The sequence below is a fragment of the Ictalurus furcatus genome, chromosome 14 (assembly GCF_023375685.1).
Source record: "Ictalurus furcatus strain D&B chromosome 14, Billie_1.0, whole genome shotgun sequence".
Taxonomy (NCBI): domain Eukaryota; kingdom Metazoa; phylum Chordata; class Actinopteri; order Siluriformes; family Ictaluridae; genus Ictalurus; species Ictalurus furcatus.
This window is the reverse complement of record NC_071268.1, coordinates 25027537-25094723: the sequence shown is the minus strand read 5'-3', so window position 1 is coordinate 25094723 and position 67187 is coordinate 25027537. Positions and strand designations below refer to the sequence as shown.

The following is a 67187-nucleotide window of genomic DNA, read 5'->3' as shown; positions in this document are numbered from 1 at the left end:
AGCAGGAGTAATATGATCGCATTTCCTGGTCCCAGATCCTGGCAGCAGACTATTGTACGTATTGCAGTTTATTGATTTAGACACTGATTTAGTGGATTTAGACACTCCCTCTATATCACGGCGTTATAGTAATCTAGCCGAGTGACAACAAATGAGTTAATCAGCTTTTCAGCCACAGAGAAGTTTAGCATAGGCCGCAGTCTAGCTATATTTCTGAGGTGAAAAAAGGATGCTTTAACTGCTTTTTTGCTCTGAACAAAAGAATCAAATGTAACGCTGGTATCAAAAATTACTCCAAGGTTCCTCATTTTACTTTGAGTCTGTAGAACAGAGCCATCAACAGAGACAGTGGACCAGCTTTGAGAGTTTGATGACGGGAACCTACAAGCATAACTTCGGTTTTCCCGCTATTCAGGCACAGAAAATTATTATTTATCCACGTTTTTATCTCAGAAATACAGTCAGAAAGAAAACAAACATCAATGTTTTCACCAGATTTTGAGTGAATGTAGATTTGGGTATCATCAGCATAAAAGTGATAACGGAGGCCGAGCGATCGCAGCAGATGCCCAAGTGGAGATAGAGAAATATTGAAAAGTAAAGGGCCTAAAACAGATCCCTGAGGAACACCAGTGAGTACAGAGCTAGTGTCATACCTGTAACCACCCACATAAATAAACTGGGAATGGTCAGTAAAATAGGATTTAAACCATTTTAAAACTGTCCCAGACACACCAAAAACACTTTCAAGGTAGGTAAGTAAAAGACCATGATCCACAGTATCGATGGCGACTCTAAGATCAAGAACAATAAGAACAGAAGTACCTCCAGAATCAGAGGCCATCAACAAGTCATTGGTAACTTTGACCAACGCCGTTTCAGAGCTGTGAAATTTACGAAAACCTGACTGAAGGGGTTCTAAGAGGTTATTAATTGTAAGATTGTAACTCCTTCTTGGCACTGGAAGTGTAATATTAGATGAGATTACTACTTTAATAGGTTTTACTTAACAGGATCCTGAGTCCTTAGCAGTTGATGGTGAATTGGCTTAAATTCTCTTTACCAGTAGATGGTAATATCACAGGCATAAGTAACTACAAAGGAATAATCAAGAAATAACAGCGCTGTGCCTCCACTGAGGAACTACTTCACTCACACACTATGAGCTGTATGGGTATTCCCCAGAAACAAATGTCATGAATGTCAAATATCTACAAACCTTATTAAAGTGAAAAGTTCAAAGCAACCAAGTAATATGTATAACAAAAATACATTTATTTTCCTATATTCTGTTTTTTTTTTCCTGTGCTGTATTCAATCTTTTCTCTTTTTATGTTTTCTTAAGATATCACCTTATGCCTTAGTCTCAAAAATGCAAATACTCATTTCATCCTCTCACAAGAACATACCAGAGTTAACCAATGCCTCAGCTGGTTTTGGCTAAACAAACATTAAACAGGTTACAGTTGAATGTAATTTCTAATTTTGACACAATTAACAGTATAGTTTTGGATTTGAACTGTTCAAACTTTTGTAAATGTTCAAAACTTTACCAAGCGCTTGGGGTTTTGTTTTTTTGTTTTTTTTTGCGGCCCATGAGATGGTGCACATACAAAAAAAAACTCCTTGGCTCCTATAATGAACTGCTACTCAAAACTCTCCATTACTCATGCATCTCGAAGAGGAAAATTTGCGGAGTTAGAGGTAACGAGCTAGGTGAATGCAGCAGTTGTAAGCAAGGTTCAACAGATAATAGTCTGTTCAGCAACGCAGGTCTGGCGGTGGAGTCACTCCTTACATGGCCGTAGTTACAGTTGCTAACTAACACAGTCCTCCACAGTCCTCGTCTCTCCAGTAACACGGTGAAAACTGCGGCTGGCGTTTACAGCTGCCCCGTCTCTCACAAAGGTACTAGCTTAAATGTCCACGGGTTACAGTTTATACTTAGCACTTGCTCAAAGCTAGAGAGAACAACAAACACTGATAACCTAGCTGCACTTCACTTAAAACTACGGGTCACAAAGTTACCAAACTGCGAGTGGCACAAGACTCTTAGCTGCAAAATGATATTTGTGCCACTACTGTAACAGTACTTTAGTCTACAAATACAAATCTACAAATCGTCACCTCGGCGTTAAACTCAGTTTCTTTTCCTGCTCTGCTCCTGCGTGTCATTCCCTCCATGTGCTCTTCACATCTCTTCCCCACTCCTTCCTCTCTTTTCTCCACTCCCCAACAAAGGTGATCTGTGATTGGCTAAGAGTGTAACTACACAGAAAACATATTGGCTTAGACTACTCTACGGAAAATGAATTACAATTCACCCCCAAAAAAAGGATTATGTGAAATGTAGTTTTCATTGAATTTACCCAGATATGTAATAAGCACTTTATTTATTTAGCTGTATTTTGGAAGGTACCTACAAGATGATTACACAATTGAGAGGCAACAACACGCTCATGTATTTTTGCAAAAAAAAAAAAAAAAAAAAAAAAGGAAGATTTGAGATGGTACGAAAATTGTTAAAATCATCCACGGCAGCATTTTCCTTCTTTGGTACTGGTGTAACAGCAGCAGGCTTTAGTACTTTAGTACGAAAAACTTTTCTGCAGCTGACTGACTTTAAGTCAGTGACTTATGATGGCGTAGAAACGAACACATCCTTCAGGGGCTGCTGAGCGAAAGGCTAAACAGGCACGCAAAGAAAGTGCAGCTCGTGATGCAGGTGTGTGAGTTATCATCATCTATTTTGGAGTGATTGTACTGTACTCTAAAAATGAACTGGACCTTGTTCTGTCGATCAGAGTCATTTCAGGATAGATCATTTGCTGGTTTATTCTGAGTTCAAAAGAGCGTGAGCGCCGTGGACACGTCGAGACTGTCAGACACTGAATTCATACGTACAATGACATTGCGTCGGGATCGGAGCAAAATACTAAAGTAAAAGTAAAGAAGTTTTAATAAAAATCAAAGAGTAAACACACTAGAGTATTAAAAAAAAGTTCCTCAACTGTCTGTGTATCTTCTAAATTGTGCTGATGTTTACATTACTGCTCTAACATAATACTTCATTTGGTTGTCAAATCATTAATATTATTGTTATATTTAATAAAAAAATAAGCATACAATTTTACGTAGAAATGAACTATTCTTTCTGTGTAGTAGTTTGTCTCTTTCACTTCCACTAGCAGTTGATTCGTGTATATAGTGCATATTTAAGGTATTGCACTACAACACATAATATGACTATATCTATAGTCTATATTTGTTACTACACGGCGAAATCGGCACGGCAGCTCACAACGTGTAATGCCGCCCAGGGACATGGCGGAGGAGGACTACACTTCCCAGTCATACCCGCGCTCGAGTCCGCCGGAGTTCTAATTACGAACACCTGCAAACACGTAAGGTTATATAAGGGCCTCCCTAGCATTAGCCGCTAGCGAAGTAACCGCTCAGTAGCCTCGTCTCTGTTTGTTTACCAAGCCGATTTTCATAGAAGAGTTTTCCCTGGTGCTCGACTTAACGCTCGTCTCTCACTACGCTTTTGTCTACGCCCCTGATACATAGCTTACCTGCTCAGTCCCGATTCGATTCTCGTTTTGTGTTCATTCTCACGTCATCTCTCCGCTCGCCCGCGCTTGTCTCCATCCACGCTTCGTAACAATATAGGGTCAATAGGAGGGGGAAATCCTTTCCATACCCAGCTGGACAAAAACCATAAAGGCACTGATGTTCATTTGCCGAAGTGGTGTGCAGGAAGTGTTCATATGTTATTATTTGTTGGCAATGTAATGATGTCTTGTATTTTTTTTCTCATGTTACTGTATAGAGTTGGCAAAGCTGTTTGTTATTTCAAATAGTGGATTTGTGTGTTACTGTAAATAAATTACTGAACAAATTATGGCAAAAAAAATTTGAATCAAGTTAAGTTAACATTTTAAAGTAATGGGGAAAAAACATGTTGTCGTAGGAGGGGTGCGGGGGGCCTCCAATATGAATTTTGCCTAGGGCCTGCAAATGTCTAGAACCAGCTGTGTGTGTGTGTGTGTGTGTGTGACTGGTGGGATCACGTCTATCTACAGGATAATGGAGGAAGAGTGAGTTTATATAAAGGGAGTGAATATAGATGGACTAATCACATAGAACTATTTTTCACAGTTTGCACCATGACAGTTTAAAACATCAGGAAACTATTTATCTGACAGTAGTGGACGTGATGGACTGTGTGCAGTGTGGTGTGATGATTATTGAGAGATTTCTAATGTGAGTTCTTAGTGTGGTATGGTTCCTCTCCTCCACAGAGTGTCATTGTGTCGTATCACATCCTCCAACTCAGCACCTGCAGTCGCTCCCAGCTGCAGCAGTGCAGTCTTTCTACAATCTGACTGAGGGAGGTTTTTGTACGACTCTATAACACTGTGTGAACACACCACCACTGTGGTAACTCTGACAGTAATAATCTCCTGCATCTTCAGTTTGGACTCCACTGATGGTCAGAGTGAAATCAGATCCAGATCCACTGCCACTGAAACGAGCTGGAAAACCCGACTGTAGCTGATTCGCAAACTTAATCAGGAGTTTAGGAGCTTCTCCAGGTTTCTGCTGATACCAGTGTAAATAATGGCCGTATGAACTGTAATAATACACTGCCGGATTGGTTCTACAGTTGATGGTGACGGTTTCTCCTGGAAGAGCAGATTTCACTGAAGGAGTCTGAGTTACTGTGACTTGACCTCTGCATTCTGAAAAAAAAAATTGTAATAATACACCTTATACTATAAGCAGCTGAAATATTATGACAATGGGTGTATTTGTATGAACAGACCATTGTAGAGATAAAATATGAAGCAGTGTCTGACCTTGAGTCCAGAGGATCAGTGTCCAGATGAAGACGGGGATCAAAGTCATGGTAGCTCTGGGTGAAGTTGCTGTAGCAGCAGCTCTCAGTCATGAAGTGTTAAAGTCACAGTGCTATAAACACTCCCAGAGCACTGAAGCATGTGCTGCCAATGCAAAGTGTCCTCTAAGTATGGAGACGCCTTTACCACATTCCCCCAATCTTACTGTAAATCTCACACTACTACAGAGTTACTGTGTGAATTTAGCTTCTGGGGTCAGATGGAGATTTTCTGGAAAACACTTTTAGGTCTAAGATGCATAAATAAGTGAATTAGAGAGAGAAGCTTAAACTTTCACTGGATGGTGTTTGTACTGAATGTTAATGAGTTTCTCACTGTAGTGGATTTATGGTGAAAGAAGCAGCATCAATGTTGGCAGTGAGTAAATACACACTAATATTTTGACTGTAAATTAATGATTAGATTATTGTAGGACTTAAACATCATATCATAACTTTCTATCAGTCTACAGAAGGAGTGGAGAATTATTCTCACTTTAGCTCCACACATTCAGTCGTATATTGCAAATTTAATATTAGTACATCAGCATTTTTACTCAGTGATGCATTATGGGTAAAACCTGTGCAATTGCAGATCTACATTTTGTGAATTTTCAGCTTTTAGTTTGTGTAATTTATTTGTGTGAATTACTCACTAGCTGCATCCTCAGTTTAGACTGAAAATCTTGATGTTTAAAAAGAGAAAAAACACTAAAACGTAATAAAAACAGTCAGAGAGTTAGTGTATTAATCAGCTGATGTGAACAGAAGTTGGTGTTTTGTAGCTGTTTTGTAATAAGAGGTTTAAATGGATGGAGAGAGCAGTGAGTTTAGAGCAGCAGGGTTTTTGTACGGCCACTAAACCTGTTTGTATCACTGTGGTGGACTTTCGGTGGAGGAACCAAACTGTCTGTGGGCCGTAAGTAACCTGTTTATTAATGACTGAAATGCAGTGTATTCAGATGAATGACTGAAATGGAGTGTGTTCAGATTAATGACTGAAATGAAGTGTGTTCAGATTAATGACTGAAATGCAGTGTGTTCAGATTAATGACTGAAATGGAGTGTGTTCAGATTAATGACTGAAATGGAGTGTGTTCAGATTAATGACTGAAATGGAGTGTGTTCAGATTAATGACTGAAATGCAGTGTGTTCAGTTTAATGACTGAAATGGAGTGTGTTCAGATTAAGGACTGAAATAGAGTGTGTTCAGATTAATGACTGAAATGGAGTGTGTTCAGATTAATGACTGAAATGCAGTGTGTTCAGATTAATGACTGAAATGGAGTGTGTTCAGATTAAGGACTGAAATGCAGTGTGTTCAGATTATTGACTAAATTAAATTGTGTTCATTTTGTTTCTCATTTTTCTTATTTTAGAAGTTTGAGAAAATGTATCTGACTTTAGTGCGAGTAGCTCATTTTAATTTAAATATACAAACAAAATAAAATTTGTTGTTTGTGTATATTACTGACTTTTTCTGTTGAACTGCACTAACTATATTTAACTATATTTAATATCTCAGAGACTGTGAGTTCATAAACACAGTTAAATGTGGAAGCATAAATTGAATTTACTTAAATAATAAATATGTTGTATTTTAAATGCTGTTTAGTCATATTATAAAATAATTGTAATATTTCAGATTATTGAATATTCTGTACAGTTAGATTTGAACTTCCAGTGATCACAGTAATATAAATCATTATAGATTTAAGATGTAAAAGTATTTGAATTGAATGTGAAACGTTTGTGATGCTCCACTGAACTCAGTTCTGCTTTGTAAGATATAAAGGGAAGTGAAACACACACAGCGAGCTGAAACGAAGCCTGAGTGACTGACAGCTGTCTATTCCTTTCTCAACTCTGTGTGCGTGTGTGTGTGTGTGTAGGCCTCACCCAGCCCAGTGTGACGGTGTTGCCCCCCTCCAGTGTGGAGCTGCAGCAGGAGAAGGTCACACTCATGTGTGTGGCCTACAAGGGCTTCCCCTCGGACTGGAGGCTGAGCTGGAAGGTTGATGGGAGCAGCTGGAGCTCGGGGGAGAGCCACAGCACTGCAGTTCTGCAGGCGGACGGCCTCTACAGCTGGAGCAGCACGCTGAGCCTCCACCCGGAGCAGTGGAGGAACAAGGTGGTGACCTGTGAGGCCTCCAAGGACAACCAACCACCTGTGGTGAGCACAGTGAACACAGAGCAGTGCTGAGAGCTGTGAGCTCACACACACGTTACTCAGCTCACCTTCTACTGCTTCACTGTGTGTTCCATGTGGCCTTTACTGCTCAAATGTCCCACTTTCATCATTTCATTCGAGTTATTGACATGTGAGCTCACACACTCCTCACTTTAACTCAGCTCTTCTTCTTATCACCTAAATATGTGTTAAGTGTGTGTATCACTGCAATGTCCTGCTTTGAATTATTAATAAAAGCCTTTTGAATCAGTAAACACTTTTGCTGCACATTATTGATTATGCACATCGTACACAAATCACCAATGCATCTCTCAGTATATGAAAAATACATAATAATAATAATAATAATAATAATAATAATAATAACACTTGGTTTTACACCATATAGTATATAATATATAACTATATAACCTTTGGCTGTAGAATTTTCTAAGTGTCCTGTATATTGAATTGTCTTCAGCCTGAACTAATGGAGAGAAAGCATCTACACTGAGGATGTGGTTGAGTGAGATTAAAGTGGTAAAGCATTTTAATTTAAAAGAGGTTGTGGGAAATTTCATGTTACTTTCACCCATCTGCTAGTTGGGGACTGGTGTGATGGTGTTGGAAATGCTGTTACACCTACTGTATTAATCACGACTGTTCCCCTGTATGTTACTCACACTGAAGTGTAATAAATATTCAGTTACAAAAAAATCACAAGTATTCCTTATATAGTGAATTCCCCCACACCAAGAGACACGTTACACTTTAAACATCAGTATGTACCTAGAATGTATTAGTTAGCCCACAGCTTCCAATCCCTGGTCCTGGAGTGTTCCCTGTCCTGCACATTTTAGTGTTTTGTCTGCAGTAACACACTGAAGCGCTGAAATGTGCAGGACTGGGGTTACTGGGGTGGACAATGGGTAGACCAGGGTTAGGAACCTGTGAGTTAGGCAATATCAGTACACCATGAACACTGATCAAGCACGTGGCACCTCAAACAGCAAGAAATTACACAGAAGTGAGGAGAGACAGTAATATCTTTGTTGTTGAAATAGGTTCATGTGATCCAGGGGAAACAAAACCAGGGAGCAGGTAATATTCCCTGAGTCTCACAGATGATCCTTACTCAGAGTTCATCCTCCAGTCTGAAATCTCCCTCTACTGAGCAAAGTGCTAGTGTAGCTAATCCATCCGTCCATCCATTATCTATACCACTTATCACACAGGGTCGGAGGGAACCTGGAGACTATCCCAGGGAGCACAAGGCGGGGTACACCCAGGACAGCTTACCAATCCATTGCAGAGCACATTCACACACCCACTCATACACTACAGACACTTTGGACATGCCAATCAGCCTACCATGCATGTCTTTGGACTAGGGGAGGAAACCGGAGTACTCGGAAGAAACTCCACACACACACACAGGGCAGCGGCGGGACTCGAACCCCCAACCCTGGCGGCGTGATCCGAACATGCTAACCACTAAACCACCATGCACCCCATGCTATATGTTCAAACGATTAAAACAAAAAACAAGGTGATAAACCCTGCCTGAGAGAGTCACAGCTGATCTTATTGAGTTCAGTTGATGTTTCTGACTACACAAGCAAGATGGTGAATATAATTAGTGGTAGTCTGCACACGAGCGTTTGATGAGGATGGTTTTGTTTTGGGCCCCAAAAGTTCTGGAAACCAACAGATCACACACACAGACACAGACCGATGTAAAAGAGTTGTGTCAATTGAATAGGTAGGTGTGTGCAAGGCCGGCACTACCTAAAGGCAGAGTAGGCAATTGCCTAGATCCTCGGGCTTGGACGCAGCGGCTTCATAACCGTAACTTCCCTATACGCTAGTCCACCAATCAAGATGTGCAGGAAAAGGTTAGGCTCTTTGCCTATTGGATATAGATGAATTGTCACTCACCTGTAGTGAAACCAGTTAATATTACCGTTTCAAAGTGGGTCCCACCCTCTGAATGTATGAAGAGAGAGGGTACGATGAACAAAATACAAAATTGCAACTTTTCTGCAGCTGACTGACTTTAAGTCAGTGACTTATGATGGCGTAGAAACAAACACATCCTTCAGAGGCTGCTGAGCGAAAGGCTAAACAGGCACGCAAAGAAAGTGCAGCTCGTGATGCAGGTGTGTGAGTTATCATCATCTATTTTGGAGTGATTGTACTGTACTCTAAAAATAAACTGGACCTTGTTCTGTCGATCAGAGTCATTTCAGCATAGATCATTTGCTGGTTTATTCTGAGTTCAAAAGAGCGTGAGTGTGAGTTCAAAAGAGCATGGCCCAGAGACAACAGACTGTTCTGAGTTAATCATGACTAAACTAGTAAGCAGATAGTTACAGGAATGTTGTTTATGACTTTCAGCTCATTCTGAATGAGTAAAAAAAAGTTACACTGTGTCGATACTTAAATGTACACAAGTGTGTAAAAATAAAAGGTGAATGATTTGAACTAAAATTAGAAGGCAGGATATGAATTTTTTCAGTGTGGTCTGAACATTGTCACTCAAATTAGTGTTTATTGTTGGATTAGGGACAGACTAGTGTTCATACCTTTTCTAACCATGTCATTAAATTAAAACTGATTGAAATTGAGTTATTTTTCCTCAAATAAAGCTCAGAATCTCAGTGTAGCCCAGTAGGAGAGGAAAGATAATATATTCTCTTTCATTTCTGTTGGGTATGATGTTCTCAGTTTGTGGTGTTATGGAAAATGTTATTATGTTTAGTATTTGTTTGTGCTTGGTTATGACAGGGCAGTACTTCATTTATATGTTCATTGTATTTCTGTTGTATGTGTAATTTCATTCAGGTCAAGGTCTTCATCAGGACTGGAAGAAGCTGGTCATGTGGAGGATAGAATGAGAGAGAACGGCGTGAAGAGAGAGAAAACAAGAGCGTTGTGGTTAACAGTGTGTTGAAAGTTGCGTCGTGAATAGATAGCGGTTGTTAGTTCAATAACTTGAGATTAACTGTACTTGACAAAAGTGGAGGACATTGGACTTTCCAAGAAAAACATCTAACACTGAATCAGCCAGGAGGCTGGATACCCGTTAGCTCAGTATCCATTAGCATTTCTGACACGGAGTGACCCAGACATTAACGGAGGCGAGCTCTCCCAGCAAACCAAAGTGAGTTTAAAAGCTGTGGCTAGGCCACAGAGACTCCAAGGATCTCACATACAGCGATCCGAGTTGCCATGAAGTTCAGACTTCCTCTGACAATACTGGAAATCCTCACACTGACAACAAAGACATTGTGCCACCGTGACCGGAGTGCAGCCAGTTACTCCTAACCCATGAGTGAGTTTTACTTCATTTAGCTCTTACAGTGACCGAAGCGGCCATTTGTTTTTAGGCCTGAATAAACATGAGTTGTGCATTGGGCCTGCAACTGCACTAAGGAGTAGAAGTTTATTATGGTGTTTGTGTAGGTGAGCCCACTGTACCTGTAAATAGTATGTTCTTAAGGTTAATATAATACATACATGTTAAGTGCATATAAATAAGATCTGGTTACAAACTATATATTTGTGTTCAGCTGTTTTAAGTAGAAATACAAGAGGTATAAACTTGTGTAGACTGCAGTAGACTAATATCAAGATAATAAAGGACTGGACAAGATCTTGAATGACCTCTGTGGACAGAACTGGCCAGACCCTCCTGATGTAAATGAGAAACCTGCATGACCGAATCAGGGTAGGAATATAAGGAGAGAAGTTTAAACGGTTGTTCAGAACTAGCTCAAGGTTTCCTGTGTTGTCAGAAGGTGTGATCCAATAGTTCTTCTGGGAGATCAATAAATCTTGACATGGGGAAGGATCTCCAGGGAAATACAGCAGCTCAGTGTTTCTGAGACTTAGTTTCAGCTGATGAGCTGTCATTCATGATGAGATGTCTGCTAGACATGCTGAGATCTGTGCAGAAACATAAGGTGCTGCAATTTATGGAGGAGGAAGAGAAAGAGTGGAGGATTCAGGAAGTGGGGGAGAGGTACAGTACAAATAGAGGGTGATATGCAGGGCAGGGAGAGCAAGAGTGCAGGATGCAAAGTGAAAATCTGAAAAATACAGCAGGGTAACGCTGATACCTAGAGATGAGGAAGGATGGATTAGGACCAGGTCCAAAATGTTTATTTTGTGTCAGGAGGCAGTAGAAGAAGGTCATGTTATAGGAGTGCAAGAAAGAGATTTGAGACAGAATATAGAGACAGAAACTAAGGCTGAGAATAGATTAATAACAGTGACTGATATCAGAGACTGTAATGGCTGCAGGGTTAGTGATAGACACTGATGAGTGAAAAAAAAACTACTGATCTTACAGTAGTGGACGTAGATGGACTGTGTGCCGTGTGGTGTGATGATTATTGAGAGATTTCTAATGTGGGTTGTGAGTTAGTGTGGTGTGGTTCCTCTCCTCTACAGAGTGACATTGTGTCGTATCACAACCTCCAACTCAGCACCTGCAGTCGCTCCCAGCTGCAGCAGTGCAGTCTCTCTACAATCTGACTGAGGGAGGTTTTTGTACGCCTCTATAACACTGTGTGAACCAGTAGCCAGAGATGGAATGCCAACTCTGACAGTAATAATCTCCTGCATCTTCGGTCTGGACTCCACTGATGGTCAGAGTGAAATCAGATCCAGATCCACTGCCACTGAAACGAGCTGGAATACCCGACTGTAGCTGATTCGCAAACTTAATCAGGAGTTTAGGAGCTTCTCCAGGTTTCTGCTGATACCAGAATAACCTTTCACCATGTGAGTCCTTGTACACTGCCTGACTGGTTCTACAGTTGATGGTGACTGTTTCTCCTGGAAGAGCAGATTTCACTGCAGGAGTCTGAGCTACTGTGGCTTGACCTCTGCATTCTGAAAAAAAATATTTTTAATGTAACATAAATTTTAAGTAAGTGAAATATTATAATAGAAACAATGAGTGTATTTGTATGAACAGATCATTGTAGAGATAAAATATGAAGCAGTGTCTGACCTTGAGTCCAGAGGATCAGTGTCCAGATGAAGACGGGGATCAAAGTCATGGTAGCTGTGGGTGAAGTTGCTGTAGCAGCAGCTCTCAGTCATGAAGTGTTAAAGTCACAGCGCTATAAACACTCCCAGAGCACTGAAGCATGTGCTGCCAATGCAAAGTGTCCTCTATGTATAGAGACGCCTTTACCACATTCCCCCAATCTTACTGTAAATCTCACACTACTGCAGAGTTACTGTGTGAATTTAGCTTCTGGGGTCAAATGGAGATTTTCTGGAAAACACTTTTAGGTCTAAGATGCATAAATAAGTGAATTAGAGAGAGAAGCTTAAACTTTCACTGGATGGTGTTTGTACTGAATGTTAATGAGTTTCCCACTGTAGTGGATTTATGGTGGAAGAAGCAGAATCAATGTTGGCAGTGAGTAAATACACAGTAATTTGTTGACTGTAAATTAATGATTAGATTATTGTAGGACTTAAACATCATATCATAACTTTCTATCAGTCTACAGAAGGAGTGGAGAATTATTCTCACTTTAGCTCCACACCTTCAGTCGTATATTGCAAAGTTATCATTAGTACGTCAGCATTTTTACTCAGTGATGCATTATGGGTAAAACCTGTGCAATTGCAGATCTACATTTTGTGAATTTTCAGCTTTTAGTTTGTGTAATTTATTTGTGTGAATTACTCACTAGCTGCATCCTCAGTTTAGACTGACAATCTTGATGTTTAAAAAGAGAAAAAACACTAAAACGTAATAAAAACAGTCAGAGAGTTAGTGTATTAATCAGCTGATGTGAACAGAAGTTGGTGTTTTGTAGCTGTTTTGTAATAAGAGGTTTAAATGGATGGAGAGAGCAGTGAGTTTAGAGCAGCAGGGTTTTTGTACGGCCACTAAACCTGTTTGTATCACTGTGGTGGACTTTCGGTGGAGGAACTAAACTCATTGTGAAAAGTAAGTGCCTTTTGCTTTCTAAAACCTCAAAGATTCTTTAGTTTATTTACACAATTCAATGAAATGTATAGATTTACTAAAAATAAATGATGTGACATTTATAAAAACACATACTGTAGATCTTTTCTATAAAATAGAGAAATGTGATGTGAAGAGGAGAGAGCTGCTTCTATAAACACTCTGCTTTCGTGTCAATTTGTAAAATTCACTTCATCTCTTTTTAAGATTCAGGTGAAATGTTAGCTTTTAGTTGATGTAATTGTTGCTTTGGTTACTCTAATTCATCATCACAATGGAAATTTGTGTAACAGTGAAGCATGAACAATAATCGTTTATTGCTAATTTCCCATTAATGATAAGTCATAAATAATTATTAAGATAATCTAAAAAATTGAACAAAGATAACTTTACTGGATAAAGATAACTTTACCCTGGTGTGATGGTTATTTTTAGCACAGTGTTCTTTTGATCAGAAGATGGAGATTGTTTTGTTCGGCTGCAGTTTGGTTGGATGACGTTATCAGAATTGTGTCCTGTTGTACGATGTGCAGATAAACTACTGCATCTGTTCTACAGCCATTAAACTGAATGACCAAATATCACCATGTTCATTATGATAGAGTTCACATTAACATTAATATCATTGTGTGTGTGTGTGTGTGTGTGTGTGTGTGTGTGTGTTCTGCAGCTGGTCCGGTGGTGAAGCCCTCCGTGTCTCTGCTCCCTCCGTCCTCTCTGCAGCTCTCTGAGGGATCGGCCTCGTTGCTCTGCCTGCTCTCGGCCTATTCTCCACAGGGGGCGCTGCTGAGCTGGACTGTAGACGGTGTCGAGGTGAACGAGGGGGTTCTGACCAGCACAGAAGAACAGAAGAACGGCATCTACAGCCGCAGCAGCACCCTGACCCTCAGCAAAGAACGCTGGGAAGAGGCCGAGGTGTTCGGCTGTACCGTCTCCCACCACGACACCACTCAGATCACCTCGTTCCGAAAGAGCCGCTGTGAAGTCCACTAGAATTCAAGTGTACACTTTAAAACACGCTTAGCAGTCTGAGGTGGTGTCAGTGGTGTAGCTATGCTGAAATAAAGCTTCAATGTGGAAAGCATGTCTCCTTTTTCACTAGTGAAGTGTCTTGTGCTGTGCTTGAGTGAGTTTGGCTGAAGAACCATGAACATCTGCTGAAAGTGTTGATCTATTCTGGGACTCAGAGCTGTTCATGCAATAGAACTTTCATTTCTTATTTCTGTGATTGGTGAGAATTTGCATAAACCTTTAAAAAAATTCTAACACAATCCAATAAAATACATTAAAGAACAAACTGAGTCAAGAGAAAACATAAAAAAAATATTTTCTATGTGTTTTTAAAAGAAAATACCAACCTTGATCAGGATGAAACCTCTCTCAGATCCATATTCAAGTTATAAACACAGGTAGGCACAGGGCAAAACAAGAATTTAAACTATTATAACCTGGACAAGGAAAACAAGTTTTAACATATAAAAGAAGAACGACCCAGAAAATAAAGTGCTAAAAAAACAAGGAAACACATATTAAGGCAGTAATAGAGTCCTATTCAAGACCGAAATCTTGTTTATTGTTCATGTTCACACAGTCAGATCAGGCTCCTACAGGACTTGATCTTTCTCTCTGAGATGACGCACATGTTCTAGGAAATGTCCTGAATTTGAAAGTCCTGAAAGGAGTCTTCCACTGTAATGTATGAGCAGAGCAGGTAATTTACTACACACACCCTCATCGTTTCTTAACACTTGCTGTGTGTTGAGAACACAGGGCTGTCTGTCAGACAGATTTGTAGGCTGTTATTCACAGAAATGAATGAGGTTGTTACACCCAGTGCATGAAGACACGACTGTGAAATCTCCAGAAAACAGTGGAAATTACAGCTGTCTCTCAAATCTCCTGATGACCTTTACTGAAGTTCTCACTCTCCTCTGTTTATAACAGCTGGAGAAGAAAGAGCTCTAATTGATATTTAATCTTTATTTAGTCTTGCTCATGTAGTGATGGGTCTGTCAGCATCATCATCGCCCAGAGACAACAGACTGCTCTGAGTTAATCATGACTGAACTAGTAAGCAGATAGTTACAGGAATGTTGTTTATGACTTTCAGCTCATTCTGAATGAGTAAAAAAAAGCTACACTGTGTCGATACTTAAATGTACACAAGTGTGCAAAAATAAAAGGTGAATGATTTGAACTAAAATTCGAAGGCAGTATATGTATTTTTTCAGTGTGGTCTGAACATTGTCACTCAAATTAGTATTTACTGTTGGATTAGGGACAGACTAGTGTTCATACCTTTTCTAACCACATCATTAAATTAAAACTGATTGAAATTGAGTTATTTTTTCTCAAATAAAGCTCAGAATCTCAGTGTAGCCCAGTAGGAGAGGAAAGATAACATATTCTCTTTCATTTCTGTTGGGTATGATGTTCTCAGTTTGTGGTGTTATGGAAAATGTTATTATATTTAGTATTTGTTTGTGCTTGGTTATGACAGGGCAGTACTTCATTTATATTTTCATTGTATTTCTGTTGTATGTGTAATTTCATTCAGGTCACGGTCTTCATCAGGACTGGAAGAAGCTGGTCATGTGGAGGATAGAATGAGAGAGAACGGCGTGAAGAGAGAGAAAACAAGAGCGTTGTGGTTAACAGTGTGTTGAAAGTTGCGTCGTGAATAGATAGCGGTTGTTTGTTCAATGACTTGAGATTAACTGTACTTGACAAAAGTGGAGGACATTGGACTTTCCATCCAAAACATCTAACACTGAATCAGCCAGGAGGCTGGATACCTGTTAGCTCAGTATCCATTAGCATTTCTGACACGGAGTGACACAGACATTAACGGAGGCGAGCTGTCCCAGCAAACCAAAGTGAGTTTAAAAGCTGTCGCTAGGCCACAGAGACTCCAAGGATCTCACATACAGCGGTCGAGTTGCCATGAAGTTCAGACTTCCTCTGGCAATACTGGAAATCCTCACACTGACAACAAAGACATTGTGCCACCGTGACCAGAGTGCAGCCAGTTACTCCTCACCCGTGAGTGAGTTTTACTTCATTTAGCTCTTAGACCGAATTTGTTTTTAGGCCACAATAAACATGAGTCGTGCATTGGGCCTGCAACTGCACTAAGGAGTAGAAGTTTATTATGGTGTTTGTGTAGGTGAGCCCACAGTACCTGTAAATAGTATGTTCTTAAGGTAAATATAATACATACATGTTAAGTGCATATAAATAAGATCTGGTTACAAACTATATATTTGTGTTCAGCTGTTTTAAGTAGAAATACAAGAGGTAGAAACTTGTGTAGACTGCAGTAGACTAATATCAAGATAATAAAGGACTGAACAAGATCTTGAATGATCTCTGTGGACAGAACTGACCAGATCCTCCTGATGTAAATGAGAAACCTGCATGTCCGAATCAGGTTAGGAATATAAGGAGAGAAGTTTAAACGGTTGTTCAGAACTAGCTCAAGGTTTCCTGTGTTGTCAGAAGGTGTGATCCAATAGTTCTTCTGGGAGATCAATAAATCTTGACATGGAGAAGGATCTCCAGGGAAATACAGCAGCTCAGTGTGTCTGAGACTTAGTTCCCTTTCAAAGCATTTAGCATAACAGTATGCAACATCTCGTTTCCTACTCATGGAGCAGGGTTACATGCGTAACCTCGACGTTCCCTTTCAAAGGGAACTTCAACGTTGCATTTAGCATAACAGTATGGGAACGCCCTTGCGCGCGTGACCGGTATCTGAAGCTTGTGTAAAATCATGCCTCTACTTATAGGACTGCCATGATCAGGTGATGTGGAAATTAAGCGCGTCGCATGATATATATATGGCACCTGTAAACCACGCTGCCAGCCTTATTATCTTCAGTGAGACTGCATGTCTGTGGTTCGTGTGACAAAGGAAAAAAAAAGAAACGCTTCATTTCTACTCTGTATTTCTCAATATCTAAACTTTTCTATCCCTTTTTTAGAAAAAGAAAAGAAAAGAAAAGAGAGTGAAATAATGAGCGAGAGGGATTTCAGGAAGTGTGTTACGCCTTGCTCCCATTTCATCATGGGAGGAGACGGACACGCTTTCTGTGTGAAGTGTTTGGGCGTAGAGCATGCTACAGCAGCCCTCAAGGGGTCTGACTGTCAGCACTGTGTGCATTTCCCGATTAGGCAGCTACGCCCTCGGCTTGCTCTCTTCTTGTCGGAAGGGAGTTGGGTTTCAGAGCCTCGCGGATCTGGGCCGGCTGCTGCCAAGGCAGCCAGCCAGCTAAGGTCGTGCGGTTCTTGTATGGATTTGGAAGAGGAGCCGGAGATGAGCGCTGCTCTATCTCTTGCTGTCTTCCGGGTCCAGCTCTCCGCCTAACTTTAGAGCTCGCGTCGCGACTCCTCATTCCCCTATGGAAAGCCAAAACACCCTTGCTGACTCCAAGGAGTCGGTAGAGGGTGCCATTGCACCAAAAACCGACAGCAGCTCTCAAGCATGTAAAGAGCTGCTTGAGGTGATCACTAGGGTGATTGAAAAGTTGAATATAGACTGGCCCGGGGAAGAGGAAGTGGCTCTTAGCAGGCTGGATGAGTGCTTCCTCTCCAGTGAAAATAAATATAAAGCTCCCTCACACCTCAGAAAACTCCCCTTTTTTCCGGAAGTGCATGATGAGATATCACGCTTCTGGAGAACACCATACACTAGCTGTGTTTATAACCCTGCAACGTCTGATTACTCAGCCGTCATGGGGAGTGAGCAGGATGGCTATTTAGCGATGCCAAAGGTGGAGGAGGCGCTTGCGAGCCACGTCTCTCCATCAACGGCAGGTAATTTAGGGAGGGCAGTGGCCCGAGGCAGTGGCAGAGCTGCGCCGCGCCACAGATTTATCTCTACGTGAGACCAAACAAACGGCCCGTCATATCGACCGTTCAACGGGTAGCCTGGTTGTGGTGGAGAGGCACCTATGGCTCAAACTCTCAGGGATGGGGGACAAAGATAATCCTTCCCCGTCGTGTCGAGTTCACACGGGCCTCCATGAGTGGAGCCCGGGCCAGCGCTGGTGCGAGGGAGACGCAGAAGACGAGTGTGGTGGCCCGCCTCCCCCCGCAGAAAGCCAGGGGGACCGGGCGGTCACAGCCACAGCCTGCTAAGAGGCCTGATCTAAGAATGATCATAATGGCAAAGCAGGCAAGGAAGGAACGGTCCTGATGGGCCACGGAGGGACGTATCAGGGGACATGAGGTTGCTAGGGCAGTTACCCCTTAGGAAATCTGATGCTTTCCCTCCAACGAAATGTGGAAAAGCTAACATCACTGAAAGACCATTTGGTAGCGTGAAAACTACTGCCAAAAGTGTCCCCATGGGTTCTGTCTACCACAAAAAAGGGTTACCAGGTCCAGTTCAGGGCTCGACCCCCCCGGTTCAGAGGTGTGCTCACCACAGTTGTCAGCACAGAGCAGAGCCCTGTGTTAGCGCAGGAAGTAAGTTTCCTTTTGGACAAAGGGGCCATAGAACATGTACCCCGTTCAGTAAGGGAGGGAGGTTTTTACAGCCGTTATTTCCTGGTCCGCAAAAAAGATGGGAGTATACGGCCAATTTTATATCTGCGTCATCTGAACCGTACTCTTTGGACATACAGGTTCAAGATGCTGACGCTCAAACTTATCGTGCCACAGATTCAGTCCGAGGACTGGTTTGTGACGATAGATCTGAAAGATGCATATTTCCAGATAGGAATATCGCCCAGTCACAGGAAGTTCCTGAGGTTTGCGTTTGGAGAAAACACATACCAATTTCGGGTTCTTCCCTTCGGGCTAGCTTTATACCCTCGCACCTTCACAAAGTGCATGGATGCTGCTCTGGCTCCCTTGCGACTCCAGGGCATCCGCGTACTAAACTACCTGGAGGACTGGTTAATTCTAGCACGATCCAGGGAACAGGCAGTTCAAAATTGAGATGTTGTTCTCGCCCACATAAGGAGCTTGGGGCTCAGGTTGAACCTCAAGAAAAGTATGCTTTCTCCAGTGCAGAAAACAACTTTTCTAGGGGTTATATGGGATTCTACTACGATGAGGGCGTTTCTATCCCCAACACGCGTACAATCGATCCTATCAACTTTGAGCAAGATAAAGCTAGGTCTGGGCATCTCCTCCAGTCTTTACGAGAGGCTGTTGGGCCTTACGGCAGCAGCAGCCAACGTCATACCATTGGGCCTATTGCACATGAGACCGTTTCAGTGGTGGCTGAAAAGCCGGGGGTTTCATCCGAGGATGAAACCTCTGAGAGCAATCAGTGTCACGTGGTGATGCCTACTTGCTTGAGTATTTGGAGGTGCCCGCAGTTTCTAGCCTCGGGTCACACTCTAGGGGCGTCTCCTTACCGCAAGATGGTAATTACAGACGCGTCCCTCACGGGCTGGGGTGCATTCTTAAATGGCTGTCCAGCTCACGGTCTTTGGAGCGGCCCTCATCTGGAGTGGCATATAAATCGCCTAGAGATGCGGGCCGTATTCCTAGCACTGAAATTCTTTCTTCCTCAGTTGAGAGGCCACCATGTGCTAGTTGTGTCGGACAACACAGCGGTGGTCTCATATATCAACCACCAGGGAGGGTTACGTTCACTCCCCCTGTTCAGGCAGGTGCAACTAATCCTTCCTTGGGCAGAGGGAAAATTCTTGTCAGTGAGTGCAATGTACATTCCGGGTAGCCGGAATGTAGGGGCAGACATCCTGTCGAGGCAGGGGCTGAGGCCCGGGGGTTGGAGGCTCCATCCACAAGTGGTGGAGTCCATATGGCGGAGGTTCGGACAAGCGGAAGTGGATGTGTTCACCTCCGAGGAGACAACACACTGCCCGGTGTGGTTCGCCCTCACTCCTCCTGCACCATTGGGGTTGGACGCCATGGTGCACATGTGGCCAAGGTCACACCTATATGCTTTCCCCCCTATCTCTCTGTTCCCACAAGTTCTAGCGAGAGTTCACCAAGACCGTCTATGTCTGCTGCTAGTAGCACCTTATTGGCCAGCTCAAATATGGTTCTCGGAGATAATTTCCCTGCTTGACGGCACTCCTTGGGAGATTCCCATCCGCAGGGATCTACTGTCTCAAGCCGGAGGGCTGATTTATCACCCTCGGCCAGAAATGGAAAGTGTGGGCATGGCCCCTGAGGGGCACCAGCTCATACATTCTGGTCTCACAACTGAGGTTGTAGAGACCATGTTAAACGCTAGAGCACCATCCACAAGGAAATTGTATGCGTTCAAGTGGCGGCTTTTTGTCTTGTGGTGTGAGGAACGTCAGCTAGACCCAGTGAACTGCGCAACAGCTACAGTCCTGGAGTTCTTACAAGAACGTTTCTCAGCAGGGTTGGCTACTTCTACAATCAGGGTTTACGTGGCCGCCATTTCGGCCAACCACGCCCCTGTTGAAGGAGCCTCTGTGGGGCAACAACCTCTAACTTCGAGGTTCATGCGTGGTGTCAGATGGCTGAGGCCCATCTGCAGGCTGCGAATAGCTTCCTGGGACCTTTCTGTGGTCTTGGAAGGTCTGTCAGGGGCCTCATTTGAGCCCTTAGAGTCAGCCTCTGAGAAGCTTCTGACTCTAAAGGTAGCTCTTCTACTGGCCCTGACATCTCTCAAGCGAGTGGGAGATCTACAAGCTCTTCTCTGTTGCCCGTTCCTGCATTGACTTTGCCCCTGGACTAGCCAAGGCCTTCCTGTATCCTAGACCGGATTATATTCCGGCCTAGGATAGCCTAGTGCCTACATCGGCTGCCCACCCTGTGGTGTTGCAGGCCTTCTGCCCTCCTCTGTTCCTCACACCGGAACAAGAGAGGATGCACCTGCTGTGTCCAGTAAGGGCTCTCTGTACTTACGTCCACCGCTCCGGCCAGTGGCGTAAGTCGGAGCAGCTGCTGGTCTGCTTTGGCGGCGATAGTAAAGGTGATGCTGTGTCAAAGCAGCGCATCTCTAATTGGATAGTGGAAGCAATCTCTATGGCTTACGAGGTGCGCGGTCTCGCCACACCTCTGGGCATAAGAGCTCATTCCACTAGGGCGGTCGCCTCCTCGAAGGCTTTCTCCAAAGGGGTATCCTTACAGGATGTGTGTGCTGCTGCGGGATGGTCTACACCACACACTTTCATTTGTTATTACAGCCTGGATATTCATTTCACCCCGGGCTCGAGTGTCTTGCAGTGACCCTCGGGCTTGGGTCCTGTTGAACAGGCCGTACCCTATGTATGACAGAGTGGGTATTTCCGTTCCCATACTGTTATGCTAAATGCAACGTCGAAGTTCCCTTTGAAAGGCAACATCGGGGTTACGCATGTAACCCTGTTCCCTGAGAAGGGAACGAGACGTTGCATAGCTTTGTCATACCAGGGCAGGCCTGTGAATTGCGTCTTCCCTTCTTATAATAGAGGCTGGCAGAGTGGTTCACAGGTGCTATATATATATCATGCAACGCGCTTATTTGCCATGTCACCTGATCATGGCAGGCTTATAAGTAGAGGCATGATTTTACCCAAGCTTCAGATACCAGTCATGCATGCAAGGGCATTCCCATACTGTTATGCTAAATGCAACGTCTCATTCCCTTCTCAGGGAACAGGGTTACATGCGTAATCCCGACGTTTCAGCTGATGAGCTGTCATTCATGACGAGATGTCTGCTAGACATGCTGAGATCTGTGCAGAAACCTAGGGTGTTGGAATTTATGGAGGAAGAAGAGAAAGAGTGGAGGGTTCAGGAAGTGGGGGAGAGGTACAGTACAAATAGAGGGTGATATGCAGGGCAGGGAGAGCAAGAGTGCAGGATGCAAAGTGAAAATCTGAAAAATACAGCAGGGTAACGCTGATACCTAGAGATGAGGAAGGATGGATGAGGACGAGGGCCAAAATGGTTAAAGTATTTTGTGTCAGAAGGCAATTGAAGAAGGTCATGTCATAGATACAGAAACTAAGGCTGAGAATAGATTAATAACAGTGACTTATATCAGAGATAGTAATGGTGGCAGGATAAGTGATAGAGACTAAAAAAGAAATCCACCAAACAGTTTCAGTTATGATAACTAGAACCACAACCATCTAGAAAACCTGAAAAGTACATTCTTCATTTAAGTATTTTTTAGAACAATGCCTAGGAGACAATTAACCATATGTATTGCTTGTGCACCATTTCAATTTTGGGCTCAAAGGAGACCAACTCTAAGCCGTGGTTCCTGCACGAGATACTGCCTCACCATGACTGAGCTGTGTCTGTGTTCTGGTAGCCAGATTTGGATGAGTTCATCACCATTATTCCATGGTGGTACTTGGGGCATTACTGGTTTTCTATCGGCAAGCGGCCAGAAAGAGAAATAATACAAGCAAATGAGGTAGAAGGTAAATTCATATGTATATTAATATAATCTATTGCTTGTGAAGACTGATACAGGCCTTCAGATCTAATCCTAAATCTTGAATCTATTTAACTGAAGGTATTTAACTGAAATATAACATACTAAATACTCAGTATTTATATCATGATTATTGAGAGATTTCCAATGTGAGTTGTGAGTTAGTGTGGTGTGGTTCCTCTCCTCCACAGAGTGTCATTGTGTCGTATCACATCCTCCAACTCAGCACCTGCAGTCGCTCCCAGCTGCAGCAGTGCAGTCTCTCTACAATCTGACTGAGGGAGGTTTTTGTACGACTCTATAACACTGTGTGAACAGGTGGGTACTACTGATATAATGGTAACTCTGACAGTAATAATCTCCTGCATCTTCAGTCTGGACTCCACTGATGGTCAGAGTGAAATCAGATCCAGATCCACTGCCACTGAAACGAGCTGGAATACCCGACTGTAGCTGATTCGCAAACTTAATCAGGAGTTTAGGAGCTTCTCCAGGTTTCTGCTGATACCAGTATAAATAATGGCCGTATGAACTGTGATGATACACTGCCGGACTGGTTCTACAGTTGATGGTGACTGTTTCTCCTGGAAGAGCAGATTTCACTGCAGGAGTCTGAGTTACTGTGACTTGACCTCTGCATTCTGAAAAAAAAATTTTTTTAATGTAACATAAATTTTAAGTTAGTGAAATATTATAATAGAAACAATGAGTGTATTTCTATGAACAGATCATTGTAGAGATAAAATATGAAGCAGTGTCTGACCTTGAGTCCAGAGGATCAGTGTCCAGATGAAGACGGGGATCAAAGTCATTGTAGCTGTGGGTGAAGTTGCTGTAGCAGCAGCTCTCAGTCATGAAGTGTTAAAGTCACAGCGCTATAAACACTCCCAGAGCACTGAAGCATGTGCTACCAATGCAAAGTGTCCTCTAAGTATGGAGACGCCTTTACCACATTCCCCCAATCTTACTGTAAATCTCACACTACTACAGAGTTACTGTGTGAATTTAGCTTCTGGGGTCAGATGGAGATTTTCTGGAAAACACTTTTAGGTCTAAGATGCATAAATAAGTGAATTAGAGAGAGAAGCTTAAACTTTCACTGGATGGTGTTTGTACTGAATGTTAATGAGTTTCTCACTGTAGTGGATTTATGGTGGAAGAAGCAGCATCAGTGTTGGCAGTGAGTAAATACACACTAATATTTTGGATGGTAAATTAATGATTCGATTATTGTAGGACTTAAACATCATATCATAACATTCTATCAGTCAACAGAAGGAGTGGAGAATTATTCTCACTTTAGCTCCACACATTCAGTCGTATATTGCAAATTTATCATTAGTACATCAGCATTTTTACTCAGTGAGGCATTATGGGTAAAACCTGTGCAATTGCAGATCTCCATTTTGTGAATTTTCAGCTTTTAGTTTGTGTAATTTATTTGTGTGAATTACTCACTAGCTACATCCTCAGTTTAGACTGACAATCTTGATGTTTAAAAAGAGAAAAAACACTAAAACGTAATAAAAACAGTCGGAGAGTTAGTGCATTAATCAGCTGATGTGAACAGAAGTTGGTGTTTTGTAGCTGTTTTGTAATAAGAGGTTTAAATGGATGGAGAGAGCAGTGAGTTTAGAGCAGCAGGGTTTTTGTACGGCCACTAAACCTGTTTGTATCACTGTGGTGGACTTTCGGTGGAGGAACCAAACTGTCTGTGGGCCGTAAGTAACCTGTTTATTAATGACTGAAATAGAGTGTGTTCAGATTAATGACTGAAATGAAGTGTGTTCAGATTAAGGACTGAAATGGAGTGTCGATTAGTGTCGATTAGATTATTGACTAAATTAAATTGTGTTCATTTTGTTTCTCATTTTTCTTATTTCAGAAGTTTGAGAAAATGTATCTGACTTTAGTGCGAGTAGCTCATTTTAATTTAAATCTACAAACAAAATAGAATTTGTTGTTTGTGTATAATACTGACTTTTTTTTTTCGTTGAGTTACACTAACTACATTTAACTATATTTAATATCTCAGAGACTGTGAGTCCATAAACAGAGTTAAATGTGGAAGCATAAATTGAATTTACTTAAATAATAAATAAGTTGTATTTTAAATGCCGTTTATTCATATTATAAAATAATTGTAATGTTTCAGATTATTGAATATTCTGTACAGTTAGATTTGAACTTCCAGTGATCACAGTAATATAAATCATTATAGATTTGAGATGTAAAAGTATTTGAATTGAATGTGAAATGTTTGTGATGCTCCACTGAACTCAGTTCTGCTCTGTAAGATATAAAGGGAAGTGAAACACACACAGCGAGCTGAAATGAAGCCTGAGTGACTGACAGCTGTCTATTCCTGTCTCAATTGTGTGTGTGTGTGTGTGTGTGTGTAGGCCTCACCCAGCCCAGTGTGACGGTGTTGCCCCCCTCCAGTGTGGAGCTGCAGCAGGAGAAGGTCACACTCGTGTGTGTGGCCTACAAGGGCTTCCCCTCGGACTGGAGGCTGAGCTGGAAGGTTGATGGGAGCAGCTGGAGCTCGGGGGAGAGCCGCAGCACCGCAGTTCTGCAGGCGGACGGCCTCTACAGCTGGAGCAGCACGCTGAGCCTCCACCCGGAGCAGTGGAGGAACAAGGTGGTGACCTGTGAGGCCTCCAAGGACAACCAACCACCTGTGGTGAGCACAGTGAACACAGAGCAGTGCTGAGAGCTGTGAGCTCACACACGTTACTCAGCTCACCTTCTACTGCTTCACTGTGTGTTCCATGTGGCCTTTACTGCTCAAATGTCCCACTTTCATCATTTCATTCGAGTTATTGACATGTGAGCTCACACACTCCTCACTTTAACTCAGCTCTTCTTCTTATCACCTAAATATGTGTTAAGTGTGTGTATCACTGCAATGTCCTGCTTTGAATTATTAATAAAAGCCTTTTGAATCAGTAAACACTTTTGCTGCACATTATTGATTATGCACATCGTACACAAATCACCAATGCATCTCTCAGTATATGAAAAATACATAATAATAATAATAATAATAATAATAATAATAATAATAACACTTGGTTTTACACCATATAGTATATAATATATAACTATATAACCTTTGGCTGTAGAATTTTCTAAGTGTCCTGTATATTGAATTGTCTTCAGCCTGAACTAATGGAGAGAAAGCATCTACACTGAGGATGTGGTTGAGTGAGATTAAAGTGGTAAAGCATTTTAATTTAAAAGAGGTTGTGGGAAATTTCATGTTACTTTCACCCATCTGCTAGTTGGGGACTGGTGTGATGGTGTTGGAAATGCTGTTACACCTACTGTATTAATCACGACTGTTCCCCTGTATGTTACTCACACTGAAGTGTAATAAATATTCAGTTACAAAAAAATCACAAGTATTCCTTATATAGTGAATTCCCCCACACCAAGAGACACGTTACACTTTAAACATCAGTATGTACCTAGAATGTATTAGTTAGCCCACAGCTTCCCATCCCTGGTCCTGGAGTGTTCCCTGTCCTGCACATTTTAGTGTTTTGTCTGCAGTAACACACTGAAGCGCTGAAATGTGCAGGACTGGGGTTACTGGGGTGGACAATGGGTAGACCAGGGTTAGGAACCTGTGAGTCAGCCAATATCAGTACACCATGAACACTGATCAAGCACGTGGCACCTCAAACAGCAAGAAATTACCCAGAAGTGAGGAGAAACGGTAATATCTTTGTTGTTGAAATAGGTTCATGTGATCCAGGGGAATCAAAACCAGGAAGCAGGTAACATTCCCTGAGTCTCACAGCTGATCCTGACTCAGAGTTCATCCTCCAGTCTGAAATCTCCCTCTACTGAGAAAAATGCTAGTGTAGCTAATCCAGCCGTCCATCCATTATCTATACCACTTATAACACAGGGTCGGAGGGAACCCGGAGACTATCCCAGGGAGCACAAGGCGGGGTACACCCAGGACAGCTTACCAATCCATTGCAGAGCACGTTCACACACCCATTCATACACTACAGACACTTTGGACATGCCAATCAGCCTACCATGCATGTATTTGACTGGGGGAGGAAACTCCACACACAGGGCAGCGGTGGGAATCGAACCCCCAACCCTGGCGGCGTGATCCGTACATGCTAACCACTAAACCACCGTGCACCCCATGCTATATGTTCAAACGATTAAAACAAAAAACAAGGTAATAAACCCTGCCTGAGAGAGTAACAGCTGATTTTATTGAGTTCCGTTGATGTTTCTGACTACACAAGCAAGATGGTTGAATATAATTAATGATAGTTTGCACACGAGCGTTTGATGAGGATGGTTTTGTTTTGGGCCCCAAAAGTTTTGGAAACCAACAGATCACACACACAGACACAGACCAGTGTAAAAGAATTGTGTCAAATGAATAGGTAGGTGTGTGCATCATGACTGAACTAGTAAGCAGATAGTTACAGGAATGTTGTTTATGACTTTCAGCTCATTCTGAATGAGTAAAAAAAAGTTACACTGTGTCGATACTTAAATGTACAAAAGTGTGTAAAAATAAAAGGTGAATGATTTGAACTAAAATTAGAAGGCAGGATATGTAATTTTTCAGTGTGGTCTGAACATTGTCACTCAAATTAGTGTTTACTATTGGATTAGGGACAGACTAGTGTTCATACCTGTTCTAACCATGTCATTAAATTAAAACTGATTGAAATTGAGTTATTTTTCCTCAAATAAAGCTGAGAATCTCAGTGTAGCCCAGTAGGAGAGGAAAGATAATATATTCTCTTTCATTTCTTTTGGGTATGATGTTCTCAGTTTGTGGTGTTATGGAAAATGTTATTATATTTAGTATTTGTTTGTGCTTGGTTATGACAGGGCAGTACTTCATTTATATGTTCATTGTATTTCTGTTGTATGCGTAATTTCATTCAGGTCAAGGTCTTCATCAGGACTGGAAGAAGCTGGTCATGTGGAGGATAGAATGAGAGAGAACGGCATGAAGAGAGAGAAAACAAGAGCGTTGTGGTTAACAGTGTGTTGAAAGTTGCGTCGTGAATAGATAGCGGTTGTTAGTTCAATAACTTGAGATTAACTGTACTTGACAAAAGTGGAGGACATTGGACTTTCCATCCAAAACATCTAACACTGAATCAGCCAGGAGGCTGGATACCCGTTAGCTCAGTATCCATTAGCATTTCTGACACGGAGTGACACAGACATTAACGGAGGCGAGCTCTCCCAGCAAACCAAAGTGAGTTTAAAAGCTGTGGCTAGGCCACAGAGACTCCAAGGATCTCACATACAGCGGTCGAGTTGCCATGAAGTTCAGACTTCCTCTGGCAATACTGGAAATCCTCACACTGACAACAAAGACATTGTGCCACCGTGACCGGAGTGCAGCCAGTTACTCCTCACCCGTGAATGAGTTTTACTTCATTTAGCTCTTACAGTGACCGAAGCGGCCATTTGTTTTTAGGCCTGAATAAACATGAGTCGTGCATTGGGCCTGCAACTGCACTAAGGAGTAGAAGTTTTTTATGGTGTTTGTGTAGGTGAGCACACTGTACCTGTAAATAGTATGTTCTTAAGGTTAATATAATACATACATGTTAAGTGCATATAAATAAGATCTGGTAGCAAAGTACATATTTGTGTTCAGCTGTTTTGAGTACAAATACAAGAGGTAGAAACTTGTGTAGACTGCAGTAGACTAATATCAAGATAATAAAGGACTGGACAAGATCTTGAATGACCTCTGTGGACAGAACTGACCAGATCCTCCTGATATAAATGAGAAACCTGCATGACCGAATCAGGTTAGGAATATGAGGAGAGAAGTTTAAACGGTTGTTCAGAACTAGCTCAAGGTGTCCTGTGTTGTCACATGGTATGATGCAATAGTTCTTCTGGAAGATCAATAAATCTTGACACGGGGAAGGATCTCCAGGGAAATACAGCAGCTCAGTGTTTCTGAGACTTAGTTTCAGCTGATGAGCTGTCATTCATGATGAGATGTCTGCTAGACATGCTGAGATCTGTGCAGAAACATAAGGTGCTGCAATTTATGGAGGAAGAAGAGAAAGAGTGGAGGATTCAGGAAGTGGGGTAGAGGTACAGTACAAATAGAGGGTGATATGCAGGGCAGGGAGAGCAAGAGTGCAGGATACAAAGTGAAAATCTGAAAAATACAGCAGGGTAACGCTGATACCTAGAGATGAGGAAGGATGGATGAGGACGAGGGCCAAAATGTTTATTTTGTGTCAGAAGGCAGTTGTAGAAGGTCATGTTATAGGAGTACAAGAAAAAGATATGAGGCAGAAACTAAGGCTGAGCATAGATTCATAACAGTGACTGATGTCAGAGATAGTAATGGCGGCAGGATAAGTGATAGAGACTAAAAAAGAAATCCACCAAACAACTTCATTTATGATAACTAGAACCACAATCATCTAGAGAACCTCAAAAGTACATTCTTAAATTAAGTATTTTTTAGAACAATGCCTAGGAGACAATTAACCATATGTATTGCTTGTGCACCATTTCAATTTTGGGCTCAGAGGAGACCAACTCTAAGCCGTGGCTCCTGCTCGAGATACTGCCTCACCATGACTGAGCTGTGTCTGTGTTCTGGTAGCCAGATTTGGATGAGTTCATCACCATTATTCCATGGCGGTACATGGGGCATTACTGGTTTTCTATTGGCAAGCGGCGAGAAAGAGGAATAATACAAGCAAATGAGGTAGAAGGTAAATTCATATGTATATTAATATAATCTATTCCTTGTAAAGACTGATAAAGGCCTTCAGATCTAATCCTAAATCTTTCTTTGCTGAAGGTATTTAATTGAAATTTAACAAACTAAATACTCAGTATTCATATCAGGATTATTGAGAGATTTCTAATGTGGGTTGTGAGTTAGTGTGGTGTGGTTCCTCTCCAGATGTTACTTTCACCCATCTGCTAGTTGGGGACTGGTGTGATGGTGTTGGAAATGCTGTTACACCTAGTGTATTAATCACGTCTGTACCCCTGTATGTTACTCACACTGAAGTGAAATAAATATTCAGTTACAAAAAAATCACAATTATTCCTTATATAGTGAAATTCCCCATACCAAGAGACACGTTACATTTTAAACATCATATTGTACCTAGAATGTATTAGTTAGCTCACAGCTTCCAATCCCTGGTTACTGGGGTGGACAATGGGTAAACCAGGGTTAGGAACCTGTGAATCAGCCAATATCAGTATACCATGAACACTGATCAAGCACGTGGTACCTCAAGCAGCAAGAAATTACACAGAAGTGAGGAGGAACACTAATATCTTTGTTGTTAAAATAGCTTCATGTGATCCAGGGTAAATAAAACCAGTGAGCAGGTAACATTACCTGAGTCTCACAGCTGATCCTGACTCAGAGTTCATCCTCCAGTCTGAAATCTCCCTCTACTGAGCAAAATGCTAATGAAGGTATTGCTATATGTTCACAAGTTTAAAAGAAATAACAACAAACGGACAACAACAACAAAGGCAAGGTGATGAAACCCTGCCTGAGAGAGTCACAGCTGATCCCAGTGACTTCAGTAGAACTGACTCTCCTTCTGACTAAGCAAGAACAAGATTTTTACTTTGGGAACCCCAAAGTTCTGGAAACTAACAGATTACACACGCAGACACAGATGCGTGTAAATCAGTGGTTCCCAACCTTTTTTCCAGGAGACCCCTATTTTAACATTCATTATCCTTACCCAGATATGTTGTGGCAAATGGCAGGATGAGTCTGGTTGTGGCATGGTGTGCAAGCTTAGACGCGAAGCCAGGTCCTTTCACGAGCCAGAACCGTTTGTACCCGTGTTCTTTAAAGAATCTCTTCAGAAGAGAATTTCTCTTAACATCCAAGAGCTCATCCCCCCCTTCTAAATATCCACATCTTCCTTCTTTGTGGTGAATGGATCCATTACCCATGCGCATTTAGTGACATGTTGATCAACATCCTAGAATCGTGACTTCATCTCCTCCTGTCGCAATTCCATGTGACGTGTGAACTCTTTACTCAAGGATTCAGGTAAATTTCCCTCAGTTTGTTTGAGAAGTGATGGAAAGTGTTGTAGGTCCTGTTTTATCAGTTTAGTCTTTCTGAATTCCACTTCATACACAAATGCATCAATGATTTTCTGCATTCCAGGACGTTTGCATCTGCACTCTGCATGCGCCTTTTTTTTTCATTGTCTAGGTTGAAAATATCAGACAGGTATGATGTTCTAATAAGAATTTCATTGGTCATTTCGTCAAGCAGTTTCTGGTTGTTCATAATAATAATAATAATAATAATAATAATAATAATAATAATAATAATAATAATAATAATTTTATTATATAATAATAATGATAATAATTTTATTTTTTAAATAATAAACTTTATTTTATAAAGCACCTTTAAAGCAGCTTCTCAAAGCGCTGTACATAAAATCACAGTCCACAGAAAAATAAAACAAATAAAAGTTAATAAGAACAAAAACAACAACATTAATAATAAAAATAATTATAAAACAATCTAAAAAGACAACAGCAGTCGAATGCAAGTTTTAAAAAGTGTCTCTTGAGAAGAGCTTTAAAAATGCCTAAAGTCCGGGCTTCCGTGAGTTCAAGAGGAAGAGAGTTCCAAAGTGAAGGAGCATAGACAGAAAAAGCCCTGTCACCCATAGATTTTAGGTGTGTTTGTGGAACAGTTAACAGATTACACTGTGAGGAGCGCAGTCTGCGATTTGGGGTGTAAGGGATAAATAAGCCAGATAAGTATTGCGGAGCCAATCCATGTAATGCCTTGTATGTCAACATCATGATCTTGAAATCGACACAGAACCTGACCAGGAGCCAGTGTAAGGACTTCAAAACAGGAGTAATATGGTCACATTTCCTGGTTCCCGTCAGGATCCGGGCGGCAGAGTTCTGAACATATTGCAGTTTGTTCATTGCGGTTTTAGAAACTCCTTCTAAAACGGCATTACAGTAATCCAGCCGTGTGACAACAAATGAATTAATCAACTTTTCAACGACAGATAAGTTTAGCATTGGGCGTGGTCTGGCTATATTTCTGAGGTGAAAAAAGGATGCCTTCACAGTGCCCTGAACAAAAAAGTCAAAAGTGAGGCTGCGGTCAAAAATTACACCAAGGTTCCTCATCTTACTTTGGGTCTCTAAAAGAGAGCCATCAACAAACAGAGACAGTGGAGCCGCTTTGCGAATTTGATGACAGGAACCTATAAGCATAACCTCAGTTTTCCCGCTGTTCAGGCACAGAATGTTATTGTTCATCCATGTTTTTATCTCAGAAATACAGTCAGAAAGATAACAGGCATCAATGTTTTCACCAGATTTAGAGTGAATGTAGATTTGGGTATCGTCGGCATAAAAGTGATAATGGAGGCCGAGCGATCGCAGCAGATGCCTAAGTGGAGATAGATAAATATTGAAGAGTAGAGGGCCTAGAACTGAACCTTGAGGAACACCAGTGAGCACCGAGCAAGTGTCAGACCTAAAGCCACACATAGAAATAAACTGGGAACGGTCAGTAAAATAGGATTTAAACCAGTTTAAAACTGTCCCGGACACACCAAAAACACTTTCAAGGCGGGTAAGTAAAAGACCATGATCCACAGTATCGAAGGCAGCTCTAAGGTCAAGATAAATAAGAAGTGAGGTAGCTCCAGAATCAGAGGCCATCAACAAGTCATTGGTGACTTTGACCAACGCCGTTTTAGTGCTGTGAAATTTCGAAAACCTGACTGAAGGGGCTCAAAGAGGTTATTGGTTGTAAGATAAGTACAGAGTTGAGAGGCAACAACACGCTCAAGTATTTTTGCCAAAAACGGAAGATTTGAGATGGGACGAAAATTGTTAAAATCATCCACAGAAACATTTTCTCTCTTTGGTACAGGTGTAACAGCAGCAGTCTTTAGTACTGCTGGAACGACCCCAGTCTCCAGTGATTCATTTATAATGCTGAGGATAGTAGGGCACCACACAGCGAAGCACAATTTGAATAAATTCGTAGGAATTGGATCCAGCAAGCAAGTGGTAGATTTCATGCTGGATACCTCCCTTGTGAGAGCCTCAGAATTAAGCAGTGAGAAATGAGTGAAAGAAGCACCAGTGAACCCAGATGGACGAAGGATTGAAGTGGCACAGTCAGGGTTAACAGGAATTTCTTTGCAAACATTAACAATCTTAGAATTAAAAAACTGTAGAAAAGAATCACAGAGCTGCTGAGAAACAGGCAAAGTGGTAATAGCATTAACTTGAAGCAATCTCTTTATGGTTTGGAACAAGTGTCAGAGATTATTTTGATTATTTACAATAGGCTGAGAGAAGTAAGAGGATCTTTCAGTCTCCAGTAATGCACGATAATCCCCCAGAAGATCCTTCCACGCTTGATAGTACACATTCAGTCCAGTAAGGCGCCATTTTCGCTCCATTTTCCGACATACAGCCTTTCTAGAGCGCAGATTGTCATTATACCAGGGAGCAGAGCGGATGAATGTGACCTTACGTGACCTTAGAGGAGCAAAAGTGTCAAGATTAGCAGCAAGAGTGGAATTTAGCTGCAGAACTTTCTCCTCCAGTGATGAGGGATGAAGATCACTTAGGATGGAAACCACAGAACTGGAGACTTCCACTTCCGGAAGGTTACTGTTCGGATGGTAGGCTCACTTGAATGATACAGTTCGAGGTTAAAAAAGACAGCTGAATGATCCAATGACAGTCCAATGTCAATAGATGAAAACTGCGGTACAAATGAGCCATTAGCAATCACAAGATCCAGCGTATGACCCTTGTTATGAGTAGGGTCAGTTACAAACTGTGTGAAGTTAAAACAATCAATTAGCGACAGAAATTCCTTAGCCGCCACAGAGTCACTACAGTCCACATGAATGTTAAAATCTCCCACAATTACAATTCTGTCAAACTTCATACTCAACATCGATAGGAAGTCCGCAAACTCTGACATAAAAGCTGCATGTGTCTTAGTCTTAGGTGGTTTATAGACTGTAGCGATGATGGTGGATACAGGAGCGGAAATACTCAAGACCAGGCATTCAAATGATGAAAACTGGGGAACAGACACAGCGCTTGTGTTGAACTTCAGGTTGTAAACCACAATAATGCCTCTGTCTCTGCCAGATAGCCTCGGGAGATCTAATACTCCAAAGCCCGCTGGAGTGATCTGGTTAAACAGGAACCCATCATTTTCTTTATGCCATGTTTCAGTTAAAAACAAAAAGTCCAGCTTTTTATCTCTAAGAAAATCCGACAAAAGCAGCATTGAATAATGCGGCATAAGCTTGGGTCTGAAGCGGAGACGACAGTGGTTTAATCTCCACGCTGGGAACCGATATTAAATTGCTGTGATCAACACCAGTATGGAGCAGTTTGTTGGTCTTACGGTGACAGATAGGGACATTGATGTTAGGAGAGGATGAGACAGCAAGACTGCGCCTCAAGCCCCGATGGATATATCGCTTAGGACGTAGCAGACAAGCATCTCGACAGAGATTGTAAGAGTCTTTGGCTAGGCAATATCAGTTCTGTTTTAGATTCAATAGCTGGCGTGTAGTGTACCTTAGCGCCATGGTCGGTGAGTGCACACTCGCAAGGCCAGAGCTAGTGAAACTCCAGAGCACAAAGTCGTACAATCCTCACACACGATCCACACACGCAGCCGAGCCGAGGCGTTGATTCGAAGTTACACGCTGCAGGTTATTCCAGGTGAAGCACAGAAATAAACAACTACAGTCCAAAATATATAAAATGGCACCACCATATCGCAATCATAACGGCACTAAAGACAATGTAACTTAAAAAACTCGCAGTTATTTATTTGTTCAGTCTCAGGAACTCATTTATTTTTTCTTTCAGTTCAATAAAACGAACCAACCCTTGGCCCCTTGATAGCCAGTGCACTTCGGTATGAAGGAGGAGTGTCAATGCGCCTCATCTTCACACAGCTTTAATAAAGTTGACTATTTTTACAACCATTTTGAGCGTTTCATTCAGCTCATCAGAAGGTGTTTTCTGGCCAGGGCTTGACGGTGTATCATACAGTGAAACACAAGACAGTCAGGAGCCTTTTCAGCATGCGACTAAATGATTATCGGGAATGTTTTTCTTGGTGAAGTACGTATCAATTGCATGGAAAATATCTTCTCCTCATGTCGTTGTTGATAAATTTGTAGACAAAAGAAATTCCTGCTTTATTTCTGGGTCTTCAATGTACTGCACATATGCAATGAGTACTGCTTCATCTGCCACAGTGGAAGTTTCATCAAGTTGGATAGAAAATTGGTGCATCTTTAACTTTTCCTCCAACCTGTTCTCCACATCAGCTGCCATTCTGTTGATTCTGTCTTTTACTGTATTATTGGACAGACGTACAGTTCAGAAGCCACCTGTGTCCCGTATATTATTTCTGCCATTTTTACACAAGCGGGTTTGATCAGAGTTTCTCCGATGGTGTGCAGATTTTTGGACAATTAGGACGCAACCGGTGCCTGTCTCTTTTGATTTCCAGCTTTAGTCAAAGCATCTCTGATCTTCTGGGACCAATATGATATAACAAGTTCTTATTTCCTAAGGTAAAATTTTCTGGATTGACCCACCATCTCTGGGTGTTTGGTGCTCTGATGCCTTGCTAGTCTCTCAGCACAGATTATACCCTCAATTCTCACTTTGCCCATTGCTTCAATGAAACCAAATTCGAGATAACTGTCCAAATAAATCCTTGTTCTGTTTTTAGCACATAGATTTTTCTCTTCTCCCTGGCACTTTGCTATATTCATTGTTTGAGCAGTCACCCTGTTGTTTTAGAAAGAGCAATGTTAAGATGTTAAGGAAATGGCTTCTCTTTTCATATATCTTACACACTATTATTAGAATATTCAAAATGGATTTATTTATTGTGCTGTTTTACATTTTATTTCTTCCTGTTGTAACTCTCCAACTAGAGTGAGCTTGGTGACCCCTCGTAAATCTTTATCGAGCCCTAGTGGGGGTCACGACCCCTGGGTTGGTAACCACTGGTGTGAAAGACCCAAAATTGTGTTGATTGAACAGGTGTGTGTGTGTGTGTGTGTGTGTGTGTGTGTGTGAGTGTGAGTGAGAGAGACAGAGAGAGAGAGAGAAAAAGAAAGAGAGACTGGTTGGATCAGACCCAACAGCAGGAGTTGCAGTAACATCAGAGCAGGACAAATTGGAGGAAGACTCTGTTTAAATGAAGGGAGTAAATATGAGTAGAGTGATATCATACAAACATACATATACACACAAACACACACATACAGACATACATACAAACAGTACATACACAAAATGGAAACAAATAAATAAATAAATAAACACATTTAAATATATATATATAAAAAAAACACGTTTTTTTTGTTTTGTTTTTTACACCACTAGCAGACATGAGGAAAAAAAAAAAAAAACTCGTATCAGTAAAGAGTGTGGCTGATATCTTTGTGAACAAAGTGGATTACTTTCTTGATGATGATTTTTTTTGTTTGTTTTCTTTTAAAATTAATTTTACGGATTTATAAGAAATAAGAACAGTAAGCACACATTGTCCAGTAAAATTACACAAAAGGACAAACAACAGAATTAGGGTTTTTGTGTGGTTTGAAATAAAGAACTGGGTAATGGCAGGAACAGCTTTTCAATTTAAAATATTTGCGATTCAGAAGAGGCAGGGCATGATTACGATTGACGTTTATCCGCCTTTTAATAAGTCATTATTAAATGACTTATTAAATGACTTAATAAACTTATAAACTTATTAAATGACTTCATTATTTATACTTATGCAGTGAGACTCAATGAGTGTCACAGTGAATGTTATAAGGCTCCTCTCTAATGGTTTCATAACAGTAAAAGCAAGTTAGTGAAGAGGAGTAAAATTTAATTTAGTCTTTATTCAATATCACAACCAGCCTTCACTGTAGATATTGATCTGTTATCTCCAATGCTGTTGTTCTTTCTGAAGATCTGACCTGTAGCACCATGACTGAGAAAACTGGGAAACTATTTATCTTACAGTAGTGGACGTGATGGACTGTGTGCCGTGTGGTGTGATGATTATTGAGAGATTTCTAATGTGAGTTGTGAGTTAGTGTGGTGTGGTTCCTCTCCTCCACAGAGTGTCATTGTGTCATATCACATCCTCCAACTCAGCACCTGCAGTCGCTCCCAGCTGCAGCAGTGCAGTCTCTCTACAATCTGACTGAGGGAGGTTTTTGTACGCCTCTATAACACTGTATGAACCAGTAGCCAGAGATGAAATGGTGACTCTGACAGTAATAATCTCCTGCATCTTCAGTCTGGACTCCATTGATGGTCAGAGTGAAATCAGATCCAGATCCACTGCCACTGAAACGAGCTGGAGAACCCGAATGTTGCTGATTTGCAAACTTAATCAGGAGTTTAGGAGCTTCTCCGGGTTTCTGCTGATACCAGTATAACCGGTTGCCGTATGAGCTGTGAGAAGACACTCCCTGACTGATTCTACATTTGATGGTGACTGTTTCTCCTGGAAGAGCAGATTTCACTGCAGGAGTCTGAGTTACTGTGGCTTGACCTCTGCATTCTGAAAAAAAAATATATATGATATTGCACTTATATTAAAAGTAAGTGAAATATTATAACAGGAACAATGAGTGTATTTGTATGAACAGATCATTGTAGAGATAAAATCTAAAGCAGTGTCTGACCTTGAGTCCAGAGGATCAGTGTCCAGATGAAGACGGGGATCAAAGTCATGGTAGCTGTGGGTGAAGTTGCTGTAGCAGCAGCTCTCAGTCATGAAGTGTTAAAGTCACAGCGCTATAAACACTCCCAGAGCACTGAAGCATGTGCTGCCAATGCAAAGTGGCCTCTAAGTATGGAGACGCCTTTACCACATTCCCCCAATCCTACTGTAAATCTCACACTACTACAGAGTTACTGTGTGAATTTAGCTTCTGGGGTCAGATGGAGATTTTCTGGAAAACACTTTTAGGTCTAAGATGCATAAATAAGTGAATTAGAGAGAGAAGCTTAAACTTTCACTGGATGGTGTTTGTACTGAATGTTAATGAGTTTCTCACTGTAGTGGATTTATGGTGGAAGAAGCAGCATCAATGTTGGCAGTGAGTAAATACACACTAATATGTTGACTGTAAATTAATGATTAGATTATTGTAGGACTTGAACATCATATCATAACTTTCTATCAGTCTACAGAAGGAGTGGAGAATTATTCTCACTTTAGCTCCACACATTCAGTCGTATATTGCAAATTTATCATTAGTACATCAGCATTTTTACTCAGTGATGCATTATAGGTAAAACCTGTGCAATTGCAGATCTCCATTTTGTGAATTTTCAGCTTTTAGTTTGTGTAATTTATTTGTGTGACTTACTCACTACTTGCATCCTCAGTTTAGACTGACAATCTTGATGTTCAAAAAGAGGAAAAAAACACTAAAACGTAATAAAAACAGTTGGAGAGTTAGTGTATTAATCAGCTGATGTGAACAGAAGTTGGTGTTTTGTAGCTGTTTTGTAATAAAAGGTTTAAATGGATGGAGAGAGCAGTGAGTTTAGAGCAGCAGGGTTTTTGTACGGCCACTAAACCTGTTTGTATCACTGTGGAGGACTTTCGGTGGAGGAACTAAACTCATTGTGAAAAGTAAGTGCCTTTTGCTTTCTAAAACCTCAAAGATTCTTTAGTTTATTTACACAATTCAATGAAATGTATAGATTTACTAAAAATAAATGATGTGACATTTATAAAAACACATACTGTAGATCTTTTCTATAAAATAGAGAAATGTGATGTGAAGAGGAGAGAGCTGCTTCTATAAACACTCTGCTTTCGTGTCATTTTGTAAAATTCACTTCATCTCTTTTTAAGATTCAGGTGAAATGTTAGCTTTTAGTTGATGTAATTGTTGCTTTGCGTTTCTCTAATTCATCATCACAATGGAAATTTGTGTAACAGTGAAGCATGAACAATAATCGTTTATTGCTAATTTCCCATTAATGATAAGTCATAAATAATTATTAAGATAATCTAAAAAATTGAACAAAGATAACTTTACTGGATAAAGATAACTTTACCCTGGTATGATGGTTATTTTTAGCACAGTGTTCTTTTGATCAGAAGATGGAGATTGTTTTGTTCGGCTGCAGTTTGGTTGGATGACGTTATCAGAATCGTGTTCTGTTGTGCGATGTGCAGATAAACTACTGCATCTGTTCTACAGCCATTAAACTGAATGACCAAATATCACCATGTTCATTATGATAGAGTTCACATTAACATTAATATCATTGTGTGTGTGTGTGTGTGTGTGTGTGTGTGTGTTCTGCAGCTGGTCCGGTGGTGAAGCCCTCCGTGTCTCTGCTCCCTCCGTCCTCTCTGCAGCTCTCTGAGGGATCGGCCTCGTTGCTCTGCCTGCTCTCGGCCTATTCTCCACAGGGGGCGCTGCTGAGCTGGACTGTAGACGGTGTCGAGGTGAACGAGGGGGTTCTGACCAGCACAGAAGAACAGAAGAACGGCATCTACAGCCGCAGCAGCACCCTGACCCTCAGCAAAGAACGCTGGGAAGAGGCCGAGGTGTTCGGCTGTACCGTGTCCCACCACGACACCACTCAGATCGCCTCGTTCCGAAAGAGCCGCTGTGAAGTCCACTAGAATTCAAGTGTACACTTTAAAACACGCTTAGCAGTCTGAGGTGGTGTCAGTGGTGTAGCTATGCTGAAATAAAGCTTCAATGTGGAAAGCATGTCTCCTTTTTCACTAGTGAAGTGTCTTGTGCTGTGCTTGAGTGAGTTTGGCTGAAGTACCATGAACATCTGCTGAAAGTGTTGATCTATTCTGGGACTCAGAGGTGTTCATGCAATAGAACTTTCATTTCTTATTTCTGTGATTGGTGAGAATTTGCATAAACCTTTAAAAAAAATTCTAACACAATCCAATAAAATACATTAAAGAACAAACTGAGTCAAGAGAAAACATAAAAAAAATATTTTCTCTGTGTTTTTAAAAGGAAATACCAACCTTGATCAGGATGAAACCTCTCTCAGATCCATACTCAAGTTATAAACACAGGTAGGCACAGGGCAAAACAAGGATTTAAACTATTATAACCTGGACAAGGGAAACAAGTTTTAAAAAAACATATAAAAGAAGAACGACCCAGAAAATAAAGTGCTAAAAAAACAAGGAAACACATATTAAGGCAGTAATAGAGTCCTATTCAAGACCGAAATCTTGTTCATTGTTCATGTTCACACAGTCAGATCAGGCTCCTACAGGACTTGATCTTTCTCTCTGAGATGACGCACATGTTCTAGGAAATGTCCTGAATTTGAAAGTCCTGAAAGGAGTCTTCCACTGTAATGTATGAGCAGAGCAGGTAATTTACTACACACACCCTCATCGCTTCTTAACACTTGCTGTGTGTTGAGAACACAGGGCTGTCTGTCAGACAGATTTGTAGGCTGTTATTCACAGAAATGAATGAGGTTGTTACACCCAGTGCATGAAGACACGACTGTGAAATCTCCAGAAAACAGTGGAAATTACAGCTGTCTCTCAAATCTCCTGATGACCTTTACTGAAGTTCTCACTCTCCTCTGTTTATAACAGCAGGAGAAGAAAGAGCTCTAATTGATATTTAATCTTTATTTAGTCTTGCTCATGTAGTGATGGGTCTGTCAGCATCATCATCGCCCAGAGACAACAGACTGCTCTGAGTTAATCATGACTGAACTAGTAAGCAGATACTTACAGGAATGTAGTTTATGACTTTCAGCTCATTCTGAATGAGTAAAAAAAAGTTACAGTGTCGATACTTAAATGTACACAAGTGTGTAAAAATAAAAGGTGAATGATTTGAACTAAAATTAGAAGGCAGGATATGTATTTTTTCAGTGTGGTCTGAACGTTGTCACTCAAATTAGTGTTTATTGTTGGATTAGGGACAGACTAGTGTTCATACCTTTTCTAACCACATCATTAAATTAAAACTGATTGAAATTGAGTTATTTTTCCTCAAATAAAGCTCAGAATCTCAGTGTAACCCAGTAGGAGAGGAAAGATAATATATTCAGTTTCATTTCTGTTGGGTATGATGTTCTCAGTTTGTGGTGTTATGGAAAATGTTATTATGTTTAGTATTTGTTTGTGCTTGGTTATGACAGGGCAGTACTTCATTTATATGTTCATTGTATTTCTGTTGTATGTGTAATTTCATTCAGGTCAAGGTCTTCATCAGGACTGGAAGAAGCTGGTCATGTGGAGGATAGAATGAGAGAGAACGGCATGAAGAGAGAGAAAACAAGAGCGTTGTGGTTAACAGTGTGTTGAAAGTTGCGTCGTGAATAGATAGCGGTTGTTAGTTCAATAACTTGAGATTAACTGTACTTGACAAAAGTGGAGGACATTGGACTTTCCAACAAAAACATCTAACACTGAATCAGCCAGGAGGCTGGATACCCGTTAGCTCAGTATCCATTAGCATTTCTGACACGGAGTGACCCAGACATTAACGGAGGCGAGCTGTCCCAGCAAACCAAAGTGAGTTTAAAAGCTGTGGCTAGGCTGCAGAGACTCCAAGGATCTCACATACAGCGGTCTGAGTTGCCATGAAGTTCAGACCTCTGGCAATACTCAAAATCCTCACACTGACAACAAAGACATTGTGCCACCGTAACCAGAGTGCAGCCAGTTACTCCTAACCCGTGAGTGAGTTTTACTTAATTTAGCTCTTACAGTGACCGAAGCAGCCATTTGTTTTTAGGCCTGAATAAACATGAGTCGTGCATTGGGCCTGCAACTGCACTAAGGAGTAGAAGTTTATTATGGTGTTTGTGTAGGTGAGCCCACAGTACCTGTAAATAGTATGTTCTTAAGGTTAATATAATACATATATGTTAAGTGCATATAAATAAGATCTGGTAGCAAAGTAGATATTTGTGTTCTGCTGTTTTGAGTACAAATACAAGAGGTATAAACTTGTGTAGAATGCAGTAGACTAATATCAAGATAATAAAGGACTGTACAAGCTCTTGAATGACCTCTGTGGACAGAACTGGCCAGACCCTCCTGATGTAAATGAGAAACCTGCATGACCAAATCAGGTTAGGAATATGAGGAGAGAAGTTTAAACGGTTGTTCAGAACTAGCTCAAGGTGTCCTGTGTTGTCAGATGGTGTGAACCAATAGTTCTTCTGGGAGATCAATAAATCTTGACATGGGGAAGGATCTCCAGGGAAATACAGCAGCTCAGTGTTTCTGAGACTTAGTTTCAGCTGATGAGCTGTCATTCATGATGAGATGTCTACTAGACATGCTGAGATCTGTGCAGAAACATAAGGTGCTGAAATTTATGGAGGAGGAAGAGAAAGAGTGGAGGGTTCAGGAAGTGGGGGAGAGGTACAGTACAAATAGAGGGTGATATGCAGGGCAGGGAGAGCAAGAGTGCAGGATACAAAGTGAAAATCTGAAAAATACAGCAGGGTAATGCTGATACCTAGAGATGAGGAAGGATGGATTAGGACCAGGTCTAAAATGTTTATTTTGTGTCAGGAGGCAGTTGAAGAAGGTCATGTTATAGGAGTACAAGAAAGAGATATGAGACAGAAGATAGAGACAGAAACTAAGGCTGAGAATAGATTAATAACAGTGACTGATATCAGAGACTGTAATGGCTGCAGGGTTAGTGATAGACACTGATGAGTGAAAAAAAAACTACTGATCTTACAGTAGTGGACGTAGATGGACTGTATGCCATGTGGTGTGATGATTATTCAGAGATTTCTAATGTGAGTTGTGAGTTAGTGTGGTGTGGTTCCTCTCCTCCACAGAGTGTCATTGTGTCGTATCACATCCTCCAACTCAGCACCTGCAGTCGCTCCCAGCTGCAGCAGTGCAGTCTCTCTACAATCTGACTGAGGGAGGTTTTTGTACGACTCTATAACACTGTGTGAACCAGTAGCCAGAGGTGGAATGCTCACTCTGACAGTAATAATCTCCTGCATCTTCAGTCTGGACTCCACTGATGGTCAGAGTGAAATCAGATCCAGATCCACTGCCACTGAAACGAGCTGGAGAACCCGAATGTAGCTGATTCGCAAACTTAATCAGGAGTTTAGGAGCTTCTCCAGGTTTCTGCTGATACCAGAATAACCTTTCACCATGTGAGTCCTTGTACACTGCCTGACTGGTTCTACAGTTGATGGTGACTGTTTCTCCTGGAAGAGTAGATTTCACTGCAGGAGTCTGAGTTACTGTGGCTTGACCTCTGCATTCTGAAAAAAAATATTTTTAATGTAACATAAATTTTAAGTAAGTGAAATATTATAATAGAAACAATGAGTGTATTTGTATGAACAGATCATTGTAGAGATAAAATCTGAAGCAGTGTCTGACCTTGAGTCCAGAGGATCAGTGTCCAGATGAAGACGGGGATCAAAGTCATGGTAGCTGTGGGTGAAGTTGCTGTAGCAGCAGCTCTCAGTCATGAAGTGTTAAAGTCACAGCGCTATAAACACTCCCAGAGCACTGAAGCATGTGCTGCCAATGCAAAGTGTCCACTAAGTATGGAGACGCCTTTACCACATTCCCCCAATCTTACTGTAAATCTCACACTACTACAGAGTTACTGTGTGAATTTAGCTTCTGGGGTCAGATGGAGATTTTCTGGAAAACACTTTTAGGTCTAAGATACATAAATAAGTGAATTAGACAGAGAAGCTTAAACTTTCACTGGATGGTGTTTGTACTGAATGTTAATGAGTTTCTCACTGTAGTGGATTTATGGTGGAAGAAGCAGCATCAGTGTTGGCAGTGAGTAAATACACACTAATATTTTGGATGGTAAATGAATGATTAGATTATTGTAGGACTTAAACATCATATCATTACTTTCTATCAGTCTACAGAAGGAGTGGAGAATTATTCTCACTTTAGCTCCACACATTCAGTCGTATATTGCAAATTTATCATTAGTACGTCAGCATTTTTACTCAGTGATGCATTATGGGTAAAACCTGTGCAATTGCAGATCTACATTTTGTGAATTTTCAGCTTTTAGTTTGTGTAATTTATTTGTGTGAATTATTCACTAGCTGCATCCTCAGTTTAGACTGACAATCTTGATGTTTAAAAAGAGAAAAAACACTAAAACGTAATAAAAACAGTCGGAGAGTTAGTGTATTAATCAGCTGATGTGAACAGAAGTTGGTGTTTTGTAGCTGTTTTGTAATAAGAGGTTTAAATGGATGGAGAGAGCAGTGAGTTTAGAGCAGCAGGGTTTTTGTACGGCCACTAAACCTGTTTGTATCACTGTGGAACACTTTCGGTGGAGGAACTAAACTGTCTGTGGGCCGTAAGTAACCTGTTTATTAATGACTGAAATAGAGTGTGTTCAGATTAATGACTGAAATGAAGTGTGTTCAGATTAAGGACTGAAATGCAGTGTGTTCAGATTAATGACTAAATTAAATTGTGTTCATTTTGTTTCTCATTTTTCTTATTTTAGAAGTTTGAGAAAATGTATCTGACTTTAGTGCGAGTAGCTCATTTTAATTTAAATGTACAAACAAAATAGAATTTGTTGTTTGTGTATATTACTGACTTTTTTGTTGAGTTACACTAACTATATTTAACTATATTTAATATCTCAGAGACTGTGAGTCCATAAACAGAGTTAAATGTTGAAGCATAAACTGAATTTAGTTAAATAATAAATATGTTGTATATTAAATGCCGTTTATTCATATTATAAAATAATTGTAATATTTCAGATTATTGAATATTCTGTACAGTTAGATTTGAACTTCCAGTGATCACAGTAATATAAATCATTATAGATTTAAGATGTAAAAGTATTTGAATTGAATGTGAAACGTTTGTGATGCTCCACTGAACTCAGTTCTGCTCTGTAAGATATAAAGGGAAGTGAAACACACACAGCGAGCTGAAACGAAGCCTGAGTGACTGACAGCTGTCCGTTCCTTTCTCAACTGTGTGTGTGTGTGTGTGTGTGTGTGTGTGTGTAGGCCTCACCCAGCCCAGTGTGACGGTGTTGCCCCCCTCCAGTGTGGAGCTGCAGCAGGAGAAGGTCACACTCGTGTGCGTGGCCTACAAGGGCTTCCCCTCGGACTGGAGGCTGAGCTGGAAGGTTGATGGGAGCAGCTGGAGCTCGGGGGAGAGCCGCAGCACCGCAGTTCTGCAGGCGGACGGCCTCTACAGCTGGAGCAGCACGCTGAGCCTCCACCCGGAGCAGTGGAGGAACAAGGTGGTGACCTGTGAGGCCTCCAAGGACAACCAACCACCTGTGGTGAGCACAGTGAACACAGAGCAGTGCTGAGAGCTGTGAGCTCACACACACGTTACTCAGCTCACCTTCTACTGCTTCACTGTGTGTTCCATGTGGCCTTTACTGCTCAAATGTCCCACTTTCATCATTTCATCTGAGTTATTGACATGTGAGCTCACACACTCCTCACTTTAACTCAGCTCTTCTTCTTATCACCTAAATATGTGTTAAGTGTGTGTATCACTGCAATGGCCTGCTTTGAATTATTAATAAAAGCCTTTTGAATCAGTAAACACTTTTGCTGCACATTATTGATTATGCACATCGTACACAAATCACCAATGTATCTGTCTCAGTATATGAAAAATACATAATAATAATAATAATAATAATAATAATAATAATAATAATAATAATAATAATAACACTTGGTTTTACACCATAAAGTATATAAAATATAACTATATAATCTTTGGCTGTAGAATTTTCTAAGTGTCCTGTATATTGAATTGTCTTCAGCCTGAACTAATGGAGAGAAAGCATCTACACTGAGGATGTGGTTGAGTGGGATTAACGTTGTAAAGCATTTTTGTGTAAAAGAGCTTGTGGGAAATTTCATGTTACTTTCACCCATCTGCTAGTTGGGGACTGGTGTGATGGTGTTGGAAATGCTGTTACACCTACTGTATTAATCACGACTGTTCCCCTGTATGTTACTCACACTGAAGTGAAATAAATATTCAGTTACAAAAAATCATAAGTATTCCTTATATAGTGAATTTCCCCATACCAAGAGACACGTTACACTTTAAACATCAGTATGTACCTAGAATGTATTAGTTAGCCCACAGCTTCCAATCCCTGGTCCTGGAGTGTTCCCTGTCCTGCACATTTGAGTCTTTTGTCTGCAGTAACACACTGAAGCGCTGAAATGTGCAGGACTGGGGTTACTGGGGTGGACAATGGGTAGACCAGGGTTAGGAACCTGTGAGTTAGGCAATATGAGGACATCATGAACACTGATCAAGCACGTGGTACCTCAAACAGCAAGAAATTACACAGAAGTTAGGAGAAACACTAATATCTTTGTTGTTGAAATAGGTTCATGTGATCCAGGGGAAACAAAACCAGGGAGCAGGTAACATTCCCTGAGTCTCACAGCTGATCCTGACTCAGAGTTCATCTTCCAGTCTGAAATGTCCCTCTACTGAGCAAAATGCTAGTTTAGCTAATCCACCCGTCCATCCATTATCTATACCACTTATCACACAGGGTCGGAGGGAACCTGGAGACTATCCCAAGGAGCACAAGGCGGGGTACACCCTGGACAGCTTACCAATCCATTGCAGAGCACATTCACACACCCATTCATACACTACAGACACTTTGGACATGCCAATCAGCCTACCATGCACGTCTTTGGACTGGGGGAGGAAACCGGAGTACTCGGAGGAAACTCCACACACAGGGCAGCGGTCGGAGTCGAACCCCCAACCCTGGCGGCGTGATCTGAACATGCTAACCACTGAACCACCGTGCACCCCATGCTATATGTTCAAACGATTAAAACAAAAAACAAGGTAATAAACCCTGCCTGAGAGAGTCACAGCTGATCTTATTGAGTTCAGTTGATGTTTCTGACTACACAAGCAAGATGGTTGAATATAATTAGTGATAGTCTGCACACGAGCGTTTGATGAGGATGGTTTTGTTTTGGGCCCCAAAAGTTCTGGAAACCAACAGATCACACACACAAACACAGACTGGTGTAAATGAAATGCGTCAATTGAATAGGTAGGTGTGTGCAGGGCCGGCACTACCTATAGGTAGAGTAGGCAATTGCCTAGAGCCTCGGGCTTGGACGCAGCGGCTTCATAACCGTAACTTCCCTATACGCTAGTAGACCAATCAAAATGTGCAGGAAAAGGTTAGGCTCTTAGCCTATTGGATATAGATGAATTGTCACTCACCTGTAGTGAAACCAGTTAATATTACCGTTTCAAAGTGGGTCCCACCCTCTGAATGTATGAAGAGAGAGGGTACGATGAACAAAATACAAAATTGCAACTTTTCTGCAGCTGACTGACTTTAAGTCAGTGACTTATGATGGTGTAAGAAACGAACACATCCTTCAGGGGCTGCTGAGCGAAAGGCTAAACAGACACGCAAAGAAAGTGCAGCTCGTGATGCAGGTGTGTGAGTTATCATCATCTATTTTGGAGTGATTGTACTGTACTCTAAAAATGAACTGGGCCTTGTTCTGTCGATCAGAGTCATTTCAGGATAGATCATTTGCTGATTTATTCTGAGTTCAAAAGAGCGTGAGTGCCGTGGACGCATCGAGACTATCAGACACTTTGAATTCGCACGTACAATGACATTGCGTCGGGATCAGGAGCAAAATACTAAAGTAAAAGTAAAGAAGTTTTAATCAAAATCAAAGAGTAAACACACTAGAGTATTAAAAAAAGTTCCTCAACTGTCTGTGTATCTACTAAATTGTGCTGATGTTTACATTACTGCTCTAACATAATACTTCATTTAGTTTTCAAATCATAAATATTATTGTTATATTTAATAAAAAATAAGCATACAATTTTATGTAGAAATGAAATATTCTTTCTGTGTAGTAGTTTGTCTCTTTCACTTCCACTAGCAGTTGATTCGTGTATATAGTGCATATTTAAGGTATTGCACTACAACACATAATATGTCTATATCTATAGTCTATATAGGGCCAATAGGAGGGGGAAATCCTGCCCATACCCAGCTTGGAAAAAAACATAAAGGGCTGATGTTCATTTACTGAAGTGGTGTGCAGGAAGTGTTCATCTGTTATTATTTGTTGGCAATGTAACGGTGTCTTGTATTTTTTTTCTCTTGTTACTGTATAATGTTGGCAAAACTATTCGTTATCTCAAATAGTGGATTTGTGTGTTACTATAAATAAATTACTGAACAAATTACTGCAAAAAAAGTTGAATAAAGTTAACATTTTAAATTAATGGATTAAAAAAAACATGTTGTCATAGGAGGGGTGTGGGGAGCCTCTAAACGTCTAGAACCGGCTCTGGGTGGGGGTGTGTGTGTGTGTGTGTGTGTGTGGATCACGTCTATCTACAGGATATTAGGTGAAGAGTGTGTTTATATCAAGGGAGTGAATATAGATAAATTAATATCACATAGAACTATTTTACACAGTTTGCACCATGACAGTCTAGAAAAACAGGAAACTATTTATCTTACAGTAGTGGACGTGATGGACTGTGTGCCGTGTGGTGTGATGATTATTGAGAGATTTCTAATGTAAGTTGTGAGTTAGTGTGGTATGGTTCCTCTCCTCCACAGAGTGTCATTATGTTGTATAACATCCTCCAACTCAGCACCTGCAGTCGCTCCCAGCTGCAGCAGTGCAGTCTCTCTACAATCTGACTGAGGGAGGTTTTTGTACGACTCTAAAACACTGTGTGAACCAGTAGCCAGTGATTTCATGGTGACTCTGACAGTAATAATCTCCTGCATCTTCAGTCTGGACTCCACTGATGGTCAGAGTGAAATCAGATCCAGATCCACTGCCACTGAAACGAGCTGGAATACCCGACTGTATCTGCTTTACATATTTAATCAGGAGTTTAGGAGCTTCTCCAGATTTCTGCTGATACCAGAATAACCTTTCACCATGTGAGTCCTTGTACACTGCTTGACTGGTTCTACAGTTGATGGTGACTGTTTCTCCTGGAAGAGCAGATTTCACTGCAGGAGTCTGAGTTACTGTGACTTGACCTCTGCATTCTGAAAAAAATATTTTTAATGTAACAAATTTTAAGTAAGTGAAATATTATAATAGAAACAATGAGTGTATTTGTATGAACAGATCATTGTAGAGATAAAATCTGAAGCAGTGTCTGACCTTGAGTCCAGAGGATCAGCGTCCAGATGAAGACGGGGATCAAAGTCATGGTAGCTGTGGGTGAAGTTGCTGTAGCAGCAGCTCTCAGTTACGAAGTGTTAAAGTCACAGCGCTATAAACACTCCCAGATCACTGAAGCATGGGATTTGAATGCAGAAAGCATTTTCACAACGGACATGATACAAACAGAACTGAAACCAGTACGACAAAAAAAAACAAAACCCTAATTTCTCAGAATTTGTATTTACTGTGCTTTCCTTATTAAATCAAGCATTTTAAATAGAGGTACAACACTATATGCTTTATACTTTATCAAAACAACTTCATATGAACTGTTTCCTGTTTGCACAAAATCTGTCAACATAACCACTTCTCTTTGTGGAAGGTGTTCACTCTTGTTTTTATTTCAATTAGAAATCTCAACACTATTTAAAAATCTCTCACAATTCCCTGGCTGCTGGCTTGTAAAACACCAACACTAGGAAGTAGGGGTGTAACGATACATTCTCCAAGATTCGATTCAATTTAATTTTCTAACAAAACTTTAATGAAGAAAAAAAACTGACTTAAAAGATTCCCTTTTTTTTTTTATTCTGAATAATAAAGAAGGCAAAACAGTGTGCATTTTTGTCTGGATGAAACGAAATGAATCAAAAATGACTAGGAACAGAGGTTTAATACGGTAAACAAAATGCACTACAGGTTATCTTAAAAATAAATAAACTGATAAATTCTGGGAAACCCAGAAGAGGAGGTGTAGATGGTTCGACTTCCACATCTGTTTGTTTGTTTGTTTGTGTAAAGAAACAAAAAGACTCTTCATTTCCTCGCTATGTTTTCTCAAAATCTCAGAACTTTTCTATCCCTTTAAAAAAAAAAAGAGAAGAAAAAATGGAATGAGCGAGAGAGAAACATGAGTGAGAGAATTCAGGAAGTGTGTTACGGCTTGCTCCTGTTTCATCACGAGGAATAGTGCACATTTTCTGGGTGAAGTGTCTAGGGTTGGAGCATGTGATGGCAGCCTCGAGAGCCTACATGCGATGGCAGCCTACATTAAGCAGCTGGGCTCGCGACTCGCACTCTTCTCGGAAGCCAAAGCAAGTTGGGTTTCAAAGCCTCGTGGATCTGGGTGGGCCGCTGCCGAGGCAGCTAGCCGTCTAAGGTTCGGGGGATCTCTTATGGATCCAGAAGAGGAGCCGGAGACGAGTGCTGCTCTATCTCTTGCTCTGTCTTCCGGCTCCAGCTCTCCGCTGGATTTTGGAGCTCGTGTTGCGACTCCTCCTTCCGCTATGGAAAGTCAAAAGGGAAAAAAACACACACACAAAAATAATATTAATAATTCCTCTCTGACACCGAGGAGCCAGAAGGATGTGCTAAAAACTGAGAGCAGCATATAAAGAGCTGCTTGAAGTGATTACTAAGGCTGGATGAGCCTTTTTCTCTCCAGTGAAAGTAAATCCCTCACACTGCAGAAACTCCCCTTTCTTCCAGAAGTGCATTACAAAATATCAGGCTTCTGGGGGAAAACCATGCATAAGCAGTATTTATAACCCCACGATGTTGAATTATTCTGCCATTGTGGGGAATGAACGGCATGGCTATTTAGCTATGCTGAAGGTGAAGGAGGCGCTTGCGAGCTACCTCTCTCTGTCGACGGCAGGTAATTAGTGGGGCTGGCTTTCCATCCAAGCCACCGTGTAAGGCCATCATGGCATTGGTGAGCAAGGCCTATGCGGTAGTAGTCTTGCTTGTGGGTCACCGCAGACAGTGACAGTGTTGCAGGCTTACCAACCAGACCCGCTGAGTGAGCTCGACATATGGTGGCATTCAGCCAGTTTCTTCCCTGTTGTCTCCAGTTCACCAGGGGATCCACGAGTGGAGCCCGGGCCAGCATTAGTGCGAGGGAGACACAGAAGGCGAGTATGGCAGCAACTTCTTGGGATCTGTGAAGAAAAGAATTTATGTGACATTCTCACAATTGTTCCCCACCTTTGCTGTTATAATAACCTCCACTCTTCTGGGAAGGCCTTCCATAGATTTTAGAGCATGGCTGTGGGAATTTCAGCCCATTCAGTTCAACTAAATGACATGGCCAGCAAACAGTCTGGATATCAATCCATCTTTCAACTGCTTTCGAGAAAGTTGAAACCAGCTTGGTGGAAAAAATCATTTTTCGTTAGTGAAGGCCCTGCCTCAAAGAATTCAGGCCATCATAAAAGCCAGAGGAGGAGCAACAAAGTACTAATTGTGATGTTGAATGCATAGTTTCATCCAGGTCAAGGTCTTCATCAGGACCGGAAGAAGCTGGTCATGTGGAGGAGAGAATGAGGGAGAACGGCATGAAGAGAGAAAAAAAAACGACGTTGTGGTTATCAGTATGTTGAAAGTTGGGTCATGTATAGAGAGCAATTGTTAGTTCAATAAATTGGATTGAAATATTCTTGACAAAAGTTTAGGACATTGGACTTTCCATCCAAAACATCTAACACTGAATCAGCCAGGAGGCTGGATACCTGTTAGCTCGGTAGCCATTAGCTTTTCTGACACGGAGTAACACAGACATTAATGGAGGTGAGCTCTCCCAGCAAACCAAAGGGAGTTTAAAACCTGTGGCTAGGCCGCAGAGACTCCAAGGATCTCCCATACAGTGATCTCACATACAGCGATCTGAGTTGCCGTGAAGTTCAGACTTCCTCTGGCAATACAGGAAATCCTCACACTGACAACAAAGACATTGTGCCACCGTGACCGGAGTGCAGCCAGTTACTCCTAACCCGTGAGTGAGTTTTACTTCATTTAACTTTTACAGTGACCGAAGCGGCCATTTGTTTTTAGGCCTCAATAAACATGAGTCGTGCATTGGGCCTGAAACTGCACTAAGGAGTAGAAGTTTATTATGGTGTTTGTGTAGGTGAGCCCACAGTACCTGTAAATAGTATGTTCATAAGGTTAATATTAATACATACATGTTAAGTGCATATAAATAAGATCTGATGATGAAGTACATATTTGTGTTCTGCTGTTTTGAGTACAAATACAAGAGGTAGAAACTTGTGTAGATGGAAGTAGGCTAATATCAAGATAATAAAGGACTGAACAAGATCTTGAATGACCTCTGTGGACAGAACTGACAAGATCCTCCTGATGTAAATGAGAAACCTGCATGACTGAATCAGGTTAGGAATATGAGGAGAGAAGTTTAAATGGTTGTTCAGAACTAGCTCAAGGTTTCCTGTGTTGTCAGATAGTGTGATCCAATAGTTCTTCTGGGAAATCAAAAAATCTTGACATGGGGAAGGATCTCCAGGGAAATACAGCAGCTCAGTGTGTCTGAGACTTAGTTCCCTTTCAAAGGGAACTTCGACATTGCATTTAGCATAACAGTATGCAACATCTCGTTCCCTTCTCAGGGAACAGGGTTACATGCGTAACCTCGACGTTCCCTTTCAAAGGGAACTTCGACGTTGCATTTAGCATAACAGTATGGGAATGCCCTTGCACGCGTGCCCGGTATCTGAAGCTTGTGTAAAATCATGCCTCTACTTGTAGGCCTGCCATGATCAGGTGAAGTGGTAATTAAGCGCGTCGCATGATATATATATGGCACCTGTAAACCACACTGCCAGCCTTATTATCTTCAGCGAGACTGCATGTCTGTGGTTCGTGTGACAAAGAAAAAAAAAAGAAACGCTTCATTTCTACTCTGTATTTCTCAATATCTAAACTTTTCTATCCCTTTTTTAGAAAAAGAAAAGAAAAGAAAAGAAAAGAGAGTGAAATAATGAGCGAGAGGGATTTCAGGAAGTGTGTTAGGAAGTGAGCCCGGGCCAGCGCTGGTGCGAGGGAGACGCAGAAGACGAGTGTGGCGGCCCGCCTCCCCCCGCAGAAAGCCAGGGGGACCGGGCGGTCACAGCCACAGCCTGCTAAGAGGCCTGATCTAAGAATGATCATAATAGCAAAGCAGGCAAGGAAGGAACGGTCCTGATGGGCCATGGAGGGACGTATCAGGGGACATGAGGTCGCTAGGGCAGTTACCCCTTAGGAAATCTGATGCTTTCCCTCCAATGAAATGTGGAAAAGCTAACATCACTGAAAGACCATTTGGTAGCGTGGAAACTACTGCCAAATGTGTCCCCATGGGTTCTGTCTACCATAGAAAAGGGTTACCAGGTCCAGTTCAGGGCTCGACCCCCCCGGTTCAGAGGTGTGCTCACCACAGTTGTCAGCAAGAGCAGAGCCCTGTGTTAGCGCAGGAAGTAAGTTTCCTTTTGGACAAAGGGGCCATAGAACATGTACCCTGTTCCCTAAGGGAGAGAGGTTTTTACAGCCGTTATTTCCTGGTCCGCAAAAAAGATGGGAGTATACGGTCAATTTTAGAGCTGCGTCATCTGAACCATACTCTTTGGACATACAGGTTCAAGATGCTGGCGCTCAAACTTATCGTGCCACAGATTCAGTCCGAGGACTGGTTTGTGACGATAGATCTGAAAGATGCATATTTCCAGATAGGAATATCACCCAGTCACAGGAAGTTCCTGAGGTTTGCGTTTGGAGAAAACACATACCAATTTCGGGTTCTTCCCTTCAGGATCGCTTTATCCCCTCGCACCTTCACAAAGTGCATGGATGCTGCTCTGGCTCCCTTGCGACTCCAGGGCATCCGCGTACTAAACTACCTGGACGACTGGTTAATTCTAGCACGATCCAGGGAACAGGCAGTTCAAAATTGAGATGTTGTTCTCGCCCACATGAGGAGCTTGGGGCTCAGGTTGAACCTCAAGAAAAGTATGCTTTCTCCAGTGCAGAGAACAACTTTTCTGGGGGTTATATGGGATTCTACTATGATGAGGGCGTTTCTATCCCCAACACGCGTACAATCGATCCTATCAACTTTGAGCAAGATAAAGCTAGGTCTGGGCATCTCCTCCAGTCTTTACGAGAGGCTGTTGGGCCTTACGGCAGCAGCAGCCAACGTCACACCATTGGGCCTATTGCACATGAGACCGTTTCAGTGGTGGCTGAAAAGCCGGGGGTTTCATCCGAGGATGAAACCTCTGAGAGTAATCAGTGTCACGCGGTGATGCCTACGTGCTCTGAGTATTTGGAGGTGCCCGCAGTTTCTAGACTCGGGTCACACTCTAGGGGCATCTCCTTACCGCAAGACGGTAATTACAGACGCGTCCCTCACGGGCTGGGGTGCAGTCTTAAATGGCTGTCCAGTTCACGGTCTTTGGAGCGGCCCTCATCTGGAGTGGCATATAAATCGCCTAGAGATGCGGGCCGTATTCCTAACACTGAAATTCTTTCTTCCTCAGTTGAGAGGCCACCATGTGCTAGTTGTGTCAGACAACACAGCGGTGGTCTCATATATCAACCACCAGGGAGGGTTACGTTCACTCCCCCTGTTCAGGCAGGTGCAATAAATCCTTCCTTGGGCAGAGGGAAAATTCTTGTCAGTGAGTGCAATGTACATTCCGGGTAGCCGGAATGTAGGGGCAGACATCCTGTCGAGGCAGGGGCTGAGGCCCGGGGGTTGGAGGCTCCATCCACAAGTGGTGGAGTCCATATGGCGGAGGTTCGGACAAGCGGAAGTGGATGTGTTCACCTCCGAGGAGACAACACACTGCCCGGTGTGGTTCGCCCTCACTCCTCCTGCACCACTGGGGCTGGACGCCATGGTGCACATGTGGCCAAGGTCATGCCTATATGCTTTCCCCCCTATCTCTCTGTTCCCACAAGTTCTAGCGAGAGTTCGCCAAGACCGTCTACGTCTGCTGCTAGTAGCACCTTATTGGCCAGCTCGAATATGGTTCTCGGAGATAATTTCCCTGCTCGACGGCACTCCTTGGGAGATTCCCATCCGCAGGGATCTACTGTCTCAAGCCGGAGGGCTGATTTATCACCCTCGGCCAGAACTATGGAAACTGTGGGCATGGCCCCTGAGGGGCACCAGCTCATACATTCTGGTCTTACAACTGAGGTTGTAGAGACCATGTTAAATGCTAGAGCACCATCCACAAGGAAATTGTATGCGTTCAAGTGGTGGCTTTTTGTCTTGTGGTGTGAGGAACGTCAGCTAGACCCAGTGAACTGCACAATAGCTACAGTCCTGGAGTTCTTACAAGAATGTTTCTCAGCAGGGTTGGCTACTTCTACAATCAGGGTTTACGTGGCCGCCATTTCGGCCAACCACGCCCCTGTTGATGGAGCCTCTGTGGGGCAACAACCTCTAAATTCGAGGTTCATGCATGGTGTCAGTCGGCTGAGGCCCATCTGCAGGCTGCGAATACCTTCCTGGGACCTTTCTGTGGTCTTGGAAGGTCTGTCAGGGCCCTCATTTGAGCCCTTAGAGTCAGCCTCTGAGAAGCTTCTGACTCTAAAGGTAGCTCTTCTACTGGCCCTGACATCTCTCAAGCGAGTGGGAGATCTACAAGCTCTTCTCTGTTGCCCGTTCCTGCATTGACTTTGCCCCTGGACTAGCCAAGGCCTTCCTGTATCCTAGACCGGATTATATTCCGGCCTAGTGCCTACATCGGCTGCCCACCCTGTGGTGTTGCAGGCCTTCTGCCCTCCTCTGTTCCTCACACCGGAACAAGTGAGGATGCACCTGCTGTGTCCAGTAAGGGCTCTCTGTACTTACGTCCACAGCTCCCGCGGCCAGTGGCGTAAGTCGGAGCAGCTGCTGGTCTGCTTTGGCGGTGATAGTAAAGGTGATGCTGTGTCAAAGCAGCGCATCTCTAATTGGATAGTGGAAGCAATCTCTATGGCTTACAAGGTGCGCGGTCTCGCCACACCTCTGGGCATAAGAGCTCATTCCACTACGGCGGGCACCTCCTCGAAGGCTTTCTCCAAAGGGGAATCCTTACAGGATGTGTGTGCTGCTGCGGGATGGTCTACACCACACACATTCATTTGTTATTACAGCCTGGATATTCATTTCACCCCAGGCTCGAGTGTCTTGCAGTGACCCTCGGGCTTGGGTCCCTTTGAACAGGCCGTACCCTCGGTATGACGAAGTGGGTATTCCCGTTCCCATACTGTTATGCTAAATGCAATGTCGAAGTTCCCTTTGAAAGGGAACGTCGAGGTTACGCATGTAACCCTGTTCCCTGAGAAGGGAACGAGACGTTGCATAGCTTTGTCATACCAGGGCAGGCCTGTGAATTGCGTCTTCCCTTCAGATAATAGAGGCTGGCAGAGTGGTTCACAGGTGCTATATATATATCATGCAACACGCTTATTTGCCATGTCACCTGATCATGGCAGGCCTATAAGTAGAGGCATGATTTTACCCAAGCTTCAGATACCTGTCATGCGTGCAAGGGCATTCCCATACTATTATGCTAAATGCAACGTCTCATTCCCTTCTCAGGGAACAGGGTTACATGCGTAATCCCGACGTTTCAGCTGATGAGCTGTCATTCATGACGAGATGTCTGCTAGACATGCTGAGATCTGTGCAGAAACCTAGGGTGTTGGAATTTATGGAGGAAGAAGAGAAAGAGTGGAGGGTTCAGGAAGTGGGGGAGAGGTACAGTACAAATAGAGGGTGATATGCAGGGCAGGGAGAGCAAGAGTGCAGGATACAAAATGAAAATCTGAAAAATACAGCAGGGTAACGCTGATACCTAGAGATGAGAAAGGATGGATGAGGACGAGGGCCAAAATGGTTAAAGTATTTTGTGTCAGAAGGCAATTGAAGAAGCTCATGTTATAGAGACAGAAACTAAGGCTGAGAATAGATTAATAACAGTGACTGATATCAGAGATAGTAATGGCGGCAGGATAAGTGATAGAGACTAAAAAAGAAATCCACCAAACAGTTTCAGTTATGATAACTAGAACCACAACCATCTAGAAAACCTGAAAAGTACATTCTTCATTGAAGTATTTTTTAGAACGATGCCTAGGAGACAATTAACCATATGTATTGCTTGTGCATCATTTCAATTTTGGGCTCAAAGGAGACCAACTCTAAGCTGTGGTTCCTGCACGAGATACTGCCTCACCATGACTGAGCTGTGTCTGTGTTCTGGTAGCCAGATTTGGATGAGTTCATCACCATTATTCCATGGTGGTACTTGGGGCATTACTGGTTTTCTATCGGCAAGCGGCCAGAAAGAGAAATAATACAAGCAAATGAGGTAGAAGGTGAATTCATATGTATATTAATATAATCTATTCCTTGTAAAGACTGATAAAGGCCTTCAGATCTAATCCTAAATCTTTCTTTGCTGAAGGTATTTAATTGAATGTTTAATTGAATATAACACTAAATACTCAGTATTCATATCATGATTTTTGAGAGATTTCTAATGTGAGTTGTGAGTTAGTGTGGTGTGGTTCCTCTCCTCCACAGAGTGCCATTGTGTCGTATCACATCCTCCAACTCAGCACCTGCAGTCGCTCCCAGCTGCAGCAGTGCAGTCTCTCTACAATCTGACTGAGGGAGGTTTTTGTACGGCTCTATAACACTGTGTGAACCAGTAGCCAGAGATGGAATGCCAACTCTGACAGTAATAATCTCCTGCATCTTCAGTCTGGACTCCACTGATGGTCAGAGTGAAATCAGATCCAGATCCACTGCCACTGAAACGAGCTGGAATACCCGACAGTAGCTGATTTGCAAATTTAATCAGGAGTTTAGGAGCTTCTCCAGGTTTCTGCTGATACCAGTGTAAATAATGGCTGTATGAACCGTCATAATACACTGCCGGATTGGTTCTACAGTTGATGGTAACTGTTTCTCCTGGAAGAGCAGATTTCAGTGCAGGAGTCTGAGTTATCGTGGCTTGACCTCTGCATTCTGAAAAAAAAAAAAATTGTAATAATACACCTTATAATATAAGCAGGTGAAATATCTTGACAATGAGTGTATTTGTATGAACAGATCACTGTAGAGATAAAATATGAAGCAGTGTCTGACCTTGAGTCCAGAGGATCAGTGTCCAGATGAAGACGGGGATCAAAGTCATGGTAGCTGTGGGTGAAGTTGCTGTAGCAGCAGCTCTCAGTCATGAAGTGTTAAAGTCACAGCGCTATAAACACTCCCAGAGCACTGAAGCATGTGCTGCCAATGCAAAGTGTCCTCTAAGTATGGAGACGCCTTTACCACATTCCCCCAATCTTACTGTAAATCTCACACTACTGCAGAGTTACTGTGTGAATTTAGCTTCTGGGGTCAGATGGAGATTTTCTGGAAAACACTTTTAGGTCTAAGATGCATAAATAAGTGAATTAGAGGGAGAAGCTTAAACTTTCACTGGATGGTGTTTGTACTGAATGTTAATGAGTTTCCCACTGTAGTGGATTTATGGTGGAAGAAGCAGAATCAATGTTGGCAGTGAGTAAATACACAGTAATATGTTGACTGTAAATTAATGATTAGATTATTGTAGGACTTAAACATCATATCATAACTTTCTATCAGTCTACAGAAGGAGTGGAGAATTATTCTCACTTTAGCTCCACACCTTCAGTCGTATATTGCAAAGTTATCATTAGTACGTCAGCATTTTTACTCAGTGATGCATTATGGGTAAAACCTGTGCAATTGCAGATCTCCATTTTGTGAATTTTCAGCTTTTAGTTTGTGTAATTTATTTGTGTGAATTACTCACTAGCTGCATCCTCAGTTTAGACTGACAATCTTGATGTTTAACAAGAGAAAAAACACTAAAACGTAATAAAAACAGTCAGAGAGTTAGTGTATTAATCAGCTGATGTGAACAGAAGTTGGTGTTTTGTAGCTGTTTTGTAATAAGAGGTTTAAATGGATGGAGAGAGCAGTGAGTTTAGGGCAGCAGGGTTTTTGTACGGCCACTAAACCTGTTTGTATCACTGTGGAACACTTTCGGTGGAGGAACTAAACTGTCTGTGGGCCGTAAGTAACCTGTTTATTAATGACTGAAATAGAGTGTGTTCAGATTAATGACTGAAATGAAGTGTGTTCAGATTAATGACTGAAATGCAGTGTGTTCAGATTAATGACTAAATTAAATTGTGTTCATTTTGTTTCTCATTTTTCTTATTTTAGAAGTTTGAGAAAATGTATCTGACTTTAGTGCGAGTAGCTCATTTTAATTTAAATCTACAAACAAAATAGAATTTGTTGTTTGTGTATATTACTGACTTTTTTTGTTGAGTTACACTAACTATATTTAACTATATTTAATATCTCAGAGACTGTGAGTCCATAAACAGAGTTAAATGTGGAAGCATGAACTGAATTTACTTAAATAATAAATATGTTGTATTTTAAATGCTGTTTATTCATATTATAAAATAATTGTAATATTTCAGATTATTGAATATTCTGTACAGTTAGATTTGAAATTCCAGTGATCACAGTAATATAAATCATTATAGATTTAATATGTAAAAGTATTTGAATTGAATGTGAAACGTTTGTGATGCTCCACTGAACTCAGTTCTGCTCTGTAAGATATAAAGGGAAGTGAAACACACACAGCAAGCTGAAACGAAGCCTGAGTGACTGACAGCTGTCCGTTCCTTTCTCAACTGTGTGTGTGTGTGTGTGTGTGTGTGTGTGTGTGTGTAGGCCTCACCCAGCCCAGTGTGACGGTGTTGCCCCCCTCCAGTGTGGAGCTGCAGCAGGAGAAGGTCACACTCGTGTGCGTGGCCTACAAGGGCTTCCCCTCGGACTGGAGGCTGAGCTGGAAGGTTGATGGGAGCAGCTGGAGCTCGGGGGAGAGCCGCAGCACCGCAGTTCTGCAGGCGGACGGCCTCTACAGCTGGAGCAGCACGCTGAGCCTCCACCCGGAGCAGTGGAGGAACAAGGTGGTGACCTGTGAGGCCTCCAAGGACAACCAACCACCTGTGGTGAGCACAGTGAACACAGAGCAGTGCTGAGAGCTGTGAGCTCACACACACGTTACTCAGCTCACCTTCTACTGCTTCACTGTGTGTTCCATGTGGCCTTTACTGCTCAAATGTCCCACTTTCATCATTTCATCTGAGTTATTGACATGTGAGCTCACACACTCCTCACTTTAACTCAGCTCTTCTTCTCATCACCTAAATATGTGTTAAGTGTGTGTATCACTGCAATGTCCTGCTTTGAATTATTAATAAAAGCCTTTTGAATCAGTAAACGCTTTTGCTGCATATTATTGATTATGCACATCGTACACAAATCACCAATGCATCTGTTTCAGTATATGAAAAATACATAATAATAATAATAATAATAATAATAATAATAATAATAATAATAATAACACTTGGTTTTACACCATATAGTAAATAAAATATAACTATATAACCTTTGGCTGTAGAATTTTCTAAGTGTCCTGTATATTGAATTGTCTTCAGCCTGAACTAATGGAGAGAAAGCATCTACACTGAGGATGTGGTTGAGTGAGATTAAAGTTTTAAAGCATTTTTGTGTAAAAGAGGTTGTGGGAAATTTCATGTTACTTTCACCCATCTGCTAGTTGGGGACTGGTGTGATGGTGTTGGAAATGCTGTTACATCTATTGTATTAATCACGACTGTACCCCTGTATGTTACTCACACTGAAGTGAAATAAATATTCAGTTACAAAAAATCACAAGAATTCCTTATATAGTGAAATTCCCCATACCAAGAGACACGTTACACTTTAAACATCAGTATGTACCTAGAATGTATTAGTTAGCCCACAGCTTCCAATCCCTGGTCCTGAAGTGTTCCCTGTCCTGCACATTTTAGTGTTTTGTCTGCAGTAACACACTGAAGCGCTGAAATGTGCAGGACTGGGGTTACTGGGGTGGACAATGGGTAGACCAGGGTTAGCAACCTGTGAGTTAGGCAATATGAGGACACCATGAACACTGATCAAGCACGTGGCACCTCAAGCAGCAAGAAATTACACAGAAGTGAGGAGAAACACTAATATCTTTCTTGTTGAAATAGGTTCATGTGATCCAGGGAAAACAAAACCAGGGAGCAGGTAACATTCCCTGAGTCTCACAGCTGATCCTTACTCAGATTTCATCCTCCAGTCTGAAATGTCCCTCTACTGAGCAAAAAGCTAGTGTAGCTAATCCATCCGTCCATCCATTATCTATACCACTTATAACACAGGGTCGGAGGGAACCTGGACACTCTCCCAGGGAGCACAAGATGGGGAACACCCAGGAAAGCTTACCAATCCATTGCAGAGCACATTCACACACCCATTCATACACTACAGACACTTTGGTCATGCCAATCAGCCTACCATGCATGTCTTTGGACTGGGGGAGGAAACCAGAGTAACCGGTGGAAACTCCACACACACAGGGCAGCGGCAGGAATCGAACCCCCAACCATGGCGGCGTGATCCGAACATGTTAATCACTAAACCACCGTGCACCCCATGCTATATGTTCAAACGACTGATTGAATTTAATTAATGATAGATTCTGCACACAAGTGTTTGATGAGGATGGTTTTGTTTTGGGCCCCAAAAGTTCTGGAAACCAACAGATCACACACACAGACACAGACCGATGTAAAAGAGTTGTGTCAATTGAATAGGTAGGTGTGTGCAGGGCCGGCACTACCTATAGGCAGAGTAGGCAATTGCCTAGAGCCTCGGGATTGGAAGCAGCGGCTTCATAACCATAACTTCCCTATACGCTAGTCCACCAATCAAGATGTGCAGGAAAAGGTTAGGCTCTTTGTCTATTGGATATAGATGAATTGTCACTCACCTGTAGTGAAACCAGTTAATATTACCGTTTCAAAGTGGGTCCCACCCTCTGAATGTATGAAGAGAGAGGGTACGATGAACAAAATACAAAATTGCAACTTTTCTGCAGCTGACTGACTTTAAGTCAGTGACTTATGATGGCGTAGAAACGAACACATCCTTCAGGGGCTGCTGAGCGAAAAGGCTAAACAGACACGCAAAGAAAGTGCAGCTCGTGATGCAGGTGTGTGAGTTATCATCATCTATTTTGGAGTGATTGTACTGTACTCTAAAAATGAACTGGGCCTTGTTCTGTCGATCAGAGTCATTTCAGGATAGATCATTTGCTGGTTTATTCTGAGTTCAAAAGAGGGTGAGCACCGTGGACGCGTCGAGACTGTCAGACACTTTGAATTCGCACGTACAATGACATTGTGTCAGGATCAGGAGCAAAATACTAAAGTAAAAGTAAAGAAGTTTGTATTCAAAATCAAAGAGTAAACACACTAGAGTATTAAAAAAAAGTTCCTCAACTGTCTGTGTATCTACTAAATTGTGCTGATGTTTACATTACTGCTCTAACATAATACTTCATTTAGTTTTCAAATCATAAATATTATTGTTATATTTAATAAAAAAATAAGCATACAATTTTACGTAGAAATGAACTATTCTTTCTGTGTAGTAGTTTGTCTCTTTCACTTCCACTAGCAGTTGATTCGTGTATATAGTGCATATTTAAGGTATTGCACTACAACACATAATATGACTATATCTATAGTCTATATAGGGTCAATAGGAGGGGGAAATCCTGTCCATACCCAGCTTGGAAAAAACATAAAGGCACTGATGTTCATTTACTGAAGTGGTGTGCAGGAAGTGTTCATCTGTTATTATTTGTTGGCAATGTAATGGTGTTTTGTATTTTTTTCCCCCCATGTTACTGTATAGAGTTGGCAAAACTGTTCGTTATCTCAAATAGTGGATTTGTGTGTTACTGTAAATAAATTATTGAACAAATTACTGCAAAAAAAGTTGAATAAAGTTAACATTTTAAATTAATGGGGTAAAAAAGCATGTTGTCATAGGAGGGGTGCGGGGGGCCTCCAAACATCTAGAACCGGCTTTGGGTGTGTGTGTGTGTGTGAGACTGGTGGATCATGTCTATCTACAGGATATTAGATGAAGAGTGTGTTTATATAAAGGGAGTGAATATAGATAGACTAATAGCACATAGAACTATTTTTCACAGTTTGCACCATGACAGTCTAGAAAATCAGGAAACTATTTATCTGACAGTAGAGGACGTGATGGACTGTGTGCAGTGTGGTGTGATGATTATTGAGAGATTTCTAATGTGAGTTGTGAGTTAGTGTGGTGTGGTTCCTCTCCTCCACAGAGTGTCATTGTGTCGTATCACATCCTCCAACTCAGCACCTGCAGTCGCTCCCAGCTGCAGCAGTGCAGTCTCTCTACAATCTGACTGAGGGAGGTTTATGTACGACTCTATAACACTGTGTGAACCAGTAGCCAGTGATTTCATGCCGACTCTGACAGTAATAATCTCCTGCATCTTCAGTCTGGACTCCACTGATGGTCAGCGTGAAATCAGATCCAGATCCACTGCCACTGAAACGAGCTGGAATACCCGACTGTAGCTGATTTGCTTTTATGATCAGTAGTTTAGGAGCTTCTCCAGGTTTCTGCTGATACCAAGCTAAAGGCTGATAACCCCAACCTTGGTACACCTGAGGATTGGTTCTACAGTTGATGGTGACTGTTTCTCCTGGAAGAGCAGATTTCACTGCAGGAGTCTGAGTTACTGTGACTTGACCTCTGCATTCTGAAAAAAAAATTATTGTTAATGTAACATAAATTTTAAGTAAGTGAAATATTATAATAGAAACAATGATTGTATTTGTATGAACAGATCATTGTAGAGATAAAATCTGAAGCAGTGTCTGACCTTGAGTCCAGAGGATCAGTGTCCAGATGAAGACGGGGATCAAAGTCATGGTAGCTGTGGGTGAAGTTGCTGTAGCAGCAGCTCTCAGTCATGAAGTGTTAAAGTCACAGCGCTATAAACACTCCCAGAGCACTGAAGCATGAGATTTGAATGCAGAAAGCATTTTCACAACGGACATGATACACACAGAACTGAAACACAGAACTTAAACCCAATTTCTCAGAATTTGTATTTACGGTGCTTTCCTTGTTAAATCAAGCATTTTAAATAGAGGTACAACACTATACGCTTCATACTTTATCAAAACAACTTCATATGAACTGTTTCCTGTTTGCACAAAATCTGTCAACATAACCACTTCTCTTTGTGGAAGGTGTTCACTCTTGTTTTTATTTCAATTAGAAATCTCAACACTATTTAAAAATCTCTCACAATTCCCTGGCTTCTGTCTTGTAAAACACCAACACTAGGAAGTAGGGGTGTAACGATACATTCTCCAAGATTCGATTCACGATGCTGGATTCACGATTCGATTCAATTTGATTTCTAACAAAACTTTAATGAAGAAAAAAACTGACTTAAAAGATTCCTTTTTTTTTTAATTCTGAATAATAAAGAAGGCAAAACAATGTGCATTTTTGTCTGGATGAAACGAAATGAATCAAAAATGACTAGGAGCAGAGGTTTAATATGGTAAACAAAATGCACTACAGGTTATCTTAAAAATGAATAAATTGATAAATTCTCTCCGTAGCAGCGCCTGAGGCGTTAACTTACCCCAGAGATAGAGCTCCAAAGGTGGCTAAAGTGCAGCCTCTTCTTTGGGCACGGTGAGTCGATGGTGTCGTCTGAAGGCTACTTAAAAGCTCTATTTAACTCTTATAACCTGGTTGTGTATCACACATCAGTCTGAACAGGATTTTGCAGTTTTTTTGTGATTGTTGTGGCCAAAAATGCTCGATTTTGCTGCTGGTTTTTAAAAAATTTATTTGTGAAGTTTTTGTGCTTTTTTGCAGAAAAATACTTGAATTGGAGAAACTGAAATCGCACAAAATTGTATTGCACGGTCTTTCACAGTGATGTTTGTTGTTAAATGAGACCTTTTTGCTGTAATATTGTCCGATGCATGTGAATCGATGACGGCTTTGACAGAATGTGTGTTCTGATGACGTCACATGACGTGTCTTGGCCCAAATCTGCAGAAAATCTGTGGAAATTTTGTAAAATCGCAAGCTCCTCCGAATATTGTGGAGTTTCCGTGATTTTGGGCTCATTTCTATGATCGCAAAATCCTGCAGGGACTGACAAATAATGAGTGTTGGGAGTTGTGATCAGGCGCTATCGGTCACTTCACAACCGCAGATGATTCGCAATGGTGAAACACGAGATCATGTGACCAGCATGTTCCATACATTTTCATTTTATGGATGTCCAAACAGTGCAACTGCACTCGATACATAACTAATAGAGGGATAATTTACACAAAATAAATCGCACATTTCCGCAATGCACATTGCTGCATCGTGATGTATCGTTACCCCTACTACACAGGTTTCCATTCCAATAATACCAAATTATTAGTAATGTGTCATCAATACTGACTTGTGCTAGTGAGGTAAAATTTCAAAACTCTGGTAGAAAGGAGAGAGAGACCATGTGAAAAAAAAAAAAGAAAAAAAACACAAGAACAACTTTAAATTTTACTGTAGGCTACAAACAAGTTTTATTCTAGGTGATGGGGTAAAAAAAAAAAAAGGACAAAAAGAAAGCATTTTTTCCCCTCATGTGCACAATTAACATCAAACTCACATATGTACATACTGAAAAACAAAAAGAAAGAAAGAAAGGAAAAGACAAGACACTACAAGCCTGACTGCTCCTGAAGGAACTATTGTGATGACTGCTCAATTCACTGCGACAGAGTATTTAAACAGTGAGAAGCTTCCATCCGATTGGCACCCTGTCCAGGGTGTACCCCGCCTTGTGCCCGATGCTCCCTGGGATAGGCTCCAGGTTCCCCGTTACCCTAAAAAAGATAAAACGGCATAGAAGATGGATGGATGAATGGATGGATGGATGGAAGCTTCCATTCAGCCACAGGATGACTTTTTCCACCTAGCAGATGAGAAAAGACTACACAGGGCTGCAGGAGATAAATGTGTTGTTTCACAGCGCCCTCAGCTGGACTGAGGGTGTCACATTCCTGCAACACACACACACACACACATGCACACCTGAAGGGAAATCCAGAAGAGGAGGTGTAGATGGTTGGACTTCCACATCTGTTTGTTTGTTTGTTTGTGTGTGTGTGTGTGTGTGTGTTTGTTTTTGTCTTCACACAATTATTAATCTCTATGCTCCATTTTGACCTTGGGAGGCTGGAGGAACATCCTGTTCTTCTTCTCCTTGCTTTTACCTTTGGCTTGGAAGTTTTTCCTCACTTTTCCCCATCATTGAAGCAGCTCCATCTGTGCAGCATGCAACTAAATGATTATAGGGAATGTTTTGCTTGGTGAAGTACGTATCAATCGCATGGAAAATATCTTCTCCTCGTGTCGTTGTTGATAAATTTGTAGACAAAATAAATTCCTGCTTTATATCGGAGTCTTCAATGTACTGCACATATGCAATGAGTACTGCTTCATCTGCCACAGTGGAAGTTTCATCAAGTTGGATAGAAAATTGGTGCATCTTTAACTTTTCCTCCAACGTGTTCTCAACATCATCTGCCATTCTGTTAATTCTGTCTTTTACTGTATTAAAGGACAGAGGTACAGTTTTGAAGCCACCTGTGTCCCGCACGTTATTTCTGCCATTTTTACACAAGCGGGTTTGATCAGAGTTTCTCCGATGGTGTGCAGCTTTTTGGACAATTGGGCAATTAGGAGAGCGTACTCGAAGGACACAAGTTCTTATGTCCTAAGGTAAAATTCTCCGGGTTGACCCACGATCTCTGGGTATTTGGTGCACTGATGCCTCCTCAGTTTGCAGGGCTTCATGCTTTCATTCGCTAGTCTCTCACCACAGATTACACACTCAGTTCTCACTTTGTCCATTGCTTCAAGAGGCTGCGCATGGTAACGCCTACATTAAGCAGCTCGGCTCGCGACTCGCACTCTTCTCGGAAGCCGAAAGCGAGTTGGGTTTCAGTGCCTCGTGGATCTGGGTGGGCCGCTGCCGAGGCAGCTAGCCGTCTAAGGTTCGGGGGATCTCTTATGGATCCAGAAGAGGAGCCGGAGACGAGTGCTGCTCTATCTCTTGCTCTGTTTTCCGGGTCCGCTGGATTTTGGAGCTCGCGTCGCGACTCCTCCTTCTGCTATGGAAAGTCAAAAGGGAAAAAAACACACACAAAAATATTAGTAATAATTCCTCTCTGACTCCGAGGAGCCAGAAGGATGTGCTAAAAACTGAGAGCAGCATATAAAGAGCTGTTTGAAGTGATTACTAAGGCTGGATGAGCCTTTTTCTCTCCAGTGAAAGTAAATCCCTCACACTGCAGAAACTCCCCTTTCTTCCAGAAGTGCATTACAAAATATCAGGCTTCTGGGGGAAAACCATGCATAAGCAGTATTTATAACCCCACGATGTTGGATTATTCTGCCATTGTGGGGAATGAACGGCATGGCTATTTAGCTATGCTGAAGGTGGAGGAGGCACTTGCGAGCTACCTCTCTCTGTTCATGGCAGGTAATTAGTGGGGCTGGCTTTCCATCCAAGCCACCGTGCAAGGCCATCGTGGCATTGGTGAGCAAGGCCTATGCGGTAGTAGTCTTGCTTGTGGGTCACCGCCGACAATGACAGTGTTGCAGGCTTACCAAGCAGACCCGCT

General features: G+C 41.8%; 1 long non-coding RNA gene and 9 gene segments (V, D, J or C); 6 read left to right on the top strand and 4 right to left on the bottom strand.

Moving 5' to 3' along the window:
* Nucleotides 1-6778: 6778 nt before the first annotated feature.
* LOC128618239 (Ig kappa-b4 chain C region-like) lies at nt 6779-7346 on the top strand. The segment is given in 1 exon segment: nt 6779-7346. A coding segment is annotated over 1 exon segment (240 nt).
* A 5465-nt stretch (nt 7347-12811) lies between these two features.
* Nucleotides 12812-14165, top strand: LOC128618240 (uncharacterized). The gene is made up of 2 exons (XR_008387688.1): nt 12812-13048; nt 13737-14165. It is a non-coding gene; the product is annotated as an uncharacterized LOC128618240 (long non-coding RNA).
* Nucleotides 14166-22628: 8463 nt separating this feature from the next.
* LOC128618238 (probable non-functional immunoglobulin kappa variable 6D-41) lies at nt 22629-23266 on the bottom strand. The segment is given in 2 exon segments: nt 22629-23089; nt 23212-23266. Coding segments are annotated over 2 exon segments (426 nt in total).
* Nucleotides 23267-23598: 332 nt separating this feature from the next.
* On the top strand, nt 23599-25401 carry LOC128617753 (Ig kappa-b4 chain C region-like). The segment is given in 3 exon segments: nt 23599-23628; nt 24085-24169; nt 24851-25401. Coding segments are annotated over 3 exon segments (426 nt in total).
* Nucleotides 25402-36709: 11308 nt separating this feature from the next.
* LOC128617752 (probable non-functional immunoglobulin kappa variable 6D-41) lies at nt 36710-37256 on the bottom strand. The segment is given in 2 exon segments: nt 36710-37083; nt 37208-37256. Coding segments are annotated over 2 exon segments (423 nt in total).
* A 221-nt stretch (nt 37257-37477) lies between these two features.
* LOC128618443 (Ig kappa chain C region, B allele-like) lies at nt 37478-40116 on the top strand. The segment is given in 3 exon segments: nt 37478-37624; nt 38132-38166; nt 38852-40116. Coding segments are annotated over 3 exon segments (435 nt in total).
* A 1717-nt stretch (nt 40117-41833) lies between these two features.
* On the top strand, nt 41834-45052 carry LOC128617751 (Ig kappa-b4 chain C region-like). The segment is given in 4 exon segments: nt 41834-41919; nt 42351-42417; nt 43789-43873; nt 44547-45052. Coding segments are annotated over 4 exon segments (549 nt in total).
* A 3175-nt stretch (nt 45053-48227) lies between these two features.
* On the bottom strand, nt 48228-49351 carry LOC128617750 (probable non-functional immunoglobulin kappa variable 6D-41). The segment is given in 2 exon segments: nt 48228-48598; nt 48717-49351. Coding segments are annotated over 2 exon segments (420 nt in total).
* A 6810-nt stretch (nt 49352-56161) lies between these two features.
* Nucleotides 56162-59825, top strand: LOC128617749 (Ig kappa-b4 chain C region-like). The segment is given in 4 exon segments: nt 56162-56247; nt 57076-57142; nt 58515-58599; nt 59278-59825. Coding segments are annotated over 4 exon segments (549 nt in total).
* A 3039-nt stretch (nt 59826-62864) lies between these two features.
* Nucleotides 62865-63413, bottom strand: LOC128617748 (Ig kappa chain V region 3381-like). The segment is given in 2 exon segments: nt 62865-63235; nt 63359-63413. Coding segments are annotated over 2 exon segments (420 nt in total).
* Between the last annotated feature and the right edge of the window lie 3774 nt (nt 63414-67187).